Source organism: Quercus suber, unplaced genomic scaffold, assembly GCF_002906115.3.
Source record: "Quercus suber isolate HL8 unplaced genomic scaffold, Cork oak 2.0 scaffold_296, whole genome shotgun sequence".
In the NCBI taxonomy this organism is placed as follows: Eukaryota; Viridiplantae; Streptophyta; class Magnoliopsida; order Fagales; family Fagaceae; genus Quercus; species Quercus suber.
In genome coordinates, this window is record NW_027069752.1 from 653886 (window position 1) to 712698 (window position 58813).

Consider the following 58813-nt stretch of genomic DNA (forward strand, 5'->3'; position numbering starts at 1 on the left):
TACTTAGCAATTTAGGTGAATGTGATGAATAAAACTAGCAAATGCTTATAAATGTAGGCCTCAAGGAAAGCTTTAGTAAATTCAAAAAGTTACCATCTCAGATATGTCAACGATGGAGCAATATGAATCAACTGAGAAATATGGAGGCAAAGATGAATCCATTGAAAGGGAGCTGAACTGCACAAGGTCCTCAATACAAAGAAGCAGATTGTCTCCAATGACAAACAATGATCTTGAATGCCATGATACCTCTGTTGCATGTGAGTAGAAAATTTAGCATTACCGTAGAACTTATGGTCATGTAAAAGTAATCATATATTTATAAAACTATTCAACAGATATCCTTTATTCCTCTTTTAAAAGTAGAACATAGGTTCAAAAATTTTAGAGCTGAGCACAATTCTTTCAACTTGGTGAAAAAGTAACAGCTCAGATCATGTACAAGAACTCTGTTCCTCCAATAAGTACATGCACACAAGTGACTGATATAGAACATTTCAAAAAATTTAGAGCTGAGTACAATTCTTTCAACTTGGTGAAAAAGCAACAGCTCAGATCATGTACAAGAACTCTGTTCCTTCGGTAAGTACATGCACACAAGTGAGCTGATATAGAACATTGTTGATGCTATACCTATTCAAGGGGTATCCATTTTATTCAAGAGATGGTAATTCCACATTCTGAATAAATTTTGGATACAAGCATCACTAAGCAACAAACCAACATTGAACATCATTAAAGTTTATCTTTGTTGGTGTTAGTTAAATTGTTTGCCTAGTTTAATTATTTATTTTTGTAACAAATCCATGGTAAATACTCAACAGCATTAAGATCTGACAACTAAATTTCAAATTTGGTCCATTTTTTTTAAGTGTAAAATAAAAATAAAATAAAAGCTCCAAAAGGTGCACTTTGAGTTTATCGAAAAAGCTTCATAAATCATGTAAATGCACCTCATTTTATAGGCAAAAAACACTAAGCTTGTAAGCTTTGTGCTTAAGCATGCTTTTACCAAAAATGATATCGTATACAAAAGGCATACACTAAGGGATTTCATCTTGAATTGATCTAGTAAAATCATCCATAACCAACAAAAAGAGAAATACTCGTTGATGAATTGTGATTGGAAACTCACTTGAAATGCTTATACTTGTTTTCACCCTAATTATATCCCTGTCACAAATATCCTTAATCATCACCTTAATACTTTAGAGCAACTTTCATTTCAAGAACTTACAAATAACCTCTCTAGGTATTATCTTCTTTTTTTTTATGAGTAAAAATGTTATATATACGAAAGGCTACTCTATGCATGAAGAACATAGAGCAAACCTAGAAAATACAAGAAAAAGAAAACAGAGAAAAAACAAAGAAGAAAACCAATCAACATATTAATTACAAAAAGAAAGAGAGCTAAGAAAAGAATGGAGAGAATCACTAGTCGTGAGTCCCCATGCCTGAGACCAATCAAAAAGTGTTCCACTAAAAGAAGCAAGCAATTGATCACCAGAACTATCCAAATCCTCAAAAGTCCGCTGATTCCATTCCTTCCAAATACACCAAAGGATGCACAATAGAACTAAATTCCAAATCTGAGACAATTGCTTCCCCAACCAATTCCATCAACCAAAAAGCAACTCTGGAATCGATCTAGGTATAACCCAAGACAAGCCAAAAGTTATAAAGACAAAGCTCCATAACCATAAGTCATCTCACAATGAAGAAGTAAGTGGTTTACCGTCTCTCCACAATGTCGGCACATAATACACCAGTCCACAAAAACCAATCTCCTCAATCGCAAGTTATCACCCTTAAGATCTTATTCCAAGCTACACACCAAACAAAAAAGGAAACTCGCCTAGGGACTTTTGCTTTCCATATAGCTTTCCAAGGAAAGGCAATTAAGGAGAGTCCCTTAATTTATTATAATATGATCGGATGTCAAAATCCCCATTAGGCTTCAACTTCCATCTCATCCGATCTCCCATAGCCATTGGAGGAGTATTAGTTCCCAATATATGAAGAAAATGCAGCCCTTCATCCATCTCCGCAATCATTAAATTCTCTAATAAAACGAACATCCCAACTTCTTCTATCCTCCGCCCCCTGCCTTGACAAAGAAGCTTCTACAGATACCTCCTTATCAATGGCAATAGCATACAGCCTTGGAAAAGCCAATTGAAAAGGTTGATCCCCCCCATACCACCCATCCTGCCAAAACCTCACTCTATTCCCCAACCCAACAACAAACTGACAATTTTTGCTAAAATCCTCCCATCCCATGCAAATACCTCTCCACAAACCACACCCATGAACTCCCCTACCCAGCTTTGAGCTCCATCTCCCCCATTCTTCCCCATATTTTGAAGCTACACCCTTCTCCATAACCGATCCTCTTCCTTCCCAAACCGCCACAACCTTTTCCCCAATAAGGCCTTATTGAAAGTAGTAAGTTTCCTTATCCCCAAACCATCATTGGCTATAGGCCACAAACTTTATCCCATCCTACCAAATGAGTCTTGCTATCACCCCATAGAAAATCCCTTTGCAACTTTTCAATTTTATTAGCCACATGAGTAGGAATTTTGAATAACGATAGAAAATAGGTAGGAAAACTAGATAGCATACTGTTGAGTTACATCAATCGACCCCTCTTAGACAAATACAACTTCTTCCACCCGGCTAGTTTCTGCTCACATTTTTCCAAAATAGGATTCCAAATTGAAGGGGAGTTATGTGAACCCCCAACGGCATACCAAGATAAGACATAGGCAACTCTCCAACTCTGCAACCCAAAATTTCAGCCAGGGCATGCACATTATCAACCTCCCCTATTGGAACCATTTCACTCTTATGCACATTAACCTTCAAACCTGTTAGCCTAAAAACTAAGTAACAACAACCGAATATGAAGAATTTGCTCCACATCCGCATCACAAAATAGGATAGTATCGTCTGCAAATAATAGATGTGTAACACATTCTCCACCACCCCTCCTACCCTCAACTTTAAAACCACGAATCAAGCCAGCTCCCTCCACTCTTCTCAACATCCTACTAAACACCTCCATCATAATCAAAAACAGCATAGGAGATAGCGGATCCCCTTGTCTTAAACCCCTCGAACTACCAAAAAAATCAACTGGGGACCCATTAATCAAAATAGAGAACTAAATTGTGGAGATACAAGTACGGATCCACTTAACCACTTCACTCCAAAGCCCATTCTATTCAACAAATTCAGCAAACCTCCCAGTTCACATGATCATAGGCTTTCTCAATATCAAGTTTACAAATGACTCCAGGAACCCTACTCTTCCCTCGGCTATCAACACACTCATTCGCAATAAGAACCGAGTCAAGAATTTGTCTCCCACCCACAAAGCTATTCTGAGTCTCAGAAATCAACTATCTAAAACCACTCTCAATCGATTTGCCAAAACCTTAGACAAGATTTTACACACTCCCCACCAAGCTAATAGATCGGAAATCTCTAATATTAGAGGCATCATTCTTTTTAGGAATTAATGCAATAAAGTAGCATTAAGGGATTTTTCAAACTTACAATGTTGAAAAAACTCTTCAAAGACCGCTAAGACGTCTTTCTCCACTACTCTCCAACAATGATGATAAAACGCCATAGTAAACCCATCCAGACCTGGAGCTTTTCCCCTTCCAAGTCATTTACAACTTGAAGTATCTCCTCTCTCTCAAACTTCCTTTCAAGCCAAACCCTCTCCATATCCCCAATACGATCAAATTCCAAACCCTCCACAAAAGGCCTCCACCCCTCAGTCTCCTTATACAAAGTTTTATAAAATTGTACTACCTGATTAGTTACCTCGGATTCCTCCTCAAAAACCACCCCATCCACCTCCAAAGTCCTCAGATGATTAAACCTTCTATGGAAGTTAGCCATTTTGTGAAAAAACTTGGTGTTATTATCCCCTTCCTTGATACATAACATCCTAGATTTTTGTCTCCAGGAAATTTCTTTCAAGGAAAGAAGATGCTCCACCTGGGACCTTAAAGCTACCCTATGACCTTTCTCCCATCAGTGAGACCAAAGTCCCCTTCCTTGGCGTCTAATTTTTTCAGCTCCTCCAAAAATTGTTTCTTTTGACGCTCTACATTACCAAACTCTTGGCGATTCCATTGCACAATGTCCTCTTTCAGAGCCTTCAATTTTTTTGCAAGCACGAAACTAGGTGTACCTACAAAAGAATGCCGATTCCACTGGAATTGAACTCTATCCACAAATCCCTCCGTCTTCAACCACATATTTTCAAATCTGAACGGACTTTTCCCCCTTGCCATTCCCCCTGCCTCCAAAAGGATTAGACTATGATCTGAGATAGGACGGGGTAAAATCCTTTGAATAACATCTGGGAAATGGTCCTCCCAATCTAGAGTGACCAAGGCTCTATTAATCCTAGACATCGCTAGTTGATCAGTACCACTTGACCATGTATAGCTACCTCCTTCCAAAGGCAAATCAACCAAGTTAAGATCCTCAATAAATTCAAAAAAAATTTCCATAGCCAAGGTCAAACGTGTCTCACCCTAATTTTTAGTGCAATCACACAGGAATTGAGACAGTTAAATTTCACTATTGTTTCATGTCTAAACCTATATTCTATCGCTCTCCCCCCGAGTTTCACAGTGAGAATCATAAACTTAATTCCAGTCATTTGTATAATTATGAATATCTTCTTCACTTTTGTACATAAGTATCAAAGTGTTTTTCCTCCATCACTAGACATTTTGTTTATGCTTAAGATCTTATTGAAAAGGCTTGTCAACCATCATATACCTACACCTCCAAGCACTTCCAAATTTCAGTGGGATCAGGTCCTCCAGCCTTTCCTGTTTTCATTCTCCTTAAATAATCATTTACATCCTCATTCTTCAAAGAAACCTTCTATTATTTCAAAAACAAATAATTTTAAATGCATTCCTTCATTATTTTTCTTTTTCAATGCTTCACATTATGTTCAATTTCCTTTTCTTGCACCAAGAAATTTTTTTTTTTTTTTTTTTCAGTTGAAGACTGAACTCTCACAACATGCTCGGACGTTAATATACAAATTATAACCAGGATGAAGAAGTGAGAACTTTACCTTCATTGTTGTTGTGCCAGAATAGCACCATAGAATATTGGAATATGCTCACTTTCAAACCTCCATATATTTGTTTCTCAAACAATTCAACCTGAACCTGCTCCAAACTGCCATTTAAATTTCCAAAACCAGTCTATCATAACAAAGAAAAGGAAATTTGTATATATAGCCTACTGACTTTGGAACTAAATAAATATAACAAAGAAATAGTACAGAGAGTAATGCCAAAGCAAGTTCCAAAACTAAACGTTTAGGCCAAAATCACCTTCTTAAAGAACAACTGTCATTTGCCTCATGTGGATCAAAAACTTTCAAGGTACTAAGTAATTGACTTGACTTCTGAATGCTTCTAGTAATAAACACGTATGCTGAACCTCTGTCAATGTACACCCTGTCTCAAACACAGAAAAAGAGAGTTTTTAGGAAAATGATTGGTTCTGGATTTACTAAAAGTACCAGAAATCACTAACCTCACAACCTGAAGTCCTAATCCTATTGACACCTCTCTGATATCTTCAACTTTATGGCAACCTAATAAGCTAATAATAGATCCTGCATAAAGCCACTTCAGCTGTCATTAGGTGGATATACAGCAGAAGAAATATCCCAAGTAATCATCATTAATAATAAAATCAATGAAATATACGCCTCCAGCAAAGACTTCATAACCCAACCTGACCCATCACCTGTGACTCCAATAAGCAGCACATAAAACTTGTTTTCACTGCTCAGTAACAGAACCACTTCTCCGCGTCTGGAACAATGAAAATGAATTAAACATGAAAAGGCAGACTTCATCTATAAATAATTAAAACATTAAATGTTTCTAAATATTGTTTAGTCTATTGGAAGTCCAAATAACAAACATAAAAAAATGGTATATGTAGCTTTAGAGAAACAATATCTTAGAGAACATGATCCAACCATGTATGAATAAGAGAACAGAGATCAGATTTGTTTAACTTTTTTATTTTTTGATAATTCAACAGTTGGAGGTGGGAGGATTTGAACTTTAGAGTCTCTACTAGAAACACTAAGAGGTGCCAACCAGTTAGAGCTACAAGACTTTTGGCAGATATCAAATTTGTTTAGTCCAATTCTATAATTTGACAGTTACAATGGGGAGGGGATTTGAACCTTGGATGTCTATGTTGGAAACGCTAGGAAGTACCAATTAATTGAGCTACAAGACTTTTGCAAATGTAACTATGTCTCGTTGATATTTAGAACTAAGTGATGGGGTGAATACAGCACTTAATATCACTCCACCAAGTTATGCTTTTCACAAGAAAATTCCAGAAGATTTTTTTTTATATATATAGATAACAAAAAAAAAATCATTACAAAGAGAATGTCTGATATTAACTTTTAAAATTCCAGTAGAAATAAATTATAACATACGTATTCCCAGGATCAGAAGTAGTAGGATTTATTCTCATAATAAAATATAACATGTTGAAATTTTTTTTGCGAAAATTTTAAACTAGTAGTCCAAGCAACATTAAAAAATCATTTGGCACATAATAACATAAGCGAAATTTCTTTTTTTCTTATGTTTGCAGGTGCTAAAAAATCCCTGTCACCCAATTCAGTTTTCCTATCATTCATTGTAATAGATAAATATTTACCTTTCTTTATATTTGGATTCTGGCTCAAGTACACAATCACATCGCAAATACTGCTGACAAGTCTCATGAATGCTGGAATCTGCAACATTTATATTGAAATAGTTCTCAATAAAATCATTGCCACCTGGTGATGAGCACCTAGATCCAGAAAAACTACTAGCATCGATTGTTGGGGCTCTGTTTCTGTTTGTCCACATCTGTTCCTCATGAGTAACTTCCTGAAGTTCACTCTGACATGAAATTTGTTTCCCTTGCTCAGGTTCCATATCAGCTCTAAGAAAATCCAGATTTCTATTTGATTCATGAGATGGTTCTGTTTTGCCAACCACATTATTCTCTGCTACTAGTGAAATAATCCTTTTCTTCATTTTCCTTTTTCCTTTCCTCTTCTCCAAATAATCTGCCTCTTGGTTGACAAAATGAGCAATTTCATCATCAAGAGCAACAGCAGGAAAATCTTCGCCATTTTCTCTCACATGGAAAATTTCATGTCTTTGATCACAATCCTTATTCTCGAAATCATTTGGAGATGAGTTTTCTTTAGCACTCCTATTCAGATAATTATCATTCGCAGACTTATCAAATTCTGGTATTGATTCACACGAATCATCATCACTACAGCTGGTATTACTATCAGATGATGCCACTGAATAGGACTCTGCAGATAGCTGCATAATTTCTTCAACTAAGTTGTGGCGACGATGAAGAATGTCCTCTTGATAATGAGGGGGTGATCCAGGGCAAGCAATGGTTGAATGAGACTCCGATATATCATCAATGGCTGATAATGGTGATACGCTGAGATTTTCAATCACTCTATGACCTCCTTGGATGCCAGTATCAGGGTGGGAAATTCTAGCTTGTGGAGAAATAATATTAATCCCTTCATGTGAATATGTTTTTAGATGCTCCTTGTTTGTATCCATTCTTCCCAAGCCAACTAGAGAATCCCCGCCACTAATCCCCAATAAACCAATTTGGCTAAAGTATGGATTGGCAGGCAAACCAGTAGATGTATCTGCAAAGGAATTATCAGATTCTAAAATATTTGTACTACTCTCATCTCCAGAAGCCTGAACAGAATCTGAGACATATCTTGAACTTTCACCAAGATATTTTTTGCTTGACCTTTTTTTCATATAATTTTCTTTTTCATTATGCAATGATGCCCCAATATCTTTACCTCTGTCCACAGAAGTCTCAGAAGCATGATCCATCCACTCCTTAAACTCACGCAACCAAAGAACAGAGCGCTCTTTCTTCATGAGTTCAACTCTATTCATCAAATCAACTATTTCAGCTTCATCTTCAGAGATGACAGTATCTGCCCTGCTTTGAATGTCAATGTCACATGATACAGACTCTTGGTCAGAAAATACACCTGTGCTCTCTTCTTCGCTCCCAATAGAAGCAAGACGAGATACCTTTCTCTGTAAAAAATAACACCACATTAAAACTAGTAAAGAGAAAACATAAGTAACTTAGTAACACAGAGTGCCAACAATAGCCATCATCATAATAATATTATTTAGGAAAAAGAAAGGGAAACATGCTAATTGCTAACAATTAAGGTCTAGGGAAAATGCACTTTAAATCATGAACTACCGTGTGGCAGGAGAATATGGCCAAGCATCACACTAAATTTTTTAACTAGGGTAAAAAGTAATCACCCAAATCTCATTGGGTCTTGCATGTAATTGATTTACATAGCTCCATATTAACTTTTTTATTATTATTTTATATAGGTATAGCTTCATATTAACTTCAAAACCACATACCCTTTTTGGGTTAATACTCCCCTCTTCTTTAGCATCAACTTTTGCAGGAGAATAAAATCCAAAGCTGGCAGGTCGCTTTTGCCTGCTGGCAACAATAATTTGCCGTTTCCAGAACTCTCTGGTGCTAATATTCTTGTCATCTAACTTCAACTAAACAGCATCCGACAGAAGAGGGAAAGAAACTGTAAGTTTAGCTGGGGCGTAAAATTGCAAGCCAAAAAAAAAAAAAAAAAACTTATTATGTAGTAGTCCCAACAAACATAATTAATCATAACTACATAACATAAAGTCCCAAAGAGTAAATATATATTAAATCACTTACTTTTTCTGGATACATGAAAAAGCTGAATACTTGTGCTCTATACCATCGGGCACAGCACAATGGATTTCCTTCCAACCATAAGCTTCGTAGAGATGGAAGGTCCGTTAGGAACTCTATGTCTGAAAAACTAGAAATTATATTGTACGAAACATCAAGTCCTTCAAGTGACTTCAAGTTCTCAATCCCATGCAATGAAGTTAGAGCATTGTTCCTCAAAACAAGTTTAACAATATGACATGATACCTGCATAGCCCAACAACATCAGAGTATGCATTCAAAGCTAATTACTAAATTAAAAATTTATAGCGAATTAAAATCTATTTGGCACTCAGTCTTTAAAGCATGCTGCTCAACATTCAATTTATATCAGCACTTTTTCCAAGCCAAAAATAAATATGTTTTTGTATAAATTTAGAATTTCAGATAAGTAAAACAATTTCCAACCTTGGGGTGATGTGATGTTGATGTGGAATAAGAGGGTTGTGGAAAAACTACATTACACAGTTGGAGCTTATTCCTTATCTTATTCAGGAGTGTGGAAGATGGCTTTGACTGGGTGCTTTCTGGTTTGTATAGCCCAGATCATAAGAAAAAGAACAAATCTGTTGGTGGAATTGAAAGAAGGGATGAATATATGGGAAGTTCCTTGGTGTGTGGCAGGAGATTTTAATGCTGTCCACTTTCCTGGTGAGAGGGTTGGAGCATACAGACTTACATTGGCTATGACAGAATTTCCAGATTATATTGGCTATACAAATCTGGTTTATTTTCCACTAATTAAGGTTCTTTCTGAAGGTCTAATAATCAGAACAAGCCTTCAAGGGCAAAACTTACATACAGTTTTTTAGGTGCAAAACATTAGGATCCCAATTAAACTCAAATACATGGTTGCACTGACTAATAAAGCACTAACAGTGTTTCCTTTTTTGATAATTTGATAATTGGGGGAGGGGAGATTTGAACCTTGATGTTTCTACAGTGCTAACCAATTGAGCTACAAGGCTCTTGGCAACAATGTTTTCTTTTCAAATGAGAATTTAATTCAGTAGAGCTATGTGTTTGAATTTAATTGGGGAGCCTAATATACTGAACCTAAGGAACTGTACCTAAGTTTTACCCTTCCTTCAATATCTCATCCACAGAATTCTTAATGATTTTTCCACTGTATTAGCCTTTTCTTTTCTGTTCACTCAAATTAAATAATCAGTAAGACTTCTGAATGCATTCAGCCAAAAAGGTTTGCAAATGGAAAAACTATTTGCAGCACCAATATTGAAAATTAAATGCTCAAGATGACATTCATATGAGCTAAAGCTTGCCCTCCAGTTTCTTATGGTGGGATAAAGCCATTTGAGCTAGAGCTTCTTGGCAAAACATTCCTTATCTTGTAAAAACTGTGCAATATATACAGTTATACATATGCGTGCACGAAAGCTCCCTAATTTATGGACAGCATTTTGAAGAAAGAATCAAAATAATGTACTTTCAGACTACTCTATTTTAACATGAGTCAACTACTTTAAGGAAGTACCTCAGTGAAGTATGAAATTGATCTTAGGTGATTAAAACCAAGATCCAAGTGCTTCAATTTGGCACACTTGCGAAGATTATCCACTTTTGCAAACTTGTTGCGACTAAGATCAAGTGTTTCCACAACAGGAAGAAGTTGCAAAGACTCATCCATGAGAACCAAGCCATTACACGCACAAGAAACAAATGACAACCGGTTCCATTGAGGAGAGTCCTTTATCTCAGCAATTCTACTCGCGAAGACATGCCGTAGAGCATCCTAAAAATTGTTCCAAATCAATTTCCATACAAAGCCAAACACCAAAAAGAACATTTTCAATTCAAAAACAGAGATTTCCATTCTAAACATACAAAACTGGAAGTATAACCACTCCAAATAAAAATAGGAAAAGAAGAAATTGCAAAAAATTTTCCTGAATCTCAATTTTTTTCCCCCTTACAGGAACCAATAAGGAAAATACAAGAAGAGAAAAATAAAATAAAAATCCATTTAATTTATCCCAACAATTCTACTCGCAAAAACATGCCATAGAGCAACCTAAATATCATTCCAAATCACATCATTCAATTTCTTCCATACCAAACAAAAGTCCAAAAAGAAAATGATAAATTCAGAAACGGAGATTTCCATTAAAAATGTATAAAACAATGATTGTTCCAAAAGCTTATGCGGTTATGAAACAATGAATTTAATCACTTAACCATTGTTCTAACTTCTAATAGTAAATTCAAACTGGCATTGAATTCAAGAACAAAAACAGTAACCGTTCCTTACAAAATTTAGGAAAAGTAGAAACTGCAAAAATTTCCAGAATCTCAATTTTCTTTCCCTTACAGAAACCAAAATGGAGAACACTAGAACAATAAAATTAAAAATCAAATCAAATCCATTCAATTTACATTAATTTCATTCCAGAGACACACTCAATAGTGAAAATTGAAAATGGAACTGTATAAATCAAAGAAAATGTTGAATTCAAAAAACAGAGATATTGAATTCACTATTAGAAAGAAACAGAAGAAGAAAAAAAAATCACTTAATTCACATAAATTTCTTCCCACAACCACACTCAAAACTGAAAATGCATTTCTACAAAGAGCTGAAAAACACAGACTCACAGTAGAATTGTGGCAAATGATCTTCTCCAAGGTGTGCCGAAGCTCCAACAATCCTCTAGCCGCTGAGCTGGACAAATCGCATCCTCTGAGCTCCAAAACCCTGAGCCTCCCAAACGGCAACAACGAGAGCGGCATAGGATCTCGCGAAGGCGGAGGCAACACCGAAACCACCTTCAACGACGGCAGCAGCCTTAAAATCCTCCGGAGCTGCTCGAGCGAGCGGTGGTCGCCGAGGTCCGACACGTAGGCGCGGAGATAGTCTACCGGCGCTCCGGCGAGCAAGCCTTCGAGCTCTCTCAGCGCCTCGAGCCGTGACTGCACGTAGTGCAAGCCCGTGGGGTTCACTTTGAGGACCACGGTGCCATCGAGTAACGGACCGACTTCGCTTTCAACGAACTTCACCAGCTTTTCTTGGTAGCGATCACCGGTGACGATCGCCATTGGAGAATCGAATTCGAGGTGCGAATTAGGGTTGGTTTCTATTGAGAGGAATACGACATCGTAATGAGGTGATGTGTATATATGCGTGAAGATGAATATACATACATGTGACTGTGTATGTATGTGATTTGAGAGAGAGAGAGAGTTAAAAGACGATGGAAGTGAGATTCGAATATGAAAGGGATTTTTATTAGAGAGAGAAAGGGGGTTTGGGAGGGATGGGCAAGAGAGAAACGGCCAATTCGGCCATGGCTCTGTGGAGAAAGACGGGGTAAGTCGTTTTTTTTGTTTTTATATATAATTTATTTTTATTTATTGGTTGGACTGAGATTGGAAGAGAAGGGAGGTGAAATAAATTGACGGTGGGTCTAATGATTGGGTTGGGTTGGAAATATGAAAGGGATTTTTATTAGAGAGAGAAAGGGGGTTTGGGAGGGATGGGCAAGAGAGAAACGGCCAATTCGGCCATGGCTCTGTGGAGAAAGACGGGGTAAGTCGTTTTTTTTGTTTTTATATATAATTTATTTTTATTTATTGGTTGGACTGAGATTGGAAGAGAAGGGAGGTGAAATAAATTGACGGTGGGTCTAATGATTGGGTTGGGTTGGGTTAGACTCCGTCGTTTTGGTAAGTTTTATTTTACACTGCGTTTGTGAAGGGGGGGAAGTGGAAGGAATGGAAGGGAAAACAGGGGAATGGAAGGAATTTCTTGTGTTTAGATGATAGAGAAAAAATGACTTATTTGGTAATGTTGTTTTAAGAGTGACGTTATATTCACAATATTTTTACAACAAATTATAGATGGTTAGCTATTATTAGTTCAAATTTGAACCTAACATTAAGATTACTTTTTTACCCTAACAATAATAATTAATAATAACTTATCACTTAAAATTTGTTATAAAAATATTGTAAATATATCAATTTTTTTTGTTTTAATAACGTGTGAAAATGTATATAACGTTATTAAATAGTAAAAACTGCTCAAAGCCTTAAACAACAGTAAAAAAAGGGTACCCGAAATATATAGAAAACAAATCCACTGAGTCCACAGATTGCAATCCGGCCAATGGAAAAGTAGGAAAACTCAAATAAAAAGTGGAGCCCACCTTTTTGACCTCTCACCAGTTGAATTTTCACTTTTCTCCTTAATTTATATCTCTCTCCCTAATTTATGTGGTTATAAAAGTAAAAATAATAAAATTTTCTTTTCTTTTCTTTTTTCTTTTTCCTTTGCAAGTCAAACAATGGATTACTTCTTCTTTAGTTTTTTCCTTTCCTTCCCATTTCCAGACATATACAAATGAAGTGTTTTCTTTCCCTTTTATCCTCTTTATTTTCCTTTCACTTATACTACGTTTGGTGGGAAAAGAAAGGAGGGAAGAGAAGGGAGAAAAGAGGGAAGAGAAAGGATAAATTTTTTTTATTTTTTCGTTTAGTTTGTAAAGGAAAAATATAGGGAAACACACCTTATTGGTGGGTCCCATCATAAATACTCACTCTTATCTCTACTCTCTCTTATCTCTCATTTTTTGAAAATGAGACATAAGAGAGAGTATTTATTTGGATGAATCAGTCAGTTGGGAGGAAAATGAGAGATAAGAGGGATTATTTATTTGCATGAATCAGTAAGAGAAATGCGTTTGTTGGGGGTAGATGGGAAGAGAAGGGAGGTGAAATTAATGAACAGTGATGTAATGATTGGGTTAGAGTTTTGTCGTTTTGGGAAGTAGGTTTTTTTTTTTTTAATTTATCTTGATAAGAGCATTCGCATCAGTGGGTTTAAAGTCATGTAAAATCATGTAAACATCAATTTTTACACATTTTTGCTCAAAAATGCACTCCATCACTCTTCTAAAATTGTATAAAAATGTGTATTTCTTTACACAAGCTACAGTAACCGTGTAAATATACACGGCTACTGTAGCTCGTGTAAAGAATAATTTATTCATTTCCTTCGCTCGTTTTTTTCTCTCTCTTCTCCGGCTCAACAAACTCAGTATCTCATCTTCCTCTTTTTCCTAAGATGCACACAACCAGACAAATCAACACACAAACACATCCAGACAAATCAAACACAAAAAACACATCCAGAAAAATCAACACACAAAACACAGATACACTTGCTTTAAAAAAAAAAAAAAAAAAAAACACAGATACACAAACACGGAGATCGACGATGCAGATCGGAGATCAGCGATGCGGATCAGAGCTGTGGCGGATGGGTTTTGTGATTTGGTGGTGGATCGGCGATGCGGCTGTGGAGATCGGTGATGCGGAGCTTCGGTGGTGGAGATTTGGTGGTGGATCGGTGGCGTTTGGTGGTTGGAGCTGTGGCGGATGGGTTTATGGTGGATCGGTGATGCGAGGCTGTGGAGATCGTTGATGCGGAGCTTCGGTGGTGGAGGGTGGTGGATCGGTGGCGTTTAGTGGTCGGAGCTGTGGCGGATGGGTTGGAAGAGAAGACCAGAGAGTGGGTTGGAAGAGAAACCAGAGAGTGGGTTAGAGAGAAAAAGAGTGAGAGCGTGAAAGAAACCAGAAAATGAAAGAGAGAGAGGGCGCGGGTATTTAAGGGAGGTAGGTAAAAAATAAAAATAAAAAAATAGAGTGTAATGAATATTTTATTGAAATAACTTGTAAAATAAATGAATTGATGTGGGTGTTTTGTAAAAGTGAATTTGTAAAATAGAAAAAGTAAGTTTTTAGTGTAAAAATAAATGTGTAAAATAAACACACTGATGCGAATGCTCTAAGAATAAAATATGACTGGGAACTGGGTGGGAAGCATATGCAAATGCAATGCTGTAAGATACACCTGGCGTGCATGCGATAACTTAACATTGGGGAACCAACGCGTTTCATCTTTACAGAGGTAAAAGTCCACGGAATCCCTGCCAATTTCCGGTTCGGCTACCCAAAAACAGATAAAATCCATTCCAATTCCGGTCAGACCGAGGGACCACCTTGTTTCATGTTTTTTTTTTAGGCTAACAATATCACATTTATTTGACCACATTAATAACCCTACTTTTATTATTAACCGATCATAGCCACTAATCATAACAGACCATATAAAGAAACTATAAGTAATTGTAAAAGAGTAATTTTGAAAATATTTTTTTGTTGATGTTTTCACAACAAATATTAAGTAGAAAGTTGTGATTAATTTTAATTTCAAATTATTATTGAAATTATTTTTTTATTAACATGTAACGTCATGTCATCTAGTACCTGTTGTGAAAATATTATAAACATGTCATTTTTCTTTTCATTATATAATTTATATTGATTAGGAGAGTAATAGAAGCATGAGAGTAAATTAATTTATATAAATATTATTTTTTGTACTCTCAATTTTTTTTTTCAACCAAATAAAAAAGTTTTCCACTCTACTTTTCCACCCCCACAAGAAAAACTAAAATTTTTTACCCTCTATATTTTCATCCCAATTGTTTTAGTCGGAACTCAGAACTCTACGTACAATTCACATGGAAGGATTTGTGGTACCTAAATTGACCTCTAACACAAGTCATGTGTGTGCCAAAAAAAGGAAGTACAAGTCATGTGAATTCAGTTTTTTAGTTAGGGTTGTGTTAACGGGCACCGATAAGATGCCCGTAGCCCTTTGTACTTTTGCTTCAACTTTATTGTAGTTTTATATCATATTTTTATAGCTTTTAGGTTGTGAGATCAGCTTTGTAGTGAGAAAAAAAATAATAAATTAGTTGTGGGTCAATTTTTTGTCCTTTTTTTCTTTTTGTTCTTTTTTTTATATATATAAAATAAGACTCACGTTAGTGCAACATTAACATTTACCTTTTAGTTAATAGAGACTCAAAATGTTCATTTAGGAAAAAAAAAAAAAAAAAAAGACTCAAAATGTTTGTACTACCATGTTGGAAGCAACAATCTCAAGTTCTTGGCTATGTAAGAGTGACACTGACAAAAACATGAAACTTTTTCATACTTAAACTTCAAGAACGGCAATTGGATAGAAGGGATGATAGAGTTGGAAAGACTAGCAATAACTTCTTCAAGCCTTCAAGGATTTTTTTTTTTTTTTTTTGGCTCTTAAATAGAATTCTACTTTAACCTACACTAAAGTATATACGTGTAAAGCTCCCTTCTTGAGTTTTGAACTCTGGTCCTTACCTCTCACACTCCCCAAGAACTCATATTTGTAGAGTAATCATGAAACTAAGTGTGAATGCTAGCTAGTCTTCAAAGACATTTTTTTTATTCCTCTCTCATCCTTCCCAGTGACTAGGGGTGTGTTGATAACTATTTTTTTCTCCTTATTTTCTATTTTTAAAAGTAAAAAACTTGTTTCGCAACCCAAAATGAACTAAAAACAAAAACTATTCTCAAAACTTAATTTGTGAAGAAAATTGAAAACATGCAAAAGGCTATTTTCAGTTTTTAATTTTCAAAAATCAATGAAAATACGCATTTAGTTTAATGAATCTATCTCATTTAGGGGTCTATTTGGGAACAGCTTATTTAGCGGAGACTAAAAACTTTTTGCAGAAAATACTGTAAATAAAGGTAAAAGTAACTGAAATAGTACAATCAGACTCATAAATAGTACAGTGAGACATATGAATAGTACCAAAAAGTGCAGTAGGACCCATGAATAGTAACAAAAATAAGCTAAATAGTAAAATAAGTTGATTTTTTTAAACCATGCCAAATGTGCACTTAATAAGTTAGTATTAAAGTTCAAATCCTAGTAATAACATGTTTTAATATTTTCTATTTTTTTCTTCAATTTTTTTTTTTTTAGTTTCAATTAACCAAATATGTTTTTGATTTCAAAAATGCAAGAAATTGTTTTTTCTTTATATTTCCAAAAACAAGTTTTTGAGAATAAAAAATAAAAACTATTACCAAATATAACTTAGAATTTTCTCTATCGCGTAGATATTTAATGAATGAGTATTTTGCGAGGTTCACAGAGCTCTCTCTTTTAAATGCATCCATCAGATGAATGGGTTTTAAATTTGATTTGATATGAACTAATTAGGCGGTCTTATATATATTGTGGTGGTTTGAATTTTTATAGAAGAGAGATTTTGTTGTATTGTATTTCTGTTGATTGCACTTTGCACAATAACTATGGCGGTGAAGAGCCTTTTAAACTTTTTTTCTTTTCTTTTTTTTGTTTTTGTTTTGAGAATCAGTCTTAAAATCGAGGGCATGAGCCAGTAACTTTCTTAAAATAGATTATTAACGAATGCCCTTAGGGCACTCCTTAGCATGACCCATTTTTCTGTTGATAATAATAAAATGTTTCTATAAAAAAAAAAAAACTAAAAATAATATCAAACTCTTTAAAAAATAATAATAATATCTAGCTCAGAGGTTTATTGTGCAATTATAGATGAAATATATATATATATATATATAGATATAGATATAGATGTGTTTGTGTGTGACTACACAACAGAAAAATATAAGAAAAAGATGTGTTACCATCAAAAGAATAATTTAGATGCTAGAACTTTTGAAATATCAAAAAATATTAAAGAATCATAAGATTTACTTCCTATAAATTTTTTAAACAAAACAAATGTATATGATTACACAATAAAGAAATATAAAAGAAAAATTGATCACCTTCAAAAGAATAATACATAGTATAGTCATTGAAATATGCTAGACATGTTCAAATATTGCAAAAACTAACACAAATTTAGATGTTAAAACTTCCAAAATGCCAAAAAAAGATATATATAATTAAAGAATAAGTTATTGAAACAATTCAAAAAATACATAACTATTCAAAAGAGAAATATAAGAAAAAGAAAAAAAATACACGGACCCATAAAGCAATAAGTTTTAAATTTTAATAGTTCTAAACTTAAAACGATGAAAAAAAAATCATATACAATCATAGGCGTAGGGTCTGGTGATTCATGTATGAAAACCACTTTTTAAAAAATACATGGAAAACCATAAAATATATATATATTTTTTTTAACAATGTAGAGAAGAAGAAAATAATAGAAGAATAGCTCATACCTTTACTTAGCTTAAAAATATATATATATATATATATATATATATATATTGGGGTTTACACTGCTTTTATAGTATTCATGATTATCAATGTTTGAATTTGAGTTTAAGTTGGACTTGTTAGAGAGATAGAGTTTCATTCTTTGTTAAGTTTGGACTTTGGCTATTGAGTTTCACTATTTTCAATTGTGAGCATAGGACACCACCTCCGGAGTTATTGGGTAAACACTAAACTCATAATCCATATATAAATCTAATACAATTAGATCATATCTTCCAAAATAAGAGGACTTTGTAAGTTGATAAGTCCAAATAATTTGCACCCTATCATAAAATATCATGTTAGTGAAATAGAGAAAAAATAATAATAAAAAAAGGACCAGAGAGAGAGACCGACTTCAATATATATATATTTTTTTTAAATTATAATGATGTAGCAAGTTCTGGAGAGGTCAATAAAAAGTCAAACGCTTCAGTTATATATATATATATATATATATTAAGAATTTGAGCTTATTTGTCATTTTATTTTACTTTTAAAATGTAATAATAAATTAATAATGTATTTTTTTTTTCTTTTTTATTAAAACACGTATTTATTGTCTAGAACTTATGGTGTGTACCTCCTGGTGTTTCTAACAAAAATATCTAAGTTTCAAAATCTCCCATCCTAAATTATCATATTTAAATAATAAAAAACTCTTATTTATTTTCTTTTTATTATTTTATAGTTTTTGAAATTTAAAATATTCCTCTTTGAAACCCATGGAATGAATGGGAAGGTTCAATCAAATATATTTCTATCCAAAAAAAGAAGAGTTTTTTTTTTTTTTTTTTTGTATAAATATAAAATTTGATAATTATGATAGTTATTAACAAACATTTATTTTGATTGTTTTGTATTATAAAATCAATATATAAATTTTGATAATTATGCTATTTATTAATAGGTATTTATTATGATTGTATATTATATAGAACTATTAAACATATAATTATAGTAATTGTAAGTACTCAAAAAATAAAGGCCCAAGCCTACTAAGAATGGTGGTACCTTGTCCTTCAAACCAAGCCCAAATAATTGACTTTCTTTAGAGAGTGGGAAAATATTTCAAGTGCAATTCTAAACAAGATTCAAGTCTAAGACCGAAGAGCCTAGGATAACAGAAAGGAATAACATAAGTAGAGAATGAGAAAAAAAAAAACTCTCCTCGAGCAGGTCCGAGGATTAGTTTCTTGTATATAATGTTTAAATTCTACACCAAATAATATATTGTTCACTTTCTATTTTTTCTATTTCATAAATAAATAAATAAAATGTTCGTCCCTATTTCTAGGAGACTCCCTTTCTTTTATATCCCCTTTCTTTGCATCCTAACCCTCCATCTGTATGCCTCCAGGTGTTCCTAAGGATACTTGTCCCATCAAAACTCTACTGAAAGTGGTGGAAATGGCTATTAGCTGTGAAGTTACTGTTTAAGAGATTATTTCCTCATTAATTCAGTTAATAAGGTTGGTGTAGGCCATTCTATGTGGAGGAGGAAAGTGTTCTTTATGGGAAACTTCCTCCTCTCTTCCTTGCCTTCATCACTACCCCTTCTCCTTACCCTAGAACATCAAAAGATGCCAATTGTCTTGATTCTGCTTCTATCCTCGGGTGGGTGAAATCCTCGGAGCACATTTATCTCTTCGGGTTTGGACTAGGCAATTTACTCCCTAATCCAATCCTCTTTAGACCCCTTATAGTAATTATTTATATATTTATTATGATTGTTTTTTATATGAAATTTGATCATTATGCTAGTTGTCAAAAGATGTTTATTATGATTTTTATTTTTAAATAGAATATTTAAAAGATATAATTATGTTAATTATTAATAGATATTTATTATGATTTTATTTGTATATGAGACTATTTATTCTATCATTCAAAAAATATATATAATGTGATTATCAAAAAATTATCAATATATATATATATATATTTTAAGGGTTTAAATATAAAATAAAATTTAAATTCAATTAGAAATATATATTATAGTATGGGTGTGGGGTCATAAAGCCCAAAATATATATGCGTCCACCTTCTATATTGGGCCTGAAGCCTATGACGAGGCCCATAGTTGCATATGAGGAAGGCAATGGTAATCACGGCTATCCAGGAAACCGTGCCAAGGACAATCCTTTCCTCAGCTAGTGAAGGCCGAGGCAGACAAAAATAGTCTTCCAAAGTACTCTAGGAAAGAATATAAGTACAGCAAGCAAACACTATGGAGCATGGCAGCAAAGCAATTCTAAGAAAAGTTGCAGTCTCCACATTAAATGCTCCACAACTAACACTCTGGCCGCATTAAATGTGGAAATGATACCTGAGCAGTAGCTTTTCAGACTCACAGCTACTACCTAAGAGCTTTGGGAGGAAGGTTGATGGTGACAAAGATCAACAACAGCGGATCTAACATGCACGTATATGGTAGAGATGAAGAAGGAAAGTAGTATATAATGAAGAAAGAGCTCTATGAAAGGGGATCGGATGTTTGACTAGAAAAACGTGGTAGCAACCTGAGCTAGCTTTGTAACCATTGTCATTGTCAATCAAGAAATAATAAGTGGAAGCTCCTCGAACTAGTGTCGAGGATTGATTTACTTGCCTAAATCCATATTTGTTTTACTTATTTGACTTTAAATCACCTTCAGCTGTTGTTACACTCTTTAAAGCCCAATTCTACTACCCACTCTTTACAAATTTATTGTATTGGGCTTGTTAGGCTTGAGTCCACTTGTCCCCAAAGCAAAGTGCTCAAATCCGGCCCATACAATGGGCATTGAAAATTGTTAGGTTATAAAACTTATATGACAAAATATTACGATGTCAACTGAAAGTTAAATATGTTCGATTTTATATATATTATACATTGATAAAATATTTTTAAAATGCATATAGATTGGTAAAATAATTTTTTTTTTTTTTTTAATGAAGGTCGACATATAAAAGAGATAATAAACCATCAATTATGATAAATGAGAAGAAAAATTAAGAATATAATTTTTTTTCTAAATATATAAAGTTATCAGTAATAAATATATCAAAGAAATCTATTATTAAAAAAAAAAAATATATCCAAATCATAAGATAGTAGGGTACTTAGAGGCAAAATTGTAAATTTCTTTAAATGGCTTTGGGTGTTTTTGGCAGCATCGCTAGGCAACTGAGCAAGAAACTTATTAAAATTGACGTGAATTTACAATTTTATGTTTTAGATTAAGTTTAGGTCCTACTACCATTAAAAGGATGACATTTATATTTATCATATATAAATATATAATGCACATAATTCACTTAAGTCAACTAATTAAGTGAGTTATGTTCTTCTAAAATAAAATAAAATAAAATAAATAACTAAGCGAGTCATGTGATTATGCATGATCGGATATATGTCCTCTTCCAATTTGTGATTAGAACCAAACATTTTCGGTTTTGTTTTTATTTTAAGAAATATAATTTTTTTGGAGAAGAAAAGAAATAGAAATTTTAATGATAATGGTCTAATAACAATTGAAGTGACATTTATTTGTCATGATTCACCTCTTAACCTTTGTATAATAATTCATTGATATTACGAGAGAGAGAGAGACAAGGACAGTATGTATGATTTATTACTAATTGCTTTATCACACGATTGTGATGTTTACCAAATTGGTTCCATTTTCTTTGACATTGGAGCTTAAGATTGCAATGTGCCATTCACTTTCCAGGAAACTAGCAAAGATTGTGAGCTGCCAAACAAGATAATTGAGTGGCGTTTTATTATTGAACATCCGAATGCTTAAAATGTTAGGAGAGTCAAAATCAAAGCCATCACTAAAAGGATATTTTTTATTTTCTTTTTCAACATTTATCTTTTGAATAAGAAGCCCTCCCTATACATGATGTGATTAGAGGAATAAATTCCATGGTGTTAAATTACAGTTGGGAAATTAATGAGTACAAGTCAACACAATATGCAAGAAATTTGTATATATAAGTTAACAAAGGGGAATCTAGACCAAAAAAGACACAACATAATAAATAAATATATTTTTTTTAATTTTTTAATTTTTTTTTTCATTGGTGATGCCTCACTTTATACAGTTTAAGTGTGTGCTTGGCAAAAATTAAAAAAGTTAGTTTATTTTACTATTTAGCTTATTTTTGTTACTAATCATAGGCCCCACTGCACTTTTTGATCCTATTTATAGGTCACACTGTATTATTTCAGCTAACTTTTATCTTTATCTATAGTACTTTTAGTAAAAAAATTTCAGTTCCAGCAAAATAAGTGAATCCCAAACAGACTCTAAGTAATAAAATTTTTTGCATCCCAACATTACATAATAAATAAATGTCTAAATTTTTTTTTTTATTGATTATCAATTTCTTGGTGATATTTATACAATAAAATTTATATTATCCCTGACATTTGTCTCATTTGTGACTCAATGTAGTCTTAAATTATTATGCAATAGTTAAGAGTTTTATAACTCAACTCGTAGGTATCTCTAATATTACACAATAAATAAATGTTTGAATTGCTCCATTTTGTGATTGATTATTGATTTTATAAGATTTATACAATAAAATTTATAGTATCCCTAAAATCGGTCTCACCCATGTGTAATCTTAAATCATCGTGTAACAGTCAAAAGTCTTATAAATCAACTAATACTTCTTGCTATTTTCAATGGAGATATCCAAGATTCAAATCTCCTCTCTCTCTACTGTATTTATCAAGTTATAAAAATAAAAATATTATGAAATTGGACTATCCTACGTGGACTGTTTTACATATATAGCTGCTGGGGAAAAGTGAAAACATATGAGTTGCAGAAATAACATAAAAAAATCATTAAAAGAAAAAAAAAAAAAGATATGAATTCGGCTGCACTGTCACATGCAATTTGCAATTATTTTTAAATTTACTGCATCATGATTCTGATTACGGAATTTGGATGATTATGAAGAGCAGTCAATTTCACAACTCACAAGCTCCTCTGTGTATATGAGGAAAGGGACAAAATCAAAGCCATCACTAAAAGGATATTTTTTATTTTCTTTTTCAACATTTATCTTTTGAATAAGAAGCCCTATACATGATGTGATTAGAGGAATAAATTCCATGGTGTTAAATTACAGTTGGGAAATTAATGAGTACAAGTCAACACAATATGCAAGAAATTTGTATATATAAGTTAACAAAGGGGAATCTAGACCAAAAAAAAAAAAATGGTGTCACCTCACAACATAATAAATAAATATATTTTTTTTAATTTTTTAATTTTTTTTTCATTGGTGACGCCTCCTTTATACAGTTTAAGTGTGTGCTCGGCAAAAATTAAAAAGTTAGTTTATTTTACTATTTAGCTTATTTTTGTTACTAATCATAGGCCCACTGCACTTTTTGATACTATTTATTATGGTCTCTATCTTATACTAGTCGTGCTATTGTATTATTCTAGCTAGACTTTTATAACTTTATCTATACGTACATATTGCTAGACTAATGTATAAATGTTTAGAAAAAATTTCAATTCAGCAAAATAAGTGAATTCCAAACAGACTCTAAGTAATAAATTTTTGTATCCCAACATTACATAATAAATAAATGTCTAAATTTTTTTTTTTTATTGATTATCAATTTCTTGGTGATATTTATACAATAAAATTTATATTATCCCTACATTTGTCTCATTCTGACTCAATGTAGTCTTAAATTATTATGCAATAGCTAAGAGTTTTATAACTCAACTCGTAATATCTCTAATATTACACAATAAATAAATGTTTGAATTGCTCCTTTTGTGATTGATTATTGATTTTATAAGATTTATAAAATAAAATTTATAGTATTCCTAAAATCGGTCTCCCCATGTGTAATCTTAAATCATCATGTAACAGCCAAAGTCTTATAAATCAACTAATACTTCTTGTGTTTTCAATGGAGATATCCAAGATTCAAATCTCCTCTCTTTACTGTATTTATCAAGTTATAAAAATAAAAATATTATGAAATTGGACTATCCTACGTGGACTGTTTTACATATATAGCTGCTGGGAAAAGTGAAAACATATGAGTTGCAGAAATAACATAAAAAAATCATTAAAAGAAAAAAAAAAGATATGAATTCGGCTGCACTGTCACATGCAATTTGCAATTATTTTTAAATTTACTGCATCATGATTCTGATTACGGAATTTGGATGATTATGAAGAGCAGTCAATTTCACAACTCACAAGCTCCTCTGTGTATATGAGGAAAGGGACACATGAGACTTCCCTTTTATAGTATCAGTGTATCACATGAATTTTTGTGTGGTTAGTTTCTATTCTCTATAAGTCATTTTCTAATGCAGCATATCATATATAAACAGTGGGCGCTCAATTTTCTTTTGACTCAGATCAATACCACCATCATAAATCAGTCACACATGACGAGGTTGATAGTTTCATGCTGGAGTTAGGAGTCTGCTCTTCTTAGTGGGCTTTCAAAAGCTCTATTGAATACAGTATCTATTTACCAACAGCTCTTAAAAAAGTTTGAGCAAATTGAAATTGATATACATCCCTGTAACTCTATAAATCATATTGGGTCAAGCACTAATGTGTTCAAGTTTAGCTCATTTACCTTGTTATTGAACTCAAGTTCATGGTCAAAATTATTGTTTTATGTTCAATCTTGGTCTTATTGAGTACAATCTCTATTTACCAACAATCACCTTGAAAATATAAGCAAATTGAGATCAAGGTGTTGAAGTTTCGTTTCTTTACTTTGTTACTGAACTTGAGGAACTCAATCTAAGACAAGCCTTTTTTTTTTTTTTTTTAAATTTATTTTTAGTGTGTTCAGACTTGGTTGACCAATCTAGTAAATAAGCTCAAGCTTATTCATTGTCTTTGTTAAATTGGTTAAATAAATTATTATGTTACAAGTTTTACTTTTTTTTTTTTTGATAAACTGCAATTCATTAAGAAAAAAACAAGGAACAAAGGGGATAATCTTCCTTACAAAAAGCCGACAAAGCGCTGGGGGGAGGGGGGGAGATTATCATTATTGAAGAAAACAGAAGACACAGAACTTAAAGCAAATTTAGCGACATAGTGGGCAGCACCGTTACAAGCACGTTTGACCCAAATAAAAAAACAAAACACAAAATTAGAATGAAGAGCAAGGATGTTGTCAGAAGTGGTTCTGATGGCCCAAGAGGAAGGGAGATCAGGGGAGTTTACAGCATCAAAACAAGCCTTTGCATCACCTTCAAAGACCACATGGTTCCATCATTCTCTCGAAGCCAGCTATATTGCCTAGAGCAAAGCCTCAAATTCAGCCAGAAGAGGAGAGGTTGCCTTACCTTCATGATTCTAGCCCAAATTTTGATGGGGACACCAAGGTGATCCCTTGCAACCACATCGAGGGAAGCATGAGTGGTGGATAATGCAACATCCACATTGATTTTGAGCCAACCAGGGGGAGGAAGAATCCAAGAAGGTTGAGCAGCATGGATGTAATTAGGAGATGGGCTAACAAGAGCCAAGGAGAGCTCATTGAACCTACAATGAAACGTATGGATGGATGATGGTCGATAGGGCTGTTGTGTTGAAGAGCTAAGTTCCTAACTCTCCAAATTTCCTCCAAAATCAAAGCCATGTTGAGAGAGATGAGCCATTGCTCTCTAGCTTGACAAAAAGCTTTTGGAGGATCGAGAACAAGTTTGACGATATCCACTGGGCTATGGATGTTAGATTCATCAGCTTTGAAGCCCCAACAAGCAGCAAACCATAAAGCTTTAGCGAATTCAGGGTTCCATGGATTTAGGGTTTCATTCCATGGAATGACCCTTGTGTCTCGATAGTCCTCTTCTTGGCATTTTCAATTACTTTCCAAATGGGGGACGCGGATTTTGGGGGATCCGACTGGAGCTAATTCTTACTGATTTTGTATTTAGCTCTTAGAATGTTCATGTAGAGATTTTGTATTTAGCTCTTAGAATGTTCATGTAGAGACTATCTCTTTTGGAGGCGATCATCTAGCTAGTTTGGCGAGGAGAGTAGTGTTGATATCTTTAACTTTCTTAAAGCCAAGTCCACTCTTGTTCCTTGGGTGGCAGAGCTTGTCCCAAACTTTCAGTGCGAGGAAATTTCCGTTTTGGTTTTTTGGCTTCCACCAGAATCTTCTAGTGAGGGAGTCCAATTTGTCGCAAACTTTGTTTGGAATGTTGAAGGTTGACATGGTGTAAATGGGGATGGTTTGGACGACGGTATTGCAGAGAGTTCTTCCTCTAGCCCATAAAAGACATTTACTTCTCCACTTTATGAGTCTAGCTTCAAGTTTGTGCTGAAGGTAAATAAAGTCCTTTGAGGGAGCTCTTGACAATAGGAATGGGACTCCTAGATAAACAACATCCTTTTTTAGGGCCTTGACTTGAAGGATGCCTTTGCTGGTTTTTTGTGTGGGACTTTGTGTATGCTTGGAGAAGTAGATTCCTGACTTGTTCTTATTCACTAATTGATCAAATCGTAAGCTGTATTTTTCAAGGATCCTTGATATAGTTCCAACATCTTTTCTAGAAGCTTTAGAGAACAACACTATGACATCAGCATAGATCACGTGGGTGATAGTTGGTCCACTCTTGCTGGTCTTAATGCCATAAAGATTTTTGTTCCTGAGTTCTAAGTCAAGCATTCCGAAGAGAATTTCTTGCCCTAAAATGAACAGATATGATGAGAGTGGGTCCCCTTGTCTAAGGTCCCTTCCAAGTTTGAAGCTTTCAGTTTTACCTCCATTGACAAGAACTTCGAATGAGAATGAGGAGATGCAGGATATGATCCAGCTTGTGAATGTCTGGTTAAATCCCAGATGAAGAAGAACAGCTTGAATGAACCTCCAGCTTACTCTATCATATGCATTTTGGAGGTTTAATTTGATTGCCATGAGGTCTGGCTTGGTTTTCCGGGTTTTGAAGCTGTGAAGGATCTCCTAGACAGTGACCTAATTCTCCGCAATCCATCTATTGGGTATGAAAGCTAATTGGGCCAAAGAGATGATCTTGTCGAGAAGTGGTTTGAGTTTAGCCATCAGGAGCTTAGAGATGATCTTGTAAACGATGTTGTAGAGACTTATTGGTCTATTACAAATTTTACTTAAGAAAGCTATACATGTACCTTTAGAAATACATATGCTCATCAAATTTATTCCTAGAATTTACCAATTAACTAAACTTTATTAAGAATAACTTCTATTAAACAAGAGATTCTTCACAGTTTTTTTCTTTGAAGTTGCAACATATTGAGTGTTGAAAGTATTATATGTATTATTTACAAATATAAGGTTTTATTAAAAAAAAACAAAAAAGCCTGATTTAGTAGTATATCGGTGCAAGGATTCGAAGACAGATACTTATGCTTCAAATTGCTATAGTGATGCATGGAAGATGAAATCTTTTTTTGATTCTATGAACATAAGTTTCATCCATAATCTTCTCTGATGGCCCTTTCAAACCTTGGTAAACTACATTTAACTACTTTAATGGTTTGGGTTTCCTGCATTTGGAAAATTACATACATTTGCTCCAGACTTTTTTTCTAGGGGGGTCAATAGTGTCGGAGCTAGGAATAGTTTGGAGAAAAAGTTTATTTATTTATTTATTTATTTTAACGAAGAAGCAATTTTAACAGTAATGCTACTGATGCAACACTTTTATAATATAATCTAGGTGGCAAGTTGTTAAAGGTATATAAAGAGCGATGTCAGTTATGAGTCTAGATAAAAACCAATTACAACATACCACTTAACCTTTATTGTAAAAATATTGTAAAAATAGCACTAAAATGATTATATTTAAGCTTATTTCAGCTGGGTTCAAACAAAATTTAGGTTTAGAGTGTTCAAATTTTTTATTTAGGGGTAAAAAAAAATTATATATAATGTATTTTTTTTTTTTTGGGCCAAGGAGGTTCAAATGAACCCACTGGGCTGGCTTTAGCGCTGCCCATGATTTGCAATAGTAAACATGATTTTTGCATTATCATCTTGCTGCCTTTCCGCAAGTACAAATAAGGCCAACTTCACAAAAATTTTCTGTGAACTAACCTACTGTATATACATAATAGAGAGTTGTATATCAATTAGTGTTGTAATGTTTTTAAGGCTATTGATGACAAGGTACTTAATTAACCTGGTCACCACTAGCTAGGCGTCTCTTCTCTTCCTCAACTTGTTCAAGCAATGCTTCTAGCTCTGCTTCTGTCAGGCCCTCTAGCCGCTTCTGCAGATTAGCATTAGGCCCCAACCCAGTATTAGGAAAATAAATTGGCAAATAACTCTAAATAGCATGTTTACAAAGGATTCATTGTGCAAGGATCCATTTAGGTCAGTGGGGAAAAAAAAATCAAGAGTCACCAATAAGAAGGGAAAAAAAAAAGACGAAGAAGAAGAAAAGTGAGAACAGAAATGAATTATGCTGATGGGCTCAGCGATGGATCAATTAGTTCAATAGTTATAAAGTTACTTTTGAAGGTATCAGGAGCTAAATGGAGCTGCTATATCTATCCACTTGAGTGTAAGTTCCAAAATTAATGGGCAAAAAGTTTTCCCATAATATTGAAGAGGATCAGCATAGTCATAAATAATGCACTTATGCTCTGATGTAAAGACAGACATGATGGGATTCTTTTCAATTATACCTCCATGACTTTGTTTTCATAGTCTCGTAATTGTTGAGCATATGTCATTTCTTTGTTTGAAACTCTAAATATATATGTTGAGATCCAACCAACCGTTAGACCCAAAACCAGTACCAGCTGAACTACATTTCCAGCTTGTAGAGGATCAACACCTACAAACTGCACATGACAACATAAATAGAACAATTACAAGGCTGGACTACCAATAAAAAACCTTCATGCATGATATATATAACTGAAACCATCCAATTCAATATACAAAAATAAAAAATAAAAAAATCCTGGGCAGGCATAATCATGAAAAGAAGGTGATACTTCTTTTACATTCCTTAATATACATGCTGGAATGATTTTGTTGGCACCAATTAGAGATGGTTTTTTTTTTTTTTTTTAAATTTATTTATTTATTTTTCAGTAAGAGTTTTGTCTGGCGCTGTTAAAATATATCTAACAATATTCTATTCCATTTCCCATAAGCAAGTGTGAAAAATAAACAGAAACAACCTATAAAAGCAAGAAAAAAAAAGAAAGAAACAGACATTAAGGATTCAAGGGTAACAAAAAGTTAAAATGACTACAAAATGGAAGCCAGGTACCTCCAATCCAGTTTTCAAGCCAACGCCAATGACAGTAACTCCAACTCCTATCAGTAAAACATCCTTCCTTGTGTAACCAAAAGGTTTCTGCTGTAGGAATAAGAAAAAATTATGAAGCATAATATCTTGATTCCTTTTTCTCTTTATTTATTTTTTTTACTTGGACTGCAGCGAGTCAGGTAACAACATCCAAATTAAAAAAAAAAAATTGGAACGCAAAATTTATTACTTTAATTTTCACTTTAAGCACCTATTCATTTGGAATAGCAACACTCTTATACAAACCAGATGAGGACAAGTAATAATCTTCCTTTTCCCAAACCTATAGCTCTCCATCTCTCCTGTTTGTGTCTGTGTTAAAGTCTACTTCTCTAAGTTATGCTTTGTTATCACTTAAGGAACCCAAAGAAACTCTATAGCATTCGACAAAGCCATGGGCAGAGCAAAGGAGATGTACTACTAGGCAGTCTCTATTAGCAAACTAAAGAGACCACCCATTGATCAAATTCTTTTAAATTAATTTGTTGAGTAAAGAAGAAGAAAGCTGACAAAATGATCACAGTTGATGCTGAACTAGTTTTGAAGTGCAACATCTATTTCCTATCTCTCCTTCGGTGAGCAGAAATTCTTCCCTATAATCTTTTTCTGTTATTTTTGTGAGTAATATTTTGGGTTTAACAAATGGCATGACATACGCCCAACAATTATGGAATTAAATGAGTAAAGTTTACAGAAGAAGCATCACACATATAAAGAATATAATACCATTAAATATATCTCAAAGAAGTTCAGTTCATGGTTAAAACATGGGCTAGCAGATAACTTCATGCATTGTATTGAAAAATGATACAATGAGAAGCTCATCACTAGTGGTTGCTCATACATACCTTGGCCTGATCAGTGGAGTCATTGCCATTACCACTGGAGTTTGAAGCAGTGCTACTTCTAGAGATGGAAAAGATCAATTTCTTTGACAACATGTGGTTGGATCCTTTTCCAAGAAAAAGAGAAGTTTCCTTTCTATATAAGCTTTGATTAAGTCTTCCTTAAAAATTCAATAAGAGATGTAGCATTATCAGATACTTGACATGGTCTTTATAACCAATGAAATCTTATTTACAAATCCTTAATAATTAACATCAAGAAGGCTTTTTGTATACAACATTAAGCTCTCTTTTACACACACCCTAGTATTAGAAAAAGTAGTAGATACACTAGAAAAATGTTACTTTTAAACCTCTGGTAGAGCCAGCAGAGATCTAGTAAGAACATTTGGAAGTCACAAGACAAAACATTGTTTAATCTTTTTTTATTTTTTTTGGATTTGTCATAATTTTATACTAAATATCCAAATTTATTGTCACTTTTATGCACTCCATTAAGAAAAATAAATGTTTTTGTAAAACATAATTTTCACAAACCTCATCCATATTACTTCTTATCTACAAAACTTGAACCAATCCCACAGTAAGGGTTGCATAATTCCAGTTTAATCAACAGACAGTATCTGCACCTCAGAAAATTGCCATTACAAGCCATTTAAACAACCTATAATGATTTTGTTGCTTGCACAATGCAGCATGCTCCTAAAGTTCTTCCCAAGTAAGATAATAAATGGGCTGAAGGAGAAACTTCAAATAAAAGTCTCAATAGTGTTGTTATAACTTGTACAAAGATGAGGGTTGAGGAAGGGACTAGAAGGCAATAGTATAAACCACACGGGAAATCAATTATTGAGCATTTTTAATCCTTAAAAATTAAAAAAATTGTTGCATTTTTTCTTGTTATTTACAAACAACTAGACTAAAAACTTAATATCTTTTTATTGGAGGTGAATTTTGACAAATCTACCATTGGATTACATCTTCTTATATGCTCCATGCTTACAAAATTTCTACAAAATTAAAGATCAATAATTATGTCATCAATAAAATATTTAAATTGCAAGTTTTTGTAGTTTAAAATTATGCATAAAATATAAATTTCTAGATCATAGAGTAAATAATATCCGATTGATACAAAATTTGACATGTGTATTAAGAGCGTAAAGAACATACAATTCAACGGTTAGATTTTCAAAATATGCAGTAATGTTTATTTTATTGAGTAAGGTTATAACCTTAGCCAACAACTAGTTTTGTAGTTAAACTTTGTCAAAAAACTAATAGTATTCTTTGGCACATAAAATGGAATCAGAAAGTCAAACCTTTTAGACAATGACCTCTAGTCTCAAGAATCAAAAGAATACATTCAGGTAATCGGAGAAGGGATCAGTCACAATTAAATGAAAGAAACAGTATGAGATACCTGGACAATTTATAGATAGAAAAGGAATACTGCCTGAGCCTGACTCTATGAACTATAGGCTAATTCATTACTCTTTTTTTCCTCCTGTTATACCCATTTATTAGCAAGATATCATAATTCGTGAGCATAGGATGACCATCAAAATGAATTTCTAATGTATCTAAGGTTGCAGAACTTGTAAACTCTGAGAAAACAGTCAGCACTAATCTCAAAACAGTAAAGAACAATAAAAGCACCAGTGAATCTGGGCCTCTTCTTCACCACACCCACCCCTCTTCAACACCCCCCATCCCCCCTCTTTCCCCAAGGGGCAAAGACTTATTTCTAAGCAAAGTTTAATAAATTATACGAGAGCCTCCCCAAAAAAAGAACATTTCAGGCACCCAAGGAAATTTCCTGGATTACCATTCAACAAACCATTTGTTTAATGGACATAGTATTCACCAAAAGAAGGGGATGGTTCATTTGGGCACGATAAGTAAAGACTGAAACTTTGAGAATATATATATATATATATATATATGTACGTATGTATGTATGATGACATACGCCCAACAATTATGGAATTAAATGAGTAAAGTTTACAGAAGAAGCATCACACATATAAAGAATATAACACCATTAAATATATCTCAAAGAAGTTCAGTGCATGCTTAAAACACAGGCTAGCAGATAACTTCATGCATTGTATTGAAAAATGATACAATGAGAAGCTCATCACTAGTGGTTGCTCATACATACCTTGGCCTGATCAGTGGAGTCATTGCCATTACCACTGGAGTTTGAAGCAGTGCTACTTCTAGAGATGGAAAAGATCAATTTCTTTGACAACATGTGGTTGGATCCTTTTCCAAGAAAAAGAGAAGTTTCCTTTCTATATAAGCTTTGATTAAGTCTTCCTTAAAAATTCAATAAGAGATGTAGCATTATCAGATACTTGACATGGTCTTTATAACCAATGAAATCTTATTTACAAATCCTTAATAATTAACATCAAGAAGGCTTTTTGTATACAACATTAAGCTCTCTTTTACACACACCCTAGTATTAGAAAAAGTAGTAGATACACTAGAAAAATGTTACTTTTAAACCTCTGGTAGAGCCAGCAGAGATCTAGTAAGAACATTTGGAAGTCACAAGACAAAACATTGTTTAATCTTTTTTTATTTTTTTTGGATTTGTCATAATTTTATACTAAATATCCAAATTTATTGTCACTTTTATGCACTCCATTAAGAAAAATAAATGTTTTTGTAAAACATAATTTTCACAAACCTCATCCATATTACTTCTTATCTACAAAACTTGAACCAATCCCACAGTAAGGGTTGCATAATTCCAGTTTAATCAACAGACAGTATCTGCACCTCAGAAAATTGCCATTACAAGCCATTTAAACAACCTATAATGATTTTGTTGCTTGCACAATGCAGCATGCTCCTAAAGTTCTTCCCAAGTAAGATAATAAATGGGCTGAAGGAGAAACTTCAAATAAAAGTCTCAATAGTGTTGTTATAACTTGTACAAAGATGAGGGTTGAGGAAGGGACTAGAAGGCAATAGTATAAACCACACGGGAAATCAATTATTGAGCATTTTTAATCCTTAAAAATTAAAAAAATTGTTGCATTTTTTCTTGTTATTTACAAACAACTAGACTAAAAACTTAATATCTTTTTATTGGAGGTGAATTTTGACAAATCTACCATTGGATTACATCTTCTTATATGCTCCATGCTTACAAAATTTCTACAAAATTAAAGATCAATAATTATGTCATCAATAAAATATTTAAATTGCAAGTTTTTGTAGTTTAAAATTATGCATAAAATATAAATTTCTAGATCATAGAGTAAATAATATCCGATTGATACAAAATTTGACATGTGTATTAAGAGCGTAAAGAACATACAATTCAACGGTTAGATTTTCAAAATATGCAGTAATGTTTATTTTATTGAGTAAGGTTATAACCTTAGCCAACAACTAGTTTTGTAGTTAAACTTTGTCAAAAAACTAATAGTATTCTTTGGCACATAAAATGGAATCAGAAAGTCAAACCTTTTAGACAATGACCTCTAGTCTCAAGAATCAAAAGAATACATTCAGGTAATCGGAGAAGGGATCAGTCACAATTAAATGAAAGAAACAGTATGAGATACCTGGACAATTTATAGATAGAAAAGGAATACTGCCTGAGCCTGACTCTATGAACTATAGGCTAATTCATTACTCTTTTTTTCCTCCTGTTATACCCATTTATTAGCAAGATATCATAATTCGTGAGCATAGGATGACCATCAAAATGAATTTCTAATGTATCTAAGGTTGCAGAACTTGTAAACTCTGAGAAAACAGTCAGCACTAATCTCAAAACAGTAAAGAACAATAAAAGCACCAGTGAATCTGGGCCTCTTCTTCACCACACCCACCCCTCTTCAACACCCCCCATCCCCCCTCTTTCCCCAAGGGGCAAAGACTTATTTCTAAGCAAAGTTTAATAAATTATACGAGAGCCTCCCCAAAAAAAGAACATTTCAGGCACCCAAGGAAATTTCCTGGATTACCATTCAACAAACCATTTGTTTAATGGACATAGTATTCACCAAAAGAAGGGGATGGTTCATTTGGGCACGATAAGTAAAGACTGAAACTTTGAGAATATATATATATATATATATATATGTACGTATGTATGTATGTATATGGACGAACATGCATGCACTATTAGTGATTTCTATTTGTGTATTTATCTTTGTTGTGGTGGATGTCTGATTATATGTTCCAAACACATCCTAGAAGATAACTAGTAATTCAGCAGAACATCAAATATAGAGATAAGCTGATACAAGCCTTAATCTTATTGGAAGTCAGAAAGAAATTTATGTAGTGAGAAAGATGACTGGACAGGCTTAATTTCGTGCTAAAATTTTCAACTAGTACACAAAAATGCCTCAATTTTAATTCTAGAAACCCGGTCAATCTGAGTTTTATGAAGCACTAGAGATCCAAATATCATAGGAAACACCTGTTATATGGCTCTGTATTTTATGTTCTGTGAAAAATAAAAAACCCATAATGTTGTGATTCTTCACTTTCAAAAAAGGAAATGTGTTTTCTTCACCAACCACATTCAATCAAAAAAGGTTCCTCTTCTGAAATAACTCACAGACACATAAGGCTAATAACTTGCATGAGATATATGCACAACTTCAACGAAAGGATAGATGTGAGTCATTTCATTTTTATAAGTAATAATTTTTTTTTCAAAGTGCAATAAGGGGCACAATTCTAGCACACGGGATGCATGCAAGAGAAACACCCAAAAGCAATCTAGTGCCTAAATTTCATAATTCAAGAAATTCCAACAAATTGAAAAAACATAAAAAAGTAAATGAAGTAGCATCTGCCATCCAATCATAAAGAGACCTCAAGAACAACAGCTTCAACCTTAAAGCCAGTAACTCACATCCCTTAAAACTTATAAGTGAATGCATTCCTTTCTCTCCAAACAATATTATCCAAGATATGTCTAAATGTAGAAAAATAATCTCCATTTTAGTAAATATGTTGCAGTGTTTATGGATTAGAGAAATGATTCCAATCATGTACACATATGATAAATAAAGAAGATGACAAACAGTATATGTGTGATACCCCAAATGAATTAGATATTAGATTGGATTAGAGGATTGTGTCTTGTGTGGGCCTGTTTCCCCACATTGGATGTTAACTAGGAAGATCTTGGTGCTATAATTGATTAAAAGAAGCCTCAATTATAACTTGACTAGTTCCGCATTGAATATTTACTTCGTAAATCTTGGCCATATGAGTGATTAAAAGGAGCAACATACGTGTTTTAATATATATATATATATATTATTTTTGCAAAATTCTTAAATTAGGCCTGATCTTCATTTAATTATTTTAACCTTTCAGCTTATGTTTCCATCTTCCAGGTAAAAGCAACTCTAATTAACCAAAGAAAAAGACACAAGCTAGCTAAGACACAACAGATAATCCTCTAGTCACAAATATTCCAAAAACACTTCCTTACAAAGGAAAACAAATCATTAACCTCAACAAAAACTATCACAACCCAGTACATGAAATTGTTCACTTTCAAAATCAAAGAATCCGAGTGAGTAATCCCAGCTTCTTAATAATACAAAAATTCAAGTAAAGCAAAGAAATCACCGACTGACCTCTCACCAAACCTTCAAAAGCTCTCGCCCTTGGCCGCAAAAATGGAAGAGCAGGCAAACCCACGAAGGAAACCGCTTCTCTTTTGCATAAAATGCTGCAATTAGTAAAGACTGAAACTTTGAGAATATATATATATATATATATATATGTACGTATGTATGTATGTATATGGACGAACATGCATGCACTATTAGTGATTTCTATTTGTGTATTTATCTTTGTTGTGGTGGATGTCTGATTATATGTTCCAAACACATCCTAGAAGATAACTAGTAATTCAGCAGAACATCAAATATAGAGATAAGCTGATACAAGCCTTAATCTTATTGGAAGTCAGAAAGAAATTTATGTAGTGAGAAAGATGACTGGACAGGCTTAATTTCGTGCTAAAATTTTCAACTAGTACACAAAAATGCCTCAATTTTAATTCTAGAAACCCGGTCAATCTGAGTTTTATGAAGCACTAGAGATCCAAATATCATAGGAAACACCTGTTATATGGCTCTGTATTTTATGTTCTGTGAAAAATAAAAAACCCATAATGTTGTGATTCTTCACTTTCAAAAAAGGAAATGTGTTTTCTTCACCAACCACATTCAATCAAAAAAGGTTCCTCTTCTGAAATAACTCACAGACACATAAGGCTAATAACTTGCATGAGATATATGCACAACTTCAACGAAAGGATAGATGTGAGTCATTTCATTTTTATAAGTAATAATTTTTTTTTCAAAGTGCAATAAGGGGCACAATTCTAGCACACGGGATGCATGCAAGAGAAACACCCAAAAGCAATCTAGTGCCTAAATTTCATAATTCAAGAAATTCCAACAAATTGAAAAAACATAAAAAAGTAAATGAAGTAGCATCTGCCATCCAATCATAAAGAGACCTCAAGAACAACAGCTTCAACCTTAAAGCCAGTAACTCACATCCCTTAAAACTTATAAGTGAATGCATTCCTTTCTCTCCAAACAATATTATCCAAGATATGTCTAAATGTAGAAAAATAATCTCCATTTTAGTAAATATGTTGCAGTGTTTATGGATTAGAGAAATGATTCCAATCATGTACACATATGATAAATAAAGAAGATGACAAACAGTATATGTGTGATACCCCAAATGAATTAGATATTAGATTGGATTAGAGGATTGTGTCTTGTGTGGGCCTGTTTCCCCACATTGGATGTTAACTAGGAAGATCTTGGTGCTATAATTGATTAAAAGAAGCCTCAATTATAACTTGACTAGTTCCGCATTGAATATTTACTTCGTAAATCTTGGCCATATGAGTGATTAAAAGGAGCAACATACGTGTTTTAATATATATATATATATATTATTTTTGCAAAATTCTTAAATTAGGCCTGATCTTCATTTAATTATTTTAACCTTTCAGCTTATGTTTCCATCTTCCAGGTAAAAGCAACTCTAATTAACCAAAGAAAAAGACACAAGCTAGCTAAGACACAACAGATAATCCTCTAGTCACAAATATTCCAAAAACACTTCCTTACAAAGGAAAACAAATCATTAACCTCAACAAAAACTATCACAACCCAGTACATGAAATTGTTCACTTTCAAAATCAAAGAATCCGAGTGAGTAATCCCAGCTTCTTAATAATACAAAAATTCAAGTAAAGCAAAGAAATCACCGACTGACCTCTCACCAAACCTTCAAAAGCTCTCGCCCTTGGCCGCAAAAATGGAAGAGCAGGCAAACCCACGAAGGAAACCGCTTCTCTTTTGCATAAAATGCTGCAATTCATATTTCCATGGGGAAGACTAGCCATTCCTGCTGTGTATTCTTCACATAATACACACACACACACAAACCAAGTTAAACGAAGTGGAAGAATATATTTAAAAAGTTAATTGCTTCACAAAGGTTCTATATATGAAGAAAAGCACAAGCATGGCCCAGAAGCTAAACACTCATTTTAGGCAAGCCCAAAGTTTCTATCAAATAAGCAAAGCAAAGCAAATCAAATCATTACCCAAATCTAATTTCAAGAAAAGAAACGTAATTTTGCGCTACTAGAAGGAGAAGAAGAAGTAATACTTGGTTAGTTGGCAGTAGCGGGAGCTATATGGGAGTGCCGACCGTTAATGGATAAAATGAGTTGAGTTCTTGTAAATGAGAGGTAACAGGCAGGCTCACTTGTCAAAAAACTATCATTTGTTTGGAGTAGTGAGGCCACCTAAGGGTCCCATCTTTCCCAAAAATAAAAAAAAAATGTAAAATATGGATTTGTTTGGTAATATTGTTTTAGTAATGTTATTTGTATTTTTTGAAAATATATGTGGATAAAAAAGTGTGTGAAAATACGTGTAATATTGTTTAAAAAAAAAAAAAACTGTTACTCAAAATACTATACCAAACGACCCCATATTTTCTAAATATTTCAATGCAATTCTTTTCGAGCTTCTAATTTTACTTTTGTTCAATAGAGTTTTTTAAATTTCAAAATTATTTAATTCATGGTTTTCATCGTTATACTTAAATGTCTTAGTTTTGGTATTTTTAAAACTTTTTAAATTAAAAATTTAACAAAATCGATTTTCTTTTCTCTAAAACCTAAATTGAAAAATCTCTCTCTCTCTCTCTCTCTCTCGGAAAGTTTGGAATTAATTTTGTCTTTTAAGTTCTACCCTTCTTACACCCAAATAGGATCCACGGCCGTGGGCCTCCATTACACACTCCTTTGGTTGTCCCCGCCATTAGTAATTGACCCCTTTTCAAACCTAACTCCAACTGATTTGGTTCTTCCCCCCTCCCTCTTTTACGTTTTCTCTCCAATTCATCCTCTTAAATTGAAAATCTAACTCAATCTTGTTCTTTCTTCAACTCACTTTCCACTCACAACTCAAATCAATGCCTAGAGAGGGACCTTGTGAGATGGGGAGAAGTAGTGGGCTACAAGAGAAAGAGAGAGAGAGAGACCTTGTGAGATGGGGAGAAGTAGTGGGCTACAAGAGAGAGAGAGAGAGAGAGAGAGAGAGAGAGAGAGAGAGAGAGAGAGAGAGAGTGTGTGTCACACACACACACACACACACACACACACACACACACACACACACACACTGTGTGAAGGCCATCTTAGTGGTAGCTTGCGGTGGCTGTCCATGGCAGTATAGGATATTTATAGGAAGATGATATATTTTCAAAAAAAAAAAAAAATTCTATTAAAGCATAAACAATCTAAATCCCAAAAATGGGGCATAAATCTGAAAATGTTTTGGAAGGAAAAATAATAACAGTGTTTACTAGCCTATCCACACGCACCATGCAAGTGTGCTCATAGCCTTTTCTTTTCTTTTAATAAAACATATGACGCTTTAAAGTCATTACCATAAATAGTTAAAGCTAAAAATTAAATGTTTCCAAATTTATGGATTTAAAATTTTATTTTTTATTTTTTAATTTTCAATTTTCAATTTACCTTTATCTCTTAATAGGAAAAAACTTATTTTATGAACATTAATGAATAATATAGTATATCATTTTTATATCATATACAATTATATTATTATTATTATTATATAGTGAGTCCACTTTTGAAATTGATACAAATTTACTAGAATATGATTTTCTCAAACTTACTTCATTGTATATGCGAATAAACATAAGTACTTAGGATATGTTTGGTAGACTGTAATAGACGCTGTAATGTAATGATTATTCCTATGATTTAGTTATTCTTTAGCTTGATTATGTTTTTATTATAAGGAATAATCATTCCTTATGAATAACTATTTTTCAAAATGAGGAATAACTATTCATCTTTAAAAGGTTGTATTAGCTATTCCATAGTACATGCAATAATTTTAAAACTTAATATATTTCCAAATAAAAAACTTTCCATATACATCTAACAATTATAAAAATAAAAAATCATAAAAAATAACACATATCTCTCTTAAATTTAAAAATAACAATTTTTAAGAAGATATAATTATATGAGTAAGAAATTTCCTAAAATAAATGTTTAGTTTCATTTTAATGTTATAACTCATAACCAAACTAATGAATATGTTTAGTTATTACATTACAACACATTTTATTCCTAGTAATAAAGATTACAATTCCTATCGTAATCCTCATTCAGTGTACCAAACGTACCCTTAGGGCATGTTTGGTAGACTGTAATAGGCGTTGTAATGTAATAGTTATTCCTATGGTTTAATTATTCTTTAGTTTGGTTATGTTTTTATTACAAGGAATATTCATTCCTTATGAATAGCTATTCTTCAAAATGAGGAATAACTATTCCTCTTTAAAAGGTTGTATTAGTTATTCCTTAGTAAGTGCATTAATTTCAAAACTTAATATATTTCTAAATAAACAAACCTTCCATATACATCTAATAATTATAAAAATAAAAAATCATAAAAAATAACACATATCTTTCTTAAATTTAGAAATAACAATTTTTAAAGAAATTTAATTGTATGAATAAGATATTTCCTAAAATAAATGTTAAGTTTCATTTTAATGTTATAACTTACAACCAAACTAATGAATAAGTTTAGTTATTACATTACAACACATTTTATTACTAGTAATAAAGATTACAATTCTTGTTATAATTCCCATTCAGTATACCAAACGTACCCTTAGTGTTCAACGCTTCCCGTAACACTTTTGCACTTTTGCATTTTTCTCATTATCTAAAACTAAGCTCCTTCCCATATACTTACATATGCTTTTATAAATCTCAACTTCATTTTGTGTATACCATCATATGAGTTCAATACATTCTCAAAAAAAAATCATATGAGTTCAATAAAGTTCCAATTTATATGTAAAAGAGGCAAATAATACAACCATACCATCTATGTTTTGAATTCACTTAGACATTAGCAATTGGTGAATTTGTAACTCTTTGGGATCTAAAAAAAAAATGATGTTGTTTGTAACATACCAAACAGTATTATGAAAATGTTGGATGTTCTAAGGCTTAGTTTTTCAAAAAAAGAAAAGAAAAAGAAAAGGAGTGCTTAGTTGATGTTTATGTCAAAGAAATTAGTCATGAGATTCAAATGAAGTGGATGTTTTTAATGCAATTTATAAGACAGCCTACAAATGTTCTTTTCAAATAAGAATGTGCATAAATACATACATCCATATATCATACAATTCTATAATTACTTACTTGGCAAGACTGTAGCTACATTACTATCCCAAGAAAAAAAAGGTGAAGAAGAAGCATTTTGCATTTGCATCACCAAAAAGTTAGTATTTTATTTACATTTGTAAAGTTGTGATTTCCAACTAACCTTTGTAAAGGCCACGTGTGAAGCATATGATTAGAAACTGAAAAGTCATGCTAGCCTGTCATTTCGCAAGTACTTCTTGAGAAATGCCATCTCGTGAGGTATCTGCGAAACTCTCTGTTTGGAAAAAATGAAAAGTGCTTTTCTAAATTCTTTACACACACTATATATATTCTCATTACTCAAGAAATTGTAAGGAGTCCTTTTAAGAGAGAAACCCTAGCAAAACACTTGAGAGTTAGAGATTGTCATACCCACAATGAGTTAGAGATTGTTATACCCACAATCATCTACACAAATTCTCTTGATTTTCCTCTACTCCTACCTTTCCATCTATACATCCTTGAGAGGTTTTTAGGCCAAACACTTACCTCACCCATTTTGAGTGTTGAGAGAAGTTTTGGTGCCTTTGGGAAGTATTGGAAGAAGCCATTGAGTAAAGGATGCAATCAAGCAGAATTGCGGGATCCGGAAAGCTAGTGAAGACAAGACTTTAAGAAGTCCGATGGCAGCAGGAGCTTGGAGGGCTCAAGTACATTGGGTAGATTGGGCTTGGATAGTCTTTTTGATATTTGTGTACTCCAACATATTCACTAGTTGATTGATTTTGACTTGGAGGATCGTGGAGAGATTTTTTTCCGAGTAATTTAATTTCCTCTTCGATAACACATCTCGGTGTTATATTTTATTTGCATCTCTCTTCCCTACTCTTTAGGTTTTACGTTTATTGCTCATTGTGGTTTGCATATAGCTTAGAGTAGTGTTATTGGTTTATTGCGCTTCATTTACTCTTGTTCCGCACTTAGATAAGTTAAAGAAAAACAATTTAGCCGTAATTTAAAATTTGGGGTCTAAACAAGCATTAGTATTTTCACACTAATTGAGTTTTCAACATTTATACTTTAACAATCCACTTTACATCTCATTCTCTATTTTATACTACATCATATTAGAATAATCTAAAACAAGAAGAGAGAGAATGATGAAGCGAGGAGATTACTAAGGTGGTTGTAGGACATAGAGGATCGGGGTGGGGTTTGAAGTGGTTTTAAATTTTTGATGGAAGAGGGGGTAATTATGCCGTTTTGGTGTTATTTGGAAATGAATATGACAGAGCTCCTGATATTGTTCTTTAAAAAAAAAAAAGGCTATTTGTTCCAAACAAAAGAGGATTGGATTTGTTGAAGGCATATGACACTACGGTAGTCTAAAATAGAAAATAAAAAAAATTCAACTATTCGTCTAGCTTACAAATAGATGTGGTTTGTCTTCTAAAAAAAATAATGGGACTAATTGAGGAAATTAGTGGATGTCCCTCACAATGTGCCTATTCATTATTAGTTATTTTATAATACTTATATGTGTTATAATTTTTGAAAAATTAATTTTGATTATATATTATGTCACTAAAATAATGAAGAAGAAAAAAAATGTAATCTAGTATATCTATAATTAATCATAATTAATTAGACCCTAAAAATGTCACCACGTGCATTTTGATTTTATTTGATTTTATCGGGTATACGTGTATATTTCGTTCTTTCATTTGACATTCTAATTATTTCCTTTTCTTTTTCTTAGGAGTATTTTTTTTTATTAAAAAAAAGAACTTTTAAAGGTTTTTTTTTTTTTGCTAAAACTTTTAAAGGTTGAAAATCAAATATTTAAGGTTTATAGTTTTTAATTGTAAACTAAATATACATGTCAAGAGACTTAAAAATATAACAACAATTGAAGAAAGAAATATAAAAATATGCTATTTCATATCTCAAGTTTAATTTTACATACATCTGAGTACCTCATTTACTAATAAAGATTAAGCTCTTTCCAAAAATATACTAAATAAACACAAATAACATGTATAAAGGTTCTATTTCTTTCCCAAACAAACCTTTTAGAAACTCCAAATGTTGCTGAAGCAATGTATCAAGCTTTGACAATATTGTTGAGAAGTTTAATCATATACGCATAAAACCAAAGCCAATTTCATACTCTTCTTAACACTATTTTCCCACTCTACGTATTTAACATAACTTAAAACTTTGATTATTTTGTTCATCAAGTCCAAACGTATTGTTCTGCAAATTTATCTATTTTCTAAACCTCATATGCACTATACTAACAAGGCAATTCTCACCAACTGTGAAAGAGTCCAAAGGTCAAGTATTCTAAAGTGATTCTCACAGCATATAAGCCCCCTTGTACCCTAAATTTAAAATACCTAATGAAATCTAAAAATCCCATTTTTTTCCGGATTTAAGCTTCTATATGTTGACTAACTATAACCATAATTCGATGTCAATATTCAACTCCTAAAGAGTCCAAGTCAGTGTTATAAGACTATCTGCAATGAGCCAGTCCTAATAAGGGAAACCTGTGAGACCCTAAACAGCAACAAAAGCTTATGAGATTTCACAGAGATTGAGTTCTTTGGGTTGGCTTTCTACACTAATTTTTTTTTTTCCTGAAATTCAGTAAAAATGTTGATTTACACCAGCTTTAGTCCTAATGTAAACAGTTAATATTATAAACCATAGAGAATTTGGGAGTAACATTCTGAAAAAGATGTTTTTCTAAAATCAAATTGTTAAATTCCACTGTTCAATACATGGATCTGTCTGCCAATTTTACTAGATTTAAATCCCATTAAAATTCTCCCCAACATTATTGGCTCCCAAAGGTTATCCAGATAGAGAACACAGAGTTATGGATGAAGTGAATACGTGATTGAGAATCAAGACTAGTCATTGGCTCGCTGCCTCTAGCCTTCATTGTCTCTCTCTTTCTATCAATTAAAATGATAATTAAACACCCTTTCCTGACAATCTTCTAATCTTTCCTTAGGTGGAAAGAAACCAAGCCATAGCTATCAAATAATGCATAGAGAAATTTAAATTTTGGTTGAGTCATTCTGTTAATCCCAAGAAATCGAATGTTATTTTAGCAAAAATATCAATTCCTCAAAAGCAACAGAGAATTGGTCCTATCTTAACCCAAGAAAAGCACCTTTCCACTCATAATGCCTCAGCCTTCACTCAAGTTAAAACAAGTCAGGCAGCCACTCGCTCAATGAAGTTGTGGAAAAGATTCAGAGTCAAATCCATGGATCTTAGGGACAAGTGCTATCCCGAATAGCAAGGATTGTCTAACAAGACCAATGGCAATAGCCTCACTAAGTTATATGATTATATCATGTCTTCTCTCACTTTTTCAAATATTTGTTTGCTCTAAAATGAATGGGTTGCATTAAGAGTTTTGGTTGGGGAAGACAGGACAAAAAGAATTTATTCCTTTAATCTTGGGATTCTTTGCGTAAATCTAAAGCAGTGGGAGGCTTGGGGTTTTGCCAAATGGAAGATACAAACAAAGCACTAATGGCAGAGGTGAGCATGGAATTTGCTGATTGGGGAAGACAAACCATGGGTGAAAATGCTCATATGAAAATACTTGAGAGGCACATCCTCCAGGGCAACTAAAGTACCCTCTAAGAGCTCAGGCTAGTGGAAAGCAATTCTGGGACATAAAGGCCTACTACTAAGAAGCTTGCTTTAAAATTGATGACAGGATTGGCTGTAAGGTGTGGGAAGACCCATGGATGCCAATCCTTCCTAATCACAAACTACAAGCAAAGTATCCCCCAATCCTGTCCAGATCATCATCAACTGGGTCTTGGACTTAATCACCAAAGAACTTATTTAGGCTGATTTTTAAAAGAATTTAGCTTCATATATCCTCAAAATCCACGTCACAAGATCAGCAAGCAGGTAAGGTAATTTGGACCCTGCACAAATCGGGGAATTTCACATCTAAATTGGTTGACAGATTCAACCAACATCATCCTAAAATACAGAACTTCTATCCAATATTGAAATTATGAAGCAGTAAGATTTGTTTGAAAATGCTAATCTAAATGATTGCATGGAATTTGCTTCCTAGTCGAGCTGGGAAAACTCAAGATTCAAGAAGATGACAAATCATGCCTGCTTTGTAATTATGGAGCAGTTTTTTTTTTTTTTTTTTTTTTTGGGGAGGGAGGGGGGGGGGGGGTGGTGTGAGAATGAATAGAGCAGTTTCATGAATGTTTGAAAATCTTAATCTAGATGGTCGCATGGAATGTGCTTCCCACTGCCAAACCTCAATATATTAATGCAATGCAGTACTTGCCTTAGTATTCAGAATATTAGAAATAATGGATTGTAACCTTCAAGCTACTAACTATTGGTAGTGCCAGTAGTGCAACCAAATATCTACTACTAATTCATTTGACAGAAATGTGAGATTTAACAATCCAAGAAAATGAATGTGCAAACATGGCAGCATGCTACATGGAAATATAACAATAATATTTTTGTTCATTGAAACCATACCAAAGAGGTGCTTCAACGACAACGCTTCTCATCCTTTTATTATACTAATAAGGTCTTGTGGAACAAGCACTTGCTCCAGCTGGCTGAGCAAATTCTTTGTTACGTGCACCATGACCAAGCTATCACATTTTTTTATTGTCATCTTTTGAAGTTTAGGCAATGCTCGTTCTTGTATCACAACCTTGTTTAACCTATTGCATTGTTCAATTTCTAACATCTTCAATTCCGAAAAGCATTCAGCACTGAATTCCATCACCGTACCAGTGTAAGCATCACACAGATGAAGCTCCTTTAGAGAAGGCAAAGCCTGAAGGGCCTCGAGTGGGCTGTTCTGCAATTTTGACCATTTGAGCTCTATTTTAGACAAACTGTTAAGTTTGCAAATCCATACTGGAATTTCCTCCAACCTCCCTCCAAGAATTAGACTATTAATCAGTTGAGGAGAGTTCGTCACATAATTCAAATCAAGATACTCCTCCTTGCTTGCTGAGTTCACATACAAAGAGCAAAGATGCTCCATCTTCTCAATGGATGCACACAAATTTTTTCCATCTTCAACCTTGAGTTCTGTGATCCCAAGTTCCCTCATTCGAATCAAGTTCCCTAACTCTTTTACAATGCTCTGGTTCTTGTCGTTTGCCTTGATAAGTGATAGTTTCTCCAACATTGTCAAACACCCAATTCCTGAAGGCACTTGTGCCCCTACAGCAGCCTGATATGTGTCTTGGGCCTCTTGGCCACCAACTAACAAAAAGAGCAACTTACGAAGTTTAATGATCTCCATTGGGAAAATGGTGACAAGAGTTTTTTTAAGGTCCAAAATGACTAAGTTTTGAAGCTTCTTAATAGATTTTGGAACTGACTCTATCTTTGTATTCCTCAGACTTAGGTACATTAGGAAGTTGAGTTTGACAACTTCTTCAGGAAAATGATGCAAGGCTGCATTTTCCAAATCTAAAACTGTCAACACCCTGAACTTTCTGAAAAAACTTCTGGGCAATGATTCAATACGATTGTCCCCCCCAAACAGAGAAAATGTAAAAAGATAAGAGAGGTCCTTGCTTTGTAATATAGAGGGGGAGCAATTGTGGAGAGATAAGCGCTGGATCTTCTCACCCCCCAAACTGGTGTGTTGTCTCCTCACAACAGTAAGGAAGTTGTCCTTCATAGTCTCGGAAAGAATGAACCCTCTTACAAGATTAGAAACTCGACAACTCCTTACTCGTCCATCTAAATCCCATCTGCTCACTTGAACCAAGCTCATTTGAATTAGCTCATCTAAGTACTCATACGCCACTTGCTCTAGAGTTTTAACTCGTTTTTGTTCAATGAATCCCTCAGCTACCCACAGGTGAATTAGTCTTCGACATTTGATAGAGTAATCCTCAGGAAAAACGCCAAAGTACAAGAAACAAAACTTGAGATTGGGCAGCAGATGATGATAACTTGGCCATAAAATTCTATAGAAAGAGTGAGTAAAAGGATTTTCTGGTTCATATTGAAGGGAATCATGGAGCTTCTTAAACTCCATCATACTTTGTTGCTTATTTGACAAGAATTTCCCAACAGTAACAATTGCATGCGGCAATCCTTCACATCTTTTCACAATTTTCACAGACCAATCAACCAAAAAATCCGGGCATTTACCATCCTGGAAGGCCATATCACAAAAGAGCTCCCAAGCCTCTTCGCATGTTAATGGATGAAGGTTGAGATCATAGATATAATGACTGGAACTAGCACAATAAGAACCTAAACTGCGTATACGTGTGGTGATGATCGTTCTACTGCCAGTGTTATTAGAAGGAAGTACATTTTTAATCCAATTCCACTCATTCTCATTCCAAATATCATCTAAAACAAGGAGGTACTTTTTATGTTGTAAATAAGAGCGCAACTTCTCTATTTTGTGAGGTAATTCCAGTGCCTCACAAAGTTTATCTAACAAGCCATCAGAAGAGCGGGAGAGGGAAACCCAGGCTTTGCAATTAAATTCTGAATTCAACATATGGTAAACTTCGCTCATAAGAGTTGTTTTACCCGAGCCAGCATCTCCGATTACTGAAATTACCTTATCACTTGATTCTTCAAGGCAAACAAGACTAAGAAGAGGCTTTATATGCTTCTCAATGCCCACAAGATGTTCATCCCCCAAAAATAAATCGGAACTTGATCTTACCGTACGAACGTGGGAGAGACAAATGCAAAGTGCATCGATGGTTCTAATTTTGCACTTGATAGCTTTCATTCGGGAGGAAAATCGCTTTGATGGACGAAACATGCTCGCATAAACAAATTTGCTGCCCTGAGGAAGATGACAGGGGCGTTTAGTTGCTTCATACATGAGATCTTCAATTTCATCCTGAATTTCAAGGGCTAAATCCCGCACATACGAATACGATCGAAGCTCCAAACACTGGGTATCTTCTGTGTCCTTCTCCTTCAGGTAAACTTTTATAGTATTCAACCCTTTTCTTAGCTCTTCAATTTCAATCTCAATACGCTTGAAGTTAAACCAACTTTTGACGAGCCACAGTGACAACTCATCAACCCGAATTATTGCTCCGGCAACTGCAACTTCTGCCATTCTATGTGATGATGCCGAAAAATCACCTATGAGCCACGCAGCCTTTGGGAGCTCGAAACAATACTTGCATAACAAAAAAAGAAGGCCTAAAAAAGAATACCTAACTCTAGAGTGTCAGAACTGGGGTTAATTATACGTACGGACCTTTGGGTTTTTAAAATAGTGTAGAGCCAAACTCTCATGCTTGCATAACAAGTCTTTTTCACATAGGGAAGATCTTCATTAACGTGTGTATATTCTAAAATCTTTCTCGTGTTAAAATTCTATTCATATTTGGACTCTATGGACTAGGGTTAATCGTGAGACGTAAGTTGTTTCCATTTAGGGTTTCTTGGAGATCACATAATGACCAGTTGAGTGCCACATGGCCCTTTGATCTATCCACCCTATATCCATTCACATAGGATCCGTTCACTATTAACCATTTGTCTAATAGTGTCAAGTCCATCTAAGTGGATCCGTCACCTCCAATTTTATCCCTCTTCAGTTGACCCCTCACCCTATGGGTCCGTGATCTCTAAGTAGAAGGACCCGTGGGGTGACGGTTCAATCCAGCCTCTTGAGGAACACCCCTAGCCTTGACAGGCTGGCCTAAGATCATTAATAACGAAGGACACATGGCGTTTACTGAATGGTCGCTCACTTGGATCGAAGTGTCCCTTTGTCTTCTATGCCGTTCCCTCTTTATAAACCAAACTCTCCTCTCATTTCTTTACTTTCTACTGAAATTTACGATTAGAGCACACCCATCATCTTTGTCAGACAATTATACCGTTCAGCTGTTGCATCCATCATCAACGCTTTTTTACTGTCCAACTTCAATTTGGTAAACATTATTTTCCCTCTACTTGAAGACTTTTGCGCTTTTTATTTTTCTAGACTTTATACTACCGTCATCCATTATAGACCTGTCAGAGTCTTAGGATTTACCATCACGTGTAGGTCATGTCTAGTGCATTGAGTAACCAGTCGTTTGTCCGCGACAGGGCAGGCTACGATGAAGTGTACCTGTTAGATCACAAAGACCCTGACAGTCCGAGTGAAGATAGGAGTCCGTCAGCTAGTTCTCCTTCCTCAAAAGATGAGGGTTTGGAGACAGAAAAGCCAGAGGATGATGACGTTGTAAATGATGCTGAGCCCTCAATTCGATCCGTCATAGGTCCTGATGGACTCAAGGAGTTCATCATGTTACCCATATGGACAGTCAATGACTTTACCTCTACAATTAAAGAATCTCACTTCAAAACCCTTAGGGAGAAGTACCAAATACCCGTTAACGTACCCCTCCGTCTACCCTACATAACAGAAAGGTGTTATTACGAGGGTGTCGAGGGCGTCGGGGTCTATGAGTAGATGCTGAAGGCATGGCTCAGATTCCCCTTCAGTTCACTTCACTGTCAATTCCTTCAATATCTAGGTTTGGTCGTCACCCAGATCTTCCCAAATGCTTGGAAGGTCTTCCTTAGCGTGGAGGTTTTGTACGGGGTTATGTCTGATGGGGCACGGAGGCTAACAATGAAAGAATTCTTTCACTATTACCATCCAGATGAGATTGCTCAGTTAAAAGGCATATATAGCTTTGCGCCTAGGACTAGGAGCCCGTTGTTGAGGGTTGTGTGTGAGACCCCAGAGTCCAACAGGAACTAGAAGAGTCAGTATTTTTCATGGAAGGTGACGAATGGATGTGTTGTCTTGGTGACACAGATTACATGCTCGTCGACAAAACATGGGGCATATTGCCCCTGTCTGGTATGAATCCGTCCATATTCAATATATAGTTTTTGGTTATTATATTACTAACAGTCTTTTTTTATAGTTGGGGACTGTCCACAAGTTTCTTTAGAGGATTGGAGCTTTCTGGAAAGGATTTTTAGCAAAACTAACTTAGAGGAGAGGACATGGGCAAAGTTGGTCACGTTAGACACCCTCCATTGGTACTGTGACAAGCCAAAACCAACAATGGCTACCTGTTGATACGACGCTCAAGCTCGTCAACGTAAGTCCGTCACCCTATCTTTGGGTTTCTTGGTTTTTATTATTTCACTCTAACCATTCGTCTTCCTTTGTGTAGAAATGGATGCTGCTAAGAGAAGGGTCGTCATCAAACAACAAGCAGCCAAAAAGAAAGAGGTGGAAGGACTACTCCCTAAGAAGATGAGTTCATCCAACCCGTCCTCAAAAAGAAAGCTGCCAGAGAAGCAAGGTTACCTCCCCAAGAAACCCAAAACCATTTTAGAGCTCGTCGTGGGACTAGAGGCTGAGGGCACAAAAATGGTTACCCCTGCCAAGCATGGAGTGGGAATAGGTTTTATGAAGAGTCCGTCTACTACCCAAGAGAAGCCACCCGTCCTCCTTCGTGAAGATTCTAAATATGCTTTGGAGAAACTTTCGTCCATCATAACGTCTGACGACTACGAGGACTTAAGTAACCATGCTACGAAGGCCATGGGGGAGACGGGGCTTTTTTGTGTTGCTTAGGTAAATCATGTTTATCCACACACCATCCTTCCCGTCCATTTACCTCCATCACTAACCACCTTTGTTTTCAGGCAATGGTGATGATGAAAGGGCTAATGGGACGGTGCCTAAACCACGAGACGGTGGTGGACCGTATAAGGGTGAAGGCCAATGAGATGGAGGACGAGCTGAACAGTCTTAAGGCTTGGAAAGTAGGCATGGACTAGGGTTAATCATGAGACGCAAGTTGTTTCCATTTAGGGTTTTTTAAAGACCACTTAATGACTAGTTGAGTGCCACATGGCCCTTTGATCCGTCCACCCTATGTCCGTTCACATAGGATCCGTTCACTATTAACCCATTTGTCTAACACTGTCAAGTCCATCTAAGTGGATCCGTCACCTCCAATTTTATCCCTCTTCACAAAGCAATCAACTTTGTGATTGATTTTGGTGAAAATACAAGTTAGATAGGATTCACGAAAACAAAGGAGATCGAAAATACAAGTTAGACAAGATTCTTGAAAACAAAGGAGATCGAACAGAAGCAAATATGGATTTCTTGAATCTATAGATCTATACAATTATATTTAGACGTAAAGAGTAAAGTGAATAAAGATGAATAGAGATTGTCTTCGGTCCTGACTATAAAATAATTAATAAAGGGCACAAAACTTTCTCCCATGTGCCTTGCGTGCACCATTATACCATCAATTCTTTTTTCTTTTCCTTTTATATAGAAAATCTAAAAATTACTTTTTTTTTTCTTTCTCTTTTTCTAAGAATTTAAAAATTATATTCTAACTATAGTTCAGTTTCTCCCCCTGCCCCCACCCCCTACCCCCCAAAAAAAGTATAGTTCAGTTTGAGTAAATCTCTATTGGCTAAGTTTTAAATATTTTAAAATTTTACTCCAAACTAAATTTTAAAATAAAATTTTAATTTTAATCTAATCATTCATCATTTTAAAGTTTTTTAATTTTAATATAGAAAAATTTAGTCACTCTTACTTGTATTTCTATCATTGAATCCCGATGAAACTTGGTTAAAATTTGAATTTTATTTTTAAAATATGTTTTCTTTTATACAATTTTTTTTTTAAATTTATCAATCTCACTAGCATACTATTTTTTAATATTAAAAGAAAGAAGAATAAGGGGTGTATTAGGATAGAATAAATAAGTGAAAAAAAAAAAAAATATATATATATATATATAGACAATTGGCACAAACATGACTTTTAGGCCCACTTTTTACTATATTATTACTCTTTTTTTTCTTTCTTTTTTACAAGAACTATATTATTAGTTAAAGTGTTGTTTGGGGGTCCAAGGACAGCACCCCTACTAGGCCGTGCCCAAGGAGCATATGGACCTAATGAGGATTTAAGGACAGCCCAACTGTTGGGCCACACCTGAGGAGCGTATGGGCCCAACAAGTAGATACAATAGTAGGAAAGTTGGCATTAAGCGAAGAAAGGGTTTGAACGAGGAGCACTAAATAACTTGAGGAGGAATAAAGGAACCTTCTCCCAAAAGTAACCACCCCGAGGTAACGGGGAGGAGTATCACCCCTGGTTTGGAAGTGTAAAAAGAAAGGGAGTGGGAAATGTGTTAAGGAAGCATCTATCTCCTCCACAATGAATGCACTGTACCAGCTAGGTCAGTCGAATTAATGGCTGCATGACACCTAAACAATGCCAAGACAACCTGTAGCTCATTTAACACTCCCCTTAAAGGTGGGATGGGACAAGCATTTGGGGGGATTCAACCACCCTCTATATGGAGGGTCAAGATGAAAAACTAGCTACTATAAAAAGATAAGAGATCACATTGAACAGAGATCAGAATTGGGGAATTCGGGCTAGAAGTTAAGTGTGGAATGGAATTAAGTGTAGTTGGATCGGTTTTTCCCTATGGCTCATTAATGACATTAACCTGATATGTAGGGTTTCCTGAATTCATGGATGCACCTTCTAAATTCTGAGTTTGCCTTTCACTTTATTTCTGTTGGCCAACTGTCTTGGAGAATAACTTATCCCGTGATACATGCAAGGAATCAGGCGTTACCAAAAAATCATTGATTTTCCTTAAATGCACCTTTATTGGATCCTTCTTCAGCACCGACTCCCTTGAACCCTGCTCCGATTAGGAAACACCAGTACCATATGCACATGATTTCTAATGATCAGTAATAGGATCTTCTTAAGTTGTTTTGACCAACTGAGTTGATGGCCCTACTTTTGACTTATAGAAAAAAAGTACCAAGATAACTAATTGGTGTGAAGTAGAGAAAGGTGGTGCTCGCATACTTAGACCAAATTGTCTTTGAGTTAACAAGAGTGTTTGTAGAGAAGGAAAATTCCCGACCTATCACAAGTTGACACATCATACTACCAAGTCCACAAAGTACAGCTAATTACAAAGCATCATGTATTGTTACTAGAAATTTAGTCTTCTACAAATTCTGGCATGCTTGGTGGGACATCTTTGCCTCCTATCTCTTTCTCCTTCAAAAGAAAAGAAATTTGACATCATTTTGCTACCAGCTTCGATGGCCTCTAGCAAGAATGTCCGAAAATTAATGGTTGATGCTTCCATTGCAGATGTATGTCAGCCCAATCACTCGCAATCGATTTAAAGCTCTTGATCAACTTCAATCCCAACCAACCAAAGAAAGCAAGTTCATACTATCATCTCTCTGGACTTTCTTGCAAATAGGAAAGCTATCGTTAAGGATTCATGTGTCTCGAAAGATTTGGAGATCAATAATGAATCATCCACAACAAAGACCTTTTCTATCAACTCTTCACTCGTGATGAGAAACTTAAGGAATGAAGTACCTTGGACTTATCTTGTTTCATCATTTTCTTCATCATATCTAGAGGTCATGCCAGTGATGATGACTAACACCTGTACCATGGAAGAAAAAATGGCTAAAATGGAACAAAGGGTCATCCTTCTCACAAATTGTGGGTTTATGTTTGGGTTGATTTTTGGAGTTTTTAACTTTGGATTTTTGTGGATCAGATGCTATGGTTGTGAGAAAGTTATAGACAATTTTGGTTGAATTTTCATTGTTGATTTTGTTTTTTGAGATGGGTTTATTAGTATGCAATATGAACAATTTTATTTCTTCACATTTGAAAATGATAAATTTGGAAATTTTTATTTTTTAAAAATAATTTTTTTGAGTTTTTTGGAATTTTTAATTAAAGAAAAAATAATCTAATTTAATGGAGTAATTTGGATGAAAAGTGATGGAAGTTCTAATTGAATAAAGTTAAAAGTTAGAGGACTCAATTGGACAAAAGTGAAGTTAAAAGCCTGAAATGAATTTTGGTCAAACTTAGAGGTTGTGTTTTGCATTTTTGCCACAAAAAAGGTCCTATGTTTTTCCCCCCCACAACAAAAGGAGGGAAATTCAAGCCCAAATTTTGTTGAAAGAAAAAACGAATAATACAAGTTACAAATGGAGATGATATGAATATATGCCATGGGGATTTAGAAAAGCAAAAGATTTCAACAAATGTTTAATTAGCAAAGCCAGCCTAGATGGTCATGTCTAAGAGAGATAGTTTGTGCATGCAAATTCTTAGTGCCAAAATCAAATTTGGGCAAGATTGGCTATACAAAAACCCACCTAAGTCTACCTCATCTCCCCCCCAAGAGAAATTGAAAAAACCAAGGTCATTCTTTTAAAACGAACTTACTATCTCATAGGTGATGAAGTTTCAATCAACTTCTGGAGAGACCTGTAGATTCCTTGGCTCAAATGCTTCATACCTAAGCCAAGAGTGTAGTGTTTCACTTAGCTTCTTCTTACAGTTATCACAACTCATAAATGGTGATCTACATGTTTGAAAAGTTTCTCTTATCTGAGAATTATTTGACCCAGAGTCTGCATAGGCCATACTTTCAATCCCTCTACCATTTAGTCCCAAAGAAAGAAAGAAAAAGTTTTTTAGGTTCTAGATTCAAAGGGGTTTTCTCTTTCAAACCAATTTATCGCACAATCTTGCAATATGCTAATACCCCATCCTCTCAGACACCATGGAAGAAGCTATGGAAGCTAAATGCCCTAAAAAGGATCAAGATGTTTTTATGGAGGATAAGTGAAAATATGTTAAGAAGATTAGAAGTCACCACCCTAGTTGTGTTCTTTGAGGTGAAGAGGTAGAAATCACTTGCCAGATCTTTTTAAAATGCACCATTGCTAGAGCCATTTTGACACTCCACTTGTTGGGGATTTAGAGCTGATGAAGCTCATATTGCATCCAATGAAGACATTGTCAAGTTAGTATTGGAACCAACCAAATCTTTGTGTCCCAAAAGTGATAAGTGGTTGGTCTCCCTAAATATTTTACATTGGATGAAATTTGGCGTTTGCATAATCATGTCCTTCATCATGGTGGTCCAACTGACATTCATAGCTCCATTCACTAAGTTCATAACAAACACTTGAAGTTTTCAATGTTAGTAGCTCCTGTTGCATCCCAACCCCCAACTCCACCACAAGCGGTTTAGGTCCCCCCTCCACTAGACTAGGTTAAGACATTGATTTATCAAATTCCAAGGCTGCTCTAGCAATAGTCGCTATAACCACAGTGGAGAGGTGTTAAGATATGAAACCAAATGCACAATATTTGCTTCCTCCCCCCCCCCCCCTTCCCCTAAGCTAAAGCAACAGCCATTTTCTAGGCTGTCCAGCTAACTAAAAGAGAGCTTTTGAGTTAGGTAATTTTTTAAGGAGATGCTAAAATTTGTTTTGACTCCCTATCATGGAAGACTCTTTCTGTTGACTAGTTCATTAATAGCATGATTGACAACATTCTGTGCTTAGTTAAGTCCTTTTCTAGATGCTTCTTTAGTTGGGTTCAGAGGAATTATAATGTTGCGGTTGATTCTACCACTAAGTTTGCTTTAAGTTCCTATGAAATTTGCATAAACCAGACTAAGTTAGTTTCTACATACATACCAATATTAGGGTGAATGTTTTGTGTGGAAAATACGCGTAAAAGGTTTTTTCCTTCTAGAAAACCAAACTCACCCCAGACGGTTAAAAAAAAAACCACAAACATATATTTTGAAAAGGGTCATTCTACGGTACCCATATATTTTTTTGGTCGGTACGGTACCTGCTAAAATCAGAACCATAGATTTTACTTGCTCTAATCCTAACCGTTGTTTTTATTTTAATGAAAAACCTTCTACCGTTCAAGCGGGTTTAGTATAAAAGCCAAAAAAACAAAAAAAAAAAAAAAAACAAAACAAAACACAGTCACATACTTTTTCATCTGAGCCCTCGACTCTCTCGCGTTCTCTTCTCTCAAACCGCTGCTCTTCTCACTTGGGTGATCTCCATCTCCGTCTCGTGGCTTTACTCACCGGTGAAGGTTTCTCAAAAAGATCAAAATCACTTGATATAGTGGAACTGGAAGGTTAGGATCAAATCCCTAATTCCATAAAATATGCGAAATCTCTTAATTGCCATGTTTGTTTTGTTTCCCCAAATTCTTTGTTTTTTTTTTCGGAAGCAACACAGAAATCGAAGATGGTAGACATTGAGAGTTCATGTATTATCTACACTTTACAGGTTTGAACCGATTTGCTCTCTTCTTGTTTGTTTTTTCAGATGGTTAGTCATGTTTATTATATTTGGATTTTTTAGGACTGGAGTCAAATATGTTGATCATGTAGCAATTAAACTTTGCAAGCTCAATTTTGTGCTTGGCAATAACATTAATTACCTCTCCATTACAGAGGAAATATAATTATGGCTAATAGGATGGTTTTCTAATGGTCTATTAGGAGTACATATTTGTTAGTATTGTTATCTTTTCAGTATAATGCTTCTCCCCTCCCCACCCCCCCCTCCTTCACATCGCCTTAAATCTAGTCACCATTATTGTAGCTGATTTGGCTGTATACAGTATGTTAGAGCCTCAGTTTGTTTTTTCCAAGTACAACTATAATTTTAGTCCTTATTTTTTAGAAGAGTAAATTTCATCTTAAATTGGGTTTGACTTCTAAATGGGAATATATATATTGCAAGGCCATGGCTGTTCCCTTCAAGGAAATATATATAGTTCAGTTGGAGAAGTCATGCTTCAATGTAAAATTATGCTTCAGGCTATATTTGGTCCGACGTGCTTTTATGTTGGTCAATGAAATGAATTTCTTTGGGTAATGATTGTTTATTAAGAACCTAGTTTAATCTTTTGGATCTTATTTGATACAAATAGGTTTTTTTTGGCTTGGACTTGTTGTCCATATATGCTATTGAATTCTTGATAATTAGGCAGGTGGCAAAACAATTGATGATTATGCATGAAGAATACTTGCATAGAAATCAATAGGTCTTAGCTATAAGTTAAAAGATTTTTTCTCAAAGCAGAGAGGTAACCATAGTTATAGTCATCAGACTGAAATATTCTTTACTTCATGTCTTTGCTATGCATCTTCTTATGTCATATGGAGCAAAAATTCATTCTTTAAGGTTTCTTTTTGTTGAAAATTAAAAAAGTTTTGATGCCATGTTAGAAGATTCAAGTTACAATGTAAAAGAAGAGGTTGAGACTGATTATGTTCTGAAAGTATTGAATTTCTTATGGAAACAAGGTCGATTGGGTTACACACATATTTGGCTGGTAAGTCCAACTTTTTTGATCTCTTAACGATTAATTACATATGTTTCTTGATTAATTGTCCTAGTTTAGTTGATGTGTTTTTCATCATCCTCTCATTCTTTTTTTTTTTTTCCCCTCTTTTTGTTGTATACAATTTTCATTAGACAACACTAGTATTTATAGAGGTAGAGAGTTAACATGCACTAAAGTTTCATATTGTTCAACCAATTTTTGGGTTCATTTTGATGATAGTAGGTTCTAAAATAAATTTGCTATAGGCCACCTTTAGTGCATAATTTGGTATATCCTATGTCACTATGAAACTTGCTTATTGGAAGACCAAAGTTAAGTTTTACTTTGTGTTTTTGTTCTTGCAAATAAACTAGTTATACTACATTTTTTTTTTTTTTAAAGAAGAAAAAAGAAAAGGGGGCTAGTTATATTTGTCCTTTATGGTAGGAGAGGTAAGTTTGATTTTTTATGCTGCTATGTTGTTTATTGTTTGTGTGTGGTCTGCTGTAATATCCCAACAAACTATATTGTTAATTAATGGGGATTATGTACTTATTCAATCTTTGGAAATCTGATTTACTTATTTTTATACATAATTCCTTGAACTTAATGAAGATTTACTTATTTTTATACATAATTCCTTGAACTTATAAGATTCAGCTTTGAACAGTGTGAATATTAATTTTCATTTGCTGATTGAAGCTGAGTCCTTGTTTTAAGTTTAAAGTTTAACCCTAAATGACTACACGAAATTGTAATTGCAATGACTGAGTTCTATGCTGCCTTATGGCTGCCCAGGGGTATTTTGGTTACTTAATTAAGAATGTTAATGCAAGTAAGAAAATCAAAGAATGGCTTGTTAATACTCCCCCATTTGGTTATTTAGAAAATGTCATTTTGGAAAAAATCATTTACTTTGCATTTGGTAGACAAGTTGTAAAAACCTAATGAATTATTAAACCCTTGCAATTGAATTGAATGTGTTTCCATCGTTATATGATTGAATATGAACGTGAATCATGGTTTTTGATATATGTATCTTGTGTTTGGGGAACCTCTTTGAGGTAGGATTAGGATTTCCTTGATTTTGAGAGCTAGGTTTTCGAGATGTATGTATAAGTTTATGCTAAAGTAGAATTAATAGTAATAAGCTTTAATATTTGGTATAGGTATTACCAGCGCCTAAGTCTGAGCTCCTTCGACCTTAGGATCTTGATTTCTCTGCTTTCAGGTAAGGGATAAGTGATATGAGCATTTGGTAAGTCATGAGGTTATTTTAAAAAGATTATTATGCACTAAAAGGTTTTGAATAGAGATATTGCATACAATCATGTTTTAGACAAAGATATGTTTGTGATGCTTACAATATCTAAAGTATATAAAATAATATGCATGAAATTAAAAGATGTTCTCCTATCTGAATATTCATAAAATGAAATGCTTTGGTTTACATGCATTCTTATTAAATTCTCATGTAACTTGCCTTTATTGAGCTATTTAGCTCATCCCTTCCACTTTTTCAGTCAACAGGTTTTATTCTGGAGCAGAGGGAGCCTTAGTCGAGTTTTGGGAGGAACTGGTTTTAGCTTTAAAAGTATAGCCCCTGTTTTGGAAGTTTGATGCTTAGTTTTGTAGTATTGTGTATTTTAGGATCTAATGGAAGTTGTGTACTTTAATATATTAAGAGATGTATTATGTGAA

At 34.1% G+C, this 58813-nt stretch overlaps 4 protein-coding genes and 1 long non-coding RNA gene across 11 annotated transcripts in view; 1 reads left to right on the forward strand and 4 right to left on the reverse strand.

The window, feature by feature from the left end:
- Positions 1-12307, reverse strand: part of LOC112015201 (uncharacterized) — a 15929-nt gene extending 3622 nt beyond the window's left edge. The window contains exons 1-10 of one of the 6 annotated variants that reach the window (XM_065782296.1): positions 11497-12305; positions 10379-10636; positions 8848-9090; positions 8526-8675; positions 6748-8177; positions 5794-5873; positions 5590-5671; positions 5385-5510; positions 5120-5226; positions 30-251 (exon numbers count right to left, since the gene is read on the reverse strand). In XM_065782296.1, coding sequence (XP_065638368.1) covers positions 82-251; positions 5120-5226; positions 5385-5510; positions 5590-5671; positions 5794-5873; positions 6748-8177; positions 8526-8675; positions 8848-9090; positions 10379-10636; positions 11497-11937 — 3087 coding nt within the window. In that variant the 5' untranslated portion in view covers positions 11938-12305 and the 3' untranslated portion in view covers positions 30-81. Of the gene's footprint in view, positions 1-29; positions 252-5119; positions 5227-5384; positions 5511-5589; positions 5672-5793; positions 5874-6747; positions 8178-8525; positions 8676-8847; positions 9091-10378; positions 10637-11496 lie in introns of those variants that run through there. The other 5 variants (XR_010632533.1, XR_002883185.2, XM_024047574.2 and 2 more) reach the window with 5 other exon arrangements.
- Positions 12308-25215: 12908 nt separating this feature from the next.
- On the reverse strand, positions 25216-26921 carry LOC112015206 (uncharacterized). Its single transcript, XM_024047580.2, has 2 exons — positions 26479-26921; positions 25216-25540 (listed from the first exon to the last, which is right to left on the reverse strand). The coding sequence occupies exons 1-2, from the start codon at positions 26919-26921 to the stop codon at positions 25216-25218; spliced, it is 768 nt and encodes a 255-aa protein (XP_023903348.2).
- Positions 26922-27943: 1022 nt separating this feature from the next.
- Positions 27944-30366, reverse strand: LOC112015218 (uncharacterized). Of its 2 annotated transcripts, none has more exons than XM_024047593.2 (4): positions 30156-30366; positions 29269-29358; positions 28673-28831; positions 27944-28254 (listed from the first exon to the last, which is right to left on the reverse strand). In XM_024047593.2, the coding sequence occupies exons 1-4, from the start codon at positions 30246-30248 to the stop codon at positions 28156-28158; spliced, it is 441 nt and encodes a 146-aa protein (XP_023903361.2). In that variant the 5' UTR covers positions 30249-30366; the 3' UTR covers positions 27944-28155. The 2 variants fall into 2 exon arrangements, with proteins under 2 accessions (XP_023903361.2, XP_023903365.2); XM_024047597.2 differs by having other exon boundaries at positions 27985-28254; positions 29269-29355; positions 30156-30356.
- A 15091-nt stretch (positions 30367-45457) lies between these two features.
- LOC111985159 (disease resistance protein RPM1) lies at positions 45458-48016 on the reverse strand. The gene has a single exon (XM_024016803.2). It carries the CDS (start codon positions 48014-48016, stop codon positions 45458-45460), a length of 2559 nt encoding a protein of 852 aa, XP_023872571.2.
- A 7988-nt stretch (positions 48017-56004) lies between these two features.
- Positions 56005-58802, forward strand: LOC136071252 (uncharacterized). Its single transcript, XR_010632546.1, has 3 exons — positions 56005-56067; positions 58282-58343; positions 58636-58802. It is a non-coding gene; the product is annotated as an uncharacterized LOC136071252 (long non-coding RNA).
- Positions 58803-58813: the final 11 nt, after the last annotated feature.

Excerpts from the sequence above, each read along its gene's own strand:
- LOC112015206 (XM_024047580.2), bottom strand. The coding sequence starts at position 26,921 with ATGGCAATCAAATTAAACCTCCAAAATGCATATGATAGAGTAAGCTGG. Across the intron at positions 25,541-26,478 it reads CAATTAGTGAATAAGAACAA|GTTCAATGAGCTCTCCTTGG; the intron begins GTCAGGAATCTA and ends GTTTCATTGTAG.
- LOC112015218 (XM_024047593.2), bottom strand. The coding sequence starts at position 30,248 with ATGTTGTCAAAGAAATTGATCTTTTCCATCTCTAGAAGTAGCACTGCT. Across the intron at positions 29,359-30,155 it reads ACTCCACTGATCAGGCCAAG|CAGAAACCTTTTGGTTACAC; the intron begins GTATGTATGAGC and ends TTATTCCTACAG. Across the intron at positions 28,255-28,672 it reads ATGAAAACAAAGTCATGGAG|AAGCGGCTAGAGGGCCTGAC; the intron begins GTATAATTGAAA and ends GCTAATCTGCAG.
- LOC111985159 (XM_024016803.2), bottom strand. The coding sequence starts at position 48,016 with ATGGCAGAAGTTGCAGTTGCCGGAGCAATAATTCGGGTTGATGAGTTG.